Source organism: Chiloscyllium punctatum, chromosome 36, assembly GCF_047496795.1.
Source record: "Chiloscyllium punctatum isolate Juve2018m chromosome 36, sChiPun1.3, whole genome shotgun sequence".
NCBI classification, from domain to species: domain Eukaryota; kingdom Metazoa; phylum Chordata; class Chondrichthyes; order Orectolobiformes; family Hemiscylliidae; genus Chiloscyllium; species Chiloscyllium punctatum.
Window position 1 is genome coordinate 55,858,139 of NC_092774.1, and position 60,948 is coordinate 55,919,086.

The 60,948-nt window shown below is 46.3% G+C and overlaps 7 non-coding genes across 7 annotated transcripts; 3 read left to right on the forward strand and 4 right to left on the reverse strand.

Moving 5' to 3' along the window:
* The first annotated feature begins 3,368 nt into the window (after positions 1-3,368).
* On the forward strand, positions 3,369-3,442 carry trnan-auu (transfer RNA asparagine (anticodon AUU)). Its single transcript has one exon. It is a non-coding gene; the product is annotated as a tRNA-Asn (tRNA).
* Positions 3,443-10,349: 6,907 nt separating this feature from the next.
* On the forward strand, positions 10,350-10,423 carry trnan-auu (transfer RNA asparagine (anticodon AUU)). Its single transcript has one exon. It is a non-coding gene; the product is annotated as a tRNA-Asn (tRNA).
* A 6,598-nt stretch (positions 10,424-17,021) lies between these two features.
* On the forward strand, positions 17,022-17,095 carry trnan-guu (transfer RNA asparagine (anticodon GUU)). Its single transcript has one exon. It is a non-coding gene; the product is annotated as a tRNA-Asn (tRNA).
* A 31,731-nt stretch (positions 17,096-48,826) lies between these two features.
* trnan-guu (transfer RNA asparagine (anticodon GUU)) lies at positions 48,827-48,900 on the reverse strand. The gene has a single exon. It is a non-coding gene; the product is annotated as a tRNA-Asn (tRNA).
* A 3,288-nt stretch (positions 48,901-52,188) lies between these two features.
* Positions 52,189-52,262, reverse strand: trnan-guu (transfer RNA asparagine (anticodon GUU)). Its single transcript has one exon. It is a non-coding gene; the product is annotated as a tRNA-Asn (tRNA).
* Positions 52,263-55,548: 3,286 nt separating this feature from the next.
* Positions 55,549-55,628, reverse strand: trnan-guu (transfer RNA asparagine (anticodon GUU)). The gene has a single exon. It is a non-coding gene; the product is annotated as a tRNA-Asn (tRNA).
* Positions 55,629-58,910: 3,282 nt separating this feature from the next.
* Positions 58,911-58,984, reverse strand: trnan-guu (transfer RNA asparagine (anticodon GUU)). Its single transcript has one exon. It is a non-coding gene; the product is annotated as a tRNA-Asn (tRNA).
* Positions 58,985-60,948: the final 1,964 nt, after the last annotated feature.

The following is a 60,948-nucleotide window of genomic DNA, read 5'->3' on the forward strand; positions in this document are numbered from 1 at the left end:
CGGGCTCCTTTCGTGATTTGAAACGTAAGGAGTCGACGTTATGGAACCAATTGAGATTCAAACATGCAACTTTCGGATCTTGAGTCAGACGCGCTACCGTTGCGCCACAAGCTCACACATGCCCTAATGCTGAAGCTGTGCGCTTTTAATGGGGTCAGGAAAATGTTCCCCAAACGGAAATCTTCTCCACAAAGGGGTTTCTGAATTGAATTAATGTCTCACGTAAGGGACTGCGTCTGCTGAGAGGCCGAGACCAAAAGAGAAACTCGGTAGGTTTGACAGTACCTGTCAGAGAAAACAAAATTCTGAAATGTTGTCGCTGATCCTCTTTCCACAGACGTTGCCTGACCTTCTCAGTTCCTCCTGCAATTTCTAGTTTTGTTTTTTACTGAAAGTTCATTTCATCTTTTGGGATGAAACACCTGGAGTCGCCGTATGCAGATACATAACCCTTTCGAATCACTGTGACGTGATTGGAGTCAAACAAACTCTGCGATGATTCACTCTTTATCAGCTCCACAGGCAGACAGACAAGGGAAGGAAGCTGTCAGTGTGGTTCTGTATTCGTGGGCCGAGTGGTTAATGCGATGGACTTGAAATCCATTGCGGTTTCCCCACGAAGGTGTGAACCCTGTGAGTACAAAATGAGAAATGTCATCGAAAAGAAAGGGAGTTTGCTCCCCCGCTTCTTCTTTAAGATTCAAATCAGTGGAGGGGGGAAAATATTTCACTCAAATTGGGACTGGTGGGAATCTGCAACCCACTGCCTGTTTGGGTGGAACAAGCAGATACCCTCAGAGCTTCTTTGGAGGCTATGAGCAAAGTGTTTGGAAATGAGACTAGAAGAGTGAGGGGCTTGAAATCGTGATCGAAATGAAGCAGGCACCTTTGGACAAAGGCGTTTCCTTTGCCAGTGAACGATACTGCTTCACAAATTTGGGCCTGTGGAAGGGAATCAGTGACGGTGATTATCTTTGGTTGTTCACCTTGTGAATGTTCCCATTGCTGCGCATGTCCGTGTTGGCGTCAGAACTCTGCAGCATGGTGGCGTTGGATGCGCACAGGGCCTGGCGAACCAAACTCCACCTAACTGTTTGAAATGCAGCTCACAGCTTGTTCACACACCCCAATTAATCTTTCTCATTGTCCTGAAGCCGGCATACGGTTTGAATTCCCGATCTGCGGGAATGAGAATCCTTACACTGTCTCGCATCAGTAAATGTCCCTGAGAACATCTGAGTCAACTCACAGCGCAGTCAGATGAGGGGAAGCTGAAATAGCCCCACACTGTTTACAGGCACATTTTATTCTCCCCAACTCAACGCCTCAACCACTGCGGCTCCTGGGAGTGGAAAAGAAACAATCACCAAAACCCCGTCTAAGCTCTGTGAATCTTCAGAAAATCAGCAAACGTTCATCCCTTCGGATTTTCTATCCTAGGCTGACAGCGATGGGTTTTGTCACTCTTTTGTAGGACATTGCAAGTAGATGTTTTGCAGAAAAGCACCACAATGCCATCTGATTAATCAGGACCTGGATGTTTTCGGTCTTTTAATGTCAGTGTTGTGCTGCAGAACTTTGTTGTTGCCAGTTTCTAATACTTATCTTCCCAGTTCCCTGTATCACTTGTCGAAAATGTTTAATTTGTGTCTTGTAATCCTTTCACTGTCTGCTAATGAGGATAGTGTTTCCATGTTTTACCTAAATTATCTTGACCTTGCATACCTCAAGCCTCAAGCTAATTTCACGAGAAACCCTCTCCAGTTCAAAAGCCAACTGTTAATGATGGCTCTGTTCCTTGTCACGTGTCCAATTTCAGATCGATGTTGTTAATGTCCCTTATACTCCTTCAGACCCCAGATTTCGCTCACAGGGCTAGAACAGAACTGTCACCAAATACATTGACCAATCTACGTTCATCCTATCGATTGTATTCGCATCATCAACACTTCTCATCAAAATAACTCGAGAGACTTTCATCACAATTTTCTGTGAACAGTTCTACATTAGCTTTGCTGAATGAACCCCAAATTTCTTGAAGTGGCTCCTTATTTTCGGCCCTGATTATTAATCTCTCTACGCATGGGAATGGATCCTTCCCACCCGCTCGATCTCTCATCAATGTGTGTAGTTCAATTCGATCTCCCATCAGCCTCCTCTGTCCTGATCAAATCCAGGGGAACAGGAAACGTTGGGACTATGGCACGGACAGGACAAGCCCAATACTCACCTTTCCTGTTGGAACTATTCCATGAGAAAGTTTAGACCTCTACTTTGGGCGTGTAGTTGTGGCCGAACACTTAAGGTGTTGGCGTAGAGATCATTTGGGACTCCCCGCCCAGGGTCGTAACCTGCTGGCTATGCTTTCTTCGCTGGCGATTTTAAATAACTTCCTGTTGGTTGCATTATCGCTCAAACTTCACAAAACCCGTCTCAATAAAGACCCGTTTTCTCATGTCTGGGAATTGATTGCCATGCTGGAAACTCGGGTTCTGAACAAACAACGTATCAGACTCACAACGTCAGCTCTGTTTACCTTTCCACAGATGCTGCTCGACCTGTTGGCTTTCTGCAGGATTCTCTGTGTTTATTAGGCACAAGTGCTGCTTTTCATTCAAGAACTTCAATCCCTGTCCTCTGGTAACTGACTCTGGTCAGTGGCAATTGGTTCTTCTGATCATTAATCTGCCCATTCCCAACGCTTCTTCTCCCATCATTACCAACAGCCCCAGGAAATCTCCAGTTATCCTTGTTTGCTCCAAAGCGAACATTCTCAACCTTGGGAATGTCTCCCCAAAATGGAAATTCCTCATCCCTGGACATGAGACAAGGCGTACAATTGGGAAGAGATTTTGGCAAAATATTGTCAGTTAGGAAATGGAAAAATGTTCAAATGTTCATGAAGCAAAACAGAAATCCCAGTCTCCAGCTTTGTGAACCTTTAGAAACACTTTGGGAAGCGAATTTGGAGGAGAATGAAAGATGACCTGTCCGACAGTCCAGACACCGTCCCCTTGTTGAAGAGGCCGGGAGGTTGATTCTGATGTTCTCGGCACACGAACTGATCTGAGACATTGAAAGAATTGTCGTTCCTGCACATCAGGAATTCTACCCCTTCTCGCCTCCGAGCCAATGAGAGAACTCGGGAACAGGCAAAACACTGAAAGGCTCGAAGGGCGACGGCCCCAGAGTAAGAAAGCTAGTTCCTCGTGACATGGATGTGTCTGCAGACAGCCCCCGGTATCTCCAGAATGCATCTCCCAGGCTTGATTATGGAAAAGTAAAACTGATAGACGACAATTGTAATTCTTGGCGGGGAGGCTGAATTATAAAATCACTAAGCGATGGTGCCACCCACATCTGCGCCTGTCTCTGTGGCGCAATTGGTCAGCGCGTTCGGCTATTAACCGAGAGGTTGGTGGTTCGAGCCCACCGAGGGGCGGTGTGTTCGCTGCTCTCCTTTGGCTTCGAAGCTGTGCGCTTTTAATGGGGTCAGGAGAATGTTCCCCAAACGGAAATCTTCTCCACACAGGGGTTGCGAATTGACTTCATGTCTAACCTAAGGGACTGCGTATGCTGAGAAGAGGAGACCCAAACAGAAAATCAACAGGTTTGACAGTACCTGTCGGAGCAAACAAAATTCTGAAATGTTGCCTCTCATTCTCTTTCCACAGATGTTGCCTGCCCTGCTGAGCTCCTCCTGAAATTTCTCACTGAAAGTTCATTTCATCTTTTCGGGAGAAACACCGAAATATCTGCAAACACCATGTGCAGATATTTAACCCTTTCGAATCACTGCGAAGTGATTGGAGTCAAACAAACTCTGCGATGATTCACTCTTTCTCAGCTCCACAGGCAGACAGACCTGGGAAGTCAAACTGTCAGTGTGGTACTGAATCGTGGGCCGAGTGGTTGATGCGATGGACTTGAAATCCATTGCGGCTTCCCCACGCAGGTGTGAACCCTGCCGTGTACAAAATGAGAAATGTCGTCGAAAAGAAAGGGAGTTTGCTCCCCCGCTTCTTCTTTAAGATTCAAATCAGTGGAGGGGGAAAAACATTTCACTCAAATTGGGACTGGTGGGAATCTGCAACCCACTGACTGTTCGGGTGGAACAAGCAGATACCCTCAGAGCTTCTTTGGAGGCTATGAGCAAAGTGTTTGGAAATGAGACTAGAAGAGTGAGGGGCTTGAAATCGTGATCGAAATGAAGCAGGTACCTGTGGACAAAGGCGTTTCCTTTGCCAGTGAAAGATACTGCTTCACAAAGTTGGGCCTGTGGAAGGGAATCAGTGACGGTGATTATCTTTGGTTGTTCACCTTGTGAATGTTCCCATTGCTGCGCATGTCCGTGTTGGCGTCAGAACTCTGCAGCATGGTGGCGTTGGATGCGCACAGGGCCTGGCGCACCAAACTCCACCTTACTGTTTGAAATGCAGCTCACAGCTTGTTCACACACCCCAATTAATCTTTCTCATTGTCCTGAAGCCGGCATACGGTTTGAATTCCCGATCTGCGGGAATGAGAATCCTTACACTGTCTCGCGTCAGTAAATGTCCCTGAGAACATCTGAGTCAACTCACAGCGCAGTCAGATGAGGGGAAGCTGAAATAGCCCCACACTGTTTACAGGCACATTTTATTCTCCCCAACTCAACGCCTCAACCACTGCGGCTCCTGGGAGTGGAAAAGAAACAATCACCAAAACCCCGTCTAAGCTCTGTGAATCTTCAGAAAATCAGCAAACGTTCATCCCTTCGGATTTTCTATCCTAGGCTGACAGCGATGGGTTTTGTCACTCTTTTGTAGGACATTGCAAGTAGATGTTTTGCAGAAAAGCACCACAATGCCATCTGATTAATCAGGACCTGGATGTTTTCGGTCTTTTAATGTCAGTGTTGTGCTGCAGAACTTTGTTGTTGCCAGTTTCTAATACTTATCTTCCCAGTTCCCTGTATCACTTGTCGAAAATGTTTAATTTGTGTCTTGTAATCCTTTCACTGTCTGCTAATGAGGATAGTGTTTCCATGTTTTACCTAAATTATCTTGACCTTGCATACCTCAAGCCTCAAGCTAATTTCACGAGAAACCCTCTCCAGTTCAAAAGCCAACTGTTAATGATGGCTCTGTTCCTTGTCACGTGTCCAATTTCAGATCGATGTTGTTAATGTCCCTTATACTCCTTCAGACCCAGATTTCGCTCACAGGGCTAGAACAGAACTGTCACCAAATACATTGACCAATCTACGTTCATCCTATCGATTGTATTCGCATCATCAACACTTCTCATCAAAATAACTCGAGAGACTTTCATCACAATTTTCTGTGAACAGTTCTACATTAGCTTTGCTGAATGAACCCCAAATTTCTTGAAGTGGCTCCTTATTTTCGGCCCTGATTATTAATCTCTCTACGCATGGGAATGGATCCTTCCCACCCGCTCGATCTCTCATCAATGTGTGTAGTTCAATTCGATCTCCCATCAGCCTCCTCTGTCCTGATCAAATCCAGGGGAACAGGAAACGTTGGGACTATGGCACGGACAGGACAAGCCCAATACTCACCTTTCCTGTTAGAACTATTCCATGAGAAAGTTTAGACCTCTACTTTGGGCGTGTAGTTGTGGCCGAACACTTAAGGTGTTGGCGTAGAGATCATTTGGGACTCCCCGCCCAGGGTCGTAACCTGCTGGCTATGCTTTCTTCGCTGGCGATTTTAAATAACTTCCTGTTGGTTGCATTATCGCTCAAACTTCACAAAACCCGTCTCAATAAAGACCCGTTTTCTCATGTCTGGGAATTGATTGCCATGCTGGAAACTCGGGTTCTGAACAAACAACGTATCAGACTCACAACGTCAGCTCTGTTTACCTTTCCACAGATGCTGCTCGACCTGTTGGCTTTCTGCAGGATTCTCTGTGTTTATTAGGCACAAGTGCTGCTTTTCATTCAAGAACTTCAATCCCTGTCCTCTGGTAACTGACTCTGGTCAGTGGCAATTGGTTCTTCTGATCATTAATCTGCCCATTCCCAACGCTTCTTCTCCCATCATTACCAACAGCCCCAGGAAATCTCCAGTTATCCTTGTTTGCTCCAAAGCGAACATTCTCAACCTTGGGAATGTCTCCCCAAAATGGAAATTCCTCATCCCTGGACATGAGACAAGGCGTACAATTGGGAAGAGATTTTGGCAAAATATTGTCAGTTAGGAAATGGAAAAATGTTCAAATGTTCATGAAGCAAAACAGAAATCCCAGTCTCCAGCTTTGTGAACCTTTAGAAACACTTTGGGAAGCGAATTTGGAGGAGAATGAAAGATGACCTGTCCGACAGTCCAGACACCGTCCCCTTGTTGAAGAGGCCGGGAGGTTGATTCTGATGTTCTCGGCACACGAACTGATCTGAGACATTGAAAGAATTGTCGTTCCTGCACATCAGGAATTCTACCCCTTCTCGCCTCCGAGCCAATGAGAGAACTCGGGAACAGGCAAAACACTGAAAGGCTCGAAGGGCGACGGCCCCGGAGTAAGAAAGCTAGTTCCTCGTGACATGGATGTGTCTGCAGACAGCCCCCGGTATCTCCAGAATGCATCTCCCAGGCTTGATTATGGAAAAGTAAAACTGATAGACGACAATTGTAATTCTTGGCGGGGAGGCTGAATTATAAAATCACTAAGCGATGGTGCCACCCACATCTGCGCCTGTCTCTGTGGAGCAATTGGTCAGCGCGTTCGGCTATTAACCGAGAGGTTGGTGGTCCGAGCCCACCGAGGGGCGGTGTGTTCGCTGCTCTCCTTTGGCTTCGAAGCTGTGCGCTTTTAATGGGGTCAGGAGAATGTTCCCCAAACGGAAATCTTCTCCACACAGGGGTTGCGAATTGACTTCATGTCTCACCTAAGGGACTGCGTATGCTGAGAAGACGAGACCCAAACAGAAAATCAACAGGTTTGACAGTACCTGTCGGAGCAAACAAAATTCTGAAATGTTGCCTCTCATTCTCTTTCCACAGATGATGCCTGCCCTGCTGAGCTCCTCCTGAAATTTCTCACTGAAAGTTCATTTCATCTTTTCGGGAGAAACACCGAAATATCTGCAAACACCATGTGCAGATATTTAACCCTTTCGAATCACTGCGAAGTGATTGGAGTCAAACAAACTCTGCGATGATTCACTCTTTCTCAGCTCCACAGGCAGACAGACCTGGGAAGTCAAACTGTCAGTGTGGTACTGAATCGTGGGCCGAGTGGTTGATGCGATGGACTTGAAATCCATTGCAGCTTCCCCACGCAGGTGTGAACCCTGCCGTGGGTGGCACGGTGGCACAGTGGTTAGCACTGCTGCCTCACAGCGCCGGAGACCCGGGTTCAATTCCCGCCTCAGGCGACTAACTGTGTGGAGTTTGCACATTCTCCCCGTGACTGCGTGGGTTTCCTCCGGGTGCTCCGGTTTCCTCCCACAGTCCAAAGATGTGCAGGTCAGGTGAATTGGCCATGCTAAATTGCCTGTAGTGTTAGGTATGGGGTTGATGTAGATGTATGGGTGAGTACGCTTCGGCGGGGCGGTGTGGACTTGTTGGGCCGAAGGGCCTGTTTCCACACTGTAAGTAATCTAATCTAATCTAAAAAAAATGAGAAATGTCGTCGAAAAGAAAGGGAGTTTGCTCCCCCGCTTCTTCTTTAAGATTCAAATCAGTGGAGGGGGAAAAACATTTCACTCAAATTGGGACTGGTGGGAATCTGCAACCCACTGACTGTTCGGGTGGAACAAGCAGATACCCTCAGAGCTTCTTTGGAGGCTATAAGCAAAGTGTTTGGAAATGAGACTAGAAGAGTGAGGGGCTTGAAATCGTGATCGAAATGAAGCAGGTACCTGTGGACAAAGGCGTTTCCTTTGGCAGTGAAAGATACTGCTTCACAAAGTTGGGCCTGTGGAAGGGAATCAGTGACGGTGATTATCTTTGGTTGTTCACCTTGTGAATGTTCCCATTGCTGCGCATGTCCGTGTTGGCGTCAGAACTCTGCAGCATGGTGGCGTTGGATGCGCACAGGGCCTGGCGCACCAAACTCCACCTAACTGTTTGAAATGCAGCTCACAGCTTGTTCACACACCCCAATTAATCTTTCTCATTGTCCTGAAGCCGGCATACGGTTTGAATTCCCGATCTGCGGGAATGAGAATCCTTACACTGTCTCGCGTCAGTAAATGTCCCTGAGAACATCTGAGTCAACTCACAGCGCAGTCAGATGAGGGGAAGCTGAAATAGCCCCACACTGTTTACAGGCACATTTTATTCTCCCCAACTCAACGCCTCAACCACTGCGGCTCCTGGGAGTGGAAAAGAAACAATCACCAAAACCCCGTCTAAGCTCTGTGAATCTTCAGAAAATCAGCAAACGTTCATCCCTTCGGATTTTCTATCCTAGGCTGACAGCGATGGGTTTTGTCACTCTTTTGTAGGACATTGCAAGTAGATGTTTTGCAGAAAAGCACCACAATGCCATCTGATTAATCAGGACCTGGATGTTTTCGGTCTTTTAATGTCAGTGTTGTGCTGCAGAACTTTGTTGTTGCCAGTTTCTAATACTTATCTTCCCAGTTCCCTGTATCACTTGTCGAAAATGTTTAATTTGTGTCTTGTAATCCTTTCACTGTCTGCTAATGAGGATAGTGTTTCCATGTTTTACCTAAATTATCTTGACCTTGCATACCTCAAGCCTCAAGCTAATTTCACGAGAAACCCTCTCCAGTTCAAAAGCCAACTGTTAATGATGGCTCTGTTCCTTGTCACGTGTCCAATTTCAGATCGATGTTGTTAATGTCCCTTATACTCCTTCAGACCCCAGATTTCGCTCACAGGGCTAGAACAGAACTGTCACCAAATACATTGACCAATCTACGTTCATCCTATCGATTGTATTCGCATCATCAACACTTCTCATCAAAATAACTCGAGAGACTTTCATCACAATTTTCTGTGAACAGTTCTACATTAGCTTTGCTGAATGAACCCCAAATTTCTTGAAGTGGCTCCTTATTTTCGGCCCTGATTATTAATCTCTCTACGCATGGGAATGGATCCTTCCCACCCGCTCGATCTCTCATCAATGTGTGTAGTTCAATTCGATCTCCCATCAGCCTCCTCTGTCCTGATCAAATCCAGGGGAACAGGAAACGTTGGGACTATGGCACGGACAGGACAAGCCCAATACTCACCTTTCCTGTTAGAACTATTCCATGAGAAAGTTTAGACCTCTACTTTGGGCGTGTAGTTGTGGCCGAACACTTAAGGTGTTGGCGTAGAGATCATTTGGGACTCCCCGCCCAGGGTCGTAACCTGCTGGCTATGCTTTCTTCGCTGGCGATTTTAAATAACTTCCTGTTGGTTGCATTATCGCTCAAACTTCACAAAACCCGTCTCAATAAAGACCCGTTTTCTCATGTCTGGGAATTGATTGCCATGCTGGAAACTCGGGTTCTGAACAAACAACGTATCAGACTCACAACGTCAGCTCTGTTTACCTTTCCACAGATGCTGCTCGACCTGTTGGCTTTCTGCAGGATTCTCTGTGTTTATTAGGCACAAGTGCTGCTTTTCATTCAAGAACTTCAATCCCTGTCCTCTGGTAACTGACTCTGGTCAGTGGCAATTGGTTCTTCTGATCATTAATCTGCCCATTCCCAACGCTTCTTCTCCCATCATTACCAACAGCCCCAGGAAATCTCCAGTTATCCTTGTTTGCTCCAAAGCGAACATTCTCAACCTTGGGAATGTCTCCCCAAAATGGAAATTCCTCATCCCTGGACATGAGACAAGGCGTACAATTGGGAAGAGATTTTGGCAAAATATTGTCAGTTAGGAAATGGAAAAATGTTCAAATGTTCATGAAGCAAAACAGAAATCCCAGTCTCCAGCTTTGTGAACCTTTAGAAACACTTTGGGAAGCGAATTTGGAGGAGAATGAAAGATGACCTGTCCGACAGTCCAGACACCGTCCCCTTGTTGAAGAGGCCGGGAGGTTGATTCTGATGTTCTCGGCACACGAACTGATCTGAGACATTGAAAGAATTGTCGTTCCTGCACATCAGGAATTCTACCCCTTCTCGCCTCCGAGCCAATGAGAGAACTCGGGAACAGGCAAAACACTGAAAGGCTCGAAGGGCGACGGCCCCGGAGTAAGAAAGCTAGTTCCTCGTGACATGGATGTGTCTGCAGACAGCCCCCGGTATCTCCAGAATGCATCTCCCAGGCTTGATTATGGAAAAGTAAAACTGATAGACGACAATTGTAATTCTTGGCGGGGAGGCTGAATTATAAAATCACTAAGCGATGGTGCCGCTCACTTCTGCGCCTGTCTCTGTGGCGCAATTGGTCAGCGCGTTCGGCTATTAACCGAGAGGTTGGTGGTTCGAGCCCACCGAGGGGCACAGGTGTGTTCGCTGCTCTCCTTTGGCTTCGAAGCTGTGCGCTTTTAATGGGGTCAGGAGAATGTTCCCCAAACGGAAATCTTCTCCACACAGGGGTTGCGAATTGACTTCATGTCTAACCTAAGGGACTGCGTATGCTGAGAAGACGAGACCCAAACAGAAAATCAACAGGTTTGACAGTACCTGTCGGAGCAAACAAAATTCTGAAATGTTGCCTCTCATTCTCTTTCCACAGATGTTGCCTGCCCTGCTGAGCTCCTCCTGAAATTTCTCACTGAAAGTTCATTTCATCTTTTCGGGAGAAACACCGAAATATCTGCAAACACCATGTGCAGATATTTAACCCTTTCGAATCACTGCGAAGTGATTGGAGTCAAACAAACTCTGCGATGATTCACTCTTTCTCAGCTCCACAGGCAGACAGACCTGGGAAGTCAAACTGTCAGTGTGGTACTGAATCGTGGGCCGAGTGGTTGATGCGATGGACTTGAAATCCATTGCGGCTTCCCCACGCAGGTGTGAACCCTGCCGTGTACAAAATGAGAAATGTCGTCGAAAAGAAAGGGAGTTTGCTCCCCCGCTTCTTCTTTAAGATTCAAATCAGTGGAGGGGGAAAAACATTTCACTCAAATTGGGACTGGTGGGAATCTGCAACCCACTGACTGTTCGGGTGGAACAAGCAGATACCCTCAGAGCTTCTTTGGAGGCTATGAGCAAAGTGTTTGGAAATGAGACTAGAAGAGTGAGGGGCTTGAAATCGTGATCGAAATGAAGCAGGTACCTGTGGACAAAGGCGTTTCCTTTGGCAGTGAAAGATACTGCTTCACAAAGTTGGGCCTGTGGAAGGGAATCAGTGACGGTGATTATCTTTGGTTGTTCACCTTGTGAATGTTCCCATTGCTGCGCATGTCCGTGTTGGCGTCAGAACTCTGCAGCATGGTGGCGTTGGATGCGCACAGGGCCTGGCGCACCAAACTCCACCTTACTGTTTGAAATGCAGCTCACAGCTTGTTCACACACCCCAATTAATCTTTCTCATTGTCCTGAAGCCGGCATACGGTTTGAATTCCCGATCTGCGGGAATGAGAATCCTTACACTGTCTCGCGTCAGTAAATGTCCCTGAGAACATCTGAGTCAACTCACAGCGCAGTCAGATGAGGGGAAGCTGAAATAGCCCCACACTGTTTACAGGCACATTTTATTCTCCCCAACTCAACGCCTCAACCACTGCGGCTCCTGGGAGTGGAAAAGAAACAATCACCAAAACCCCGTCTAAGCTCTGTGAATCTTCAGAAAATCAGCAAACGTTCATCCCTTCGGATTTTCTATCCTAGGCTGACAGCGATGGGTTTTGTCACTCTTTTGTAGGACATTGCAAGTAGATGTTTTGCAGAAAAGCACCACAATGCCATCTGATTAATCAGGACCTGGATGTTTTCGGTCTTTTAATGTCAGTGTTGTGCTGCAGAACTTTGTTGTTGCCAGTTTCTAATACTTATCTTCCCAGTTCCCTGTATCACTTGTCGAAAATGTTTAATTTGTGTCTTGTAATCCTTTCACTGTCTGCTAATGAGGATAGTGTTTCCATGTTTTACCTAAATTATCTTGACCTTGCATACCTCAAGCCTCAAGCTAATTTCACGAGAAACCCTCTCCAGTTCAAAAGCCAACTGTTAATGATGGCTCTGTTCCTTGTCACGTGTCCAATTTCAGATCGATGTTGTTAATGTCCCTTATACTCCTTCAGACCCAGATTTCGCTCACAGGGCTAGAACAGAACTGTCACCAAATACATTGACCAATCTACGTTCATCCTATCGATTGTATTCGCATCATCAACACTTCTCATCAAAATAACTCGAGAGACTTTCATCACAATTTTCTGTGAACAGTTCTACATTAGCTTTGCTGAATGAACCCCAAATTTCTTGAAGTGGCTCCTTATTTTCGGCCCTGATTATTAATCTCTCTACGCATGGGAATGGATCCTTCCCACCCGCTCGATCTCTCATCAATGTGTGTAGTTCAATTCGATCTCCCATCAGCCTCCTCTGTCCTGATCAAATCCAGGGGAACAGGAAACGTTGGGACTATGGCACGGACAGGACAAGCCCAATACTCACCTTTCCTGTTAGAACTATTCCATGAGAAAGTTTAGACCTCTACTTTGGGCGTGTAGTTGTGGCCGAACACTTAAGGTGTTGGCGTAGAGATCATTTGGGACTCCCCGCCCAGGGTCGTAACCTGCTGGCTATGCTTTCTTCGCTGGCGATTTTAAATAACTTCCTGTTGGTTGCATTATCGCTCAAACTTCACAAAACCCGTCTCAATAAAGACCCGTTTTCTCATGTCTGGGAATTGATTGCCATGCAGGAAACTCGGGTTCTGAACAAACAACGTATCAGACTCACAACGTCAGCTCTGTTTACCTTTCCACAGATGCTGCTCGACCTGTTGGCTTTCTGCAGGATTCTCTGTGTTTATTAGGCACAAGTGCTGCTTTTCATTCAAGAACTTCAATCCCTGTCCTCTGGTAACTGACTCTGGTCAGTGGCAATTGGTTCTTCTGATCATTAATCTGCCCATTCCCAACGCTTCTTCTCCCATCATTACCAACAGCCCCAGGAAATCTCCAGTTATCCTTGTTTGCTCCAAAGCGAACATTCTCAACCTTGGGAATGTCTCCCCAAAATGGAAATTCCTCATCCCTGGACATGAGACAAGGCGTACAATTGGGAAGAGATTTTGGCAAAATATTGTCAGTTAGGAAATGGAAAAATGTTCAAATGTTCATGAAGCAAAACAGAAATCCCAGTCTCCAGCTTTGTGAACCTTTAGAAACACTTTGGGAAGCGAATTTGGAGGAGAATGAAAGATGACCTGTCCGACAGTCCAGACACCGTCCCCTTGTTGAAGAGGCCGGGAGGTTGATTCTGATGTTCTCGGCACACGAACTGATCTGAGACATTGAAAGAATTGTCGTTCCTGCACATCAGGAATTCTACCCCTTCTCGCCTCCGAGCCAATGAGAGAACTCGGGAACAGGCAAAACACTGAAAGGCTCGAAGGGCGACGGCCCCGGAGTAAGAAAGCTAGTTCCTCGTGACATGGATGTGTCTGCAGACAGCCCCCGGTATCTCCAGAATGCATCTCCCAGGCTTGATTATGGAAAAGTAAAACTGATAGACGACAATTGTAATTCTTGGCGGGGAGGCTGAATTATAAAATCACTAAGCGATGGTGCCACCCACATCTGCGCCTGTCTCTGTGGAGCAATTGGTCAGCGCGTTCGGCTATTAACCGAGAGGTTGGTGGTCCGAGCCCACCGAGGGGCGGTGTGTTCGCTGCTCTCCTTTGGCTTCGAAGCTGTGCGCTTTTAATGGGGTCAGGAGAATGTTCCCCAAACGGAAATCTTCTCCACACAGGGGTTGCGAATTGACTTCATGTCTCACCTAAGGGACTGCGTATGCTGAGAAGACGAGACCCAAACAGAAAATCAACAGGTTTGACAGTACCTGTCGGAGCAAACAAAATTCTGAAATGTTGCCTCTCATTCTCTTTCCACAGATGTTGCCTGCCCTGCTGAGCTCCTCCTGAAATTTCTCACTGAAAGTTCATTTCATCTTTTCGGGAGAAACACCGAAATATCTGCAAACACCATGTGCAGATATTTAACCCTTTCGAATCACTGCGAAGTGATTGGAGTCAAACAAACTCTGCGATGATTCACTCTTTCTCAGCTCCACAGGCAGACAGACCTGGGAAGTCAAACTGTCAGTGTGGTACTGAATCGTGGGCCGAGTGGTTGATGCGATGGACTTGAAGTCCATTGCGGCTTCCCCACGCAGGTGTGAACCCTGCCGTGTACAAAATGAGAAATGTCGTCGAAAAGAAAGGGAGTTTGCTCCCCCGCTTCTTCTTTAAGATTCAAATCAGTGGAGGGGGAAAAACATTTCACTCAAATTGGGACTGGTGGGAATCTGCAACCCACTGACTGTTCGGGTGGAACAAGCAGATACCCTCAGAGCTTCTTTGGAGGCTATGAGCAAAGTGTTTGGAAATGAGACTAGAAGAGTGAGGGGCTTGAAATCGTGATCGAAATGAAGCAGGTACCTGTGGACAAAGGCGTTTCCTTTGCCAGTGAAAGATACTGCTTCACAAAGTTGGGCCTGTGGAAGGGAATCAGTGACGGTGATTATCTTTGGTTGTTCACCTTGTGAATGTTCCCATTGCTGCGCATGTCCGTGTTGGCGTCAGAACTCTGCAGCATGGTGGCGTTGGATGCGCACAAGGCCTGGCGCACCAAACTCCACCTAACTGTTTGAAATGCAGCTCACAGCTTGTTCACACACCTCAATTAATCTTTCTCATTGTTCTGAAGCCGGCGTACGGTTTGAATTCCCGACCTGCGGGAATGAGAATCCTTACACTGTCTCGCGTCTGTAAATGTCACTGAGAACATCGGAGTCAACTCACAGCGCAGTCAGATGAGGGGAGGCTGAAATAGCCCCACACGCTGTTTACAGGCACATTTTATTCTCCCCAACTCAACGCCTCAACCACTGCGGCTACTGGGAGTGGAAAAGAAACAATCACCAAAACCCCGTCTAAGCTCTGTGAATCTTCAGAAAATCAGCAAACGTTCATCCCTTCGGATTTTCTATCCTAGGCTGACAGCGATGGGTTTTGTCACTCTTTTTTAGGACATTGCAAGTAGATGTTTTGCAGAAAAGCACCACAATGCCATCTGATTAATCAGGACCTGGATGTTTGCGGTCTTTGAATGTCAGTGTTGTGCTGCAGAACTTTGTTGTTGCCAGTTTCTAATACTTGTCTTCCCAGTTCCCTGTATCACTTGTCGAAAATGTTTAATTTGTGTCTTGTAATCCTTTCACTGTCTGCTAATGAGGATAGTGTTTCCATGTTTTACCTAAATTATCTTGACCTTGCATACCTCAAGCCTCAAGCTAATTTCACGACAAACCCTCTCCAGTTCAAAAGCCAACTGTTCATGAAGGCTCTGTTCCTTGTCACGTGTCCAATTTCAGATCGATGTTGTTAATGTCCCTTATACTCCTTCAGATCCAGGTTTCGCTCACAGGGCTAGAACAGAACTGTCACCAAATACATTGACCAATCTACGTTCATCCTATCGATTGTGTTAGCATCATCAACACTTCTCATCAAAGTAACTCGAGAGACTTTCATCACAATTTTCTGTGAACAGTCATACATTAGCTTTGCTGAATGAACCCCAAATTTCTTGGAGTGGCTCCTTATTTTCGGCCCTGATTATTAATCTCTCTACGCATGGGAATGGATCCTTCCCACCCGCTCTATCTCTCATCAATGTGTGTAGTTCAATTCGATCTCCCATCAGCCTCCTCTGTCCTGATCAAATCCAGGGGAACAGGAAACGTTGTGACTATGGCACGGACAGGACAAGCCCAATACTCACCTTTCCTGTTAGAACTATTCCATGAGAAAGTTTAGACCTCTACTTTGGGAGTGTAGTTGTGGCCGAACACTTAAGGTGTTGGCGTAGAGATCATTTGGGGCTCCCCGCCCAGGGTGGTAACCTGCTGGCTATGCTTTCTTCGCTGGCGATTTTAACTAACTTCCTGTTGGTTGCATTATCGCTCAAACTTCACAAAACCCGTCTCAATAAAGACCCGTTTTCTCATGTCTGGGAATTGATTGCCATGCAGGAAACTCGGGTTCTGAACAAACAACGTATCAGACTCACAACGTCAGCTCTGTTTACCTTTCCACAGATGCTGCTCGACCTGTTGGCTTTCTGCAGTATTCTCTGTGTTTATTAGGCACAAGTGTTGCTTTTCATTCAAGAACTTCAATCCCTGTCCTCTGGTAACTGACTCTGGTCAGTGGCAATTGGTTCTTCTGATCATTAATCTGCCCATTCCCACCGCTTCTTCTCCCATCATTACCAACAGCCCCAGGAAATCTCCAGTTATCCTTGTTTGCTCCAAAGCGAACATTCTCAACCTTGGGAATGTCTCCCCAAAATGGAAATTCCTCATCCCTGGACATGAGACAAGGCGTACAATTTGGAAGAGATTTTGGCAAAATATTGTCAGTTAGGAAATGGAAAAATGTTCAAATGTTCATGAAGTAAAACAGAAATCCCAGTCTCCAGCTTTGTGAACCTTTAGAAACACTTTGGGAAGCGGATTTGGAGGAGAATGAAAGATGACCTGTCCGACAGTCCAGACACCGTCCCCTTGTTGAAGAGGCCGGGAGGTTGACTTTGATGTTCTCGGCACATGAACTGATCTGAGACATTGAAAGAATTGTCGTTCGTGCACATCAGGAATTCAAACCCCTTCTCCCCTGCGAGCCAAGGAGAGAACTCGGGAACAGGCAAAACACTGAAAGGCTGGAAGGGCGCCGGCCCCGCAGTAAGAAAGCTAGTTCCTCGTGACATGGATGTGTCTGCAGACTGTCCCCGGTATCTCCACAACACATCTCCCAGGCTTGATTATGGAAAAGTAAAACTGATAGACGACAATTGTAATTCTAGGCGGGGAGGCTGAATTATAAAATCACTAAGCGATGGTGCAGCCCGCGGTAGCGCCTGTCTCTGTGGCGCAATTGGTCAGCGCGTTCGGCTGTTAACCGAAAGGTTGATGGTTCGAGCCCACCCAGGGGCGGTGTGTTCGCTGACCTTCTTTGGCTTCGAAGCTGTGCGCTTTTAATGGGGTCAGGAAAATGTTCCCCAAGCGGAATTCTTCTCCATAAAGGGTTTTCGGAATTGAATTAATGTCTCACGTAAGGGACTGCGTATGCTGAGAAGACCAGACCAAAAGAGAAACTCGGCAGGTTTGACAGTACCTGTCGCTGAAAACCGAATTTTGAAATGTTGCCTCTCATTCTCTTTCCACAGATGTTGCCTGACCTGCTGAGTTCCTCCTGCAATTTCTAACTGAAAGTTCATTTCATCTTTTGGGGTGAAACACCGAAATATCTGCAAACACCATGTGCCGATATTTAACCCTTTCGAATCACTGTGAAGTGATTGGATTCAAACAAACTCTGCGATGATTCACTCTTACTCAGCTCCATTGGCAGATAGACCTGGGAGGTCAAGCTGTCAGTGTGGTTCTGTATTCGTGGGCCGAGTGGTTAATGCGATGTACATGAAATCCATTGCGGTTTCCCCACGCAGGTGTGAACCCTTCCGAGTACAAAATGAGAAATGGCCTCGAAAAGAAAGGGAGCTTGCTCCCCGGCTTCTTCTTTAAGATTCAAATCAGTGGAGGGGGAAAAATATTTCACTCAAATTGGGACTGGTGGGAATCTGCAACCCACTGCCTGTTCGGGTGGAGCAAGCCGATACTCGCAGAGCTTCTTTTGAGGCTATGAGCAAAGTGTTTGGAAATGAGACTAGTACAGTGATGTGCTTGAAATCGTGATCGAAATGAAGCAGGCACCTGAGGACAAGGGTGTTTCCTTTGCCAGTGAAAGATACTGCTTCACAAAGTTGGGCCTGTGGAAGGGAATCAGTGACGGTGATTATCTTTGGTTGTTCACCTTGTGAATGAACCCATTGCTGCGCATGTCCGTGTTAACGTCAGAACTCTGCAGCATGGTGGTGTTAGATACGCACAGGGCCGGGGCGCAATGGATGATGCATCTGACTCCACCTACCTGTTTGAAATGCAGCTCACAGCTTCTTCACACACCCCAATTACTCTTCTCATTGTCCTGAAGCCGGCATACGTTTTGAATTCCCGATCTGCGGGAATGAGAATCCTTTCACTGTCTCGCGTCAGTAAATGTCCCTGAGAACATCGGAGTCAACTCACAGCGCAGTCAGATGAGGGGAAGCTGAAATAGCCCCACATGCTGCTCACGGGCACATTTTATTCTCCCCAACACAACGCCTCAACCACTGCGGCTCCTGGGAGTGGAAAAGAAACAATCACCAAAACCCAGTCTAAGCTCTGTGAATCTTCAGAAAATCAGCAAACGTTCATCCCTTCGGATTTTCTATCCTGGGCTGAGAGGGATGGGTCTTGCCACTCTTTTGTAGGACATTGCAAGTGGATGTTTTGCAAAAAAAGCACCACAATGCAATCTGATTAATCAGGACCTGGATGTTTTCGGTCTTTGAATGTAAGTGTTGTGCTCCAGAACTTTGCTGTTCACAGTTTATAATACTTATTTTCCCAGTCCCCTGTATCACTTGTCGAAAATGTTTAATTTGTGTCTGGTAATCTTTTCACTGTCTGCTAATGAGGATAGCGTTTCCGTGTTTTACCTAAATTATCTTGACCTTGCATACCTCAAGCCTCCAGCTAATTTCACGAGAAACCTTCTCCAGTTCAAAAGCCAACTGTTCATGATGGCTCTGTTTCTTGTCACGTGTCCAATTTCAGATCGATTTTGTTAATGTCCCTTCTACTCCTTCAGATCCAGGTTTCGCTCACAGGGCTAGAACAGAACTGTCACCAAATACATTGACCAATCTACGTTCATCCTATCGATTGTATTAGCATCATCAACACTTCTCATCAAAATAACTCGAGAGATTTTCATCACAATTTTCTGTGAACAGTTCTACATTAGCTTTGCTGAATGAACCCCAAATTTCTTGAAGTGGCTCCTTATTTTCGGCCCTGATTATTAATCTCTCTACGCATGGGAATGGATCCTTCCCACCCGCTCTATCTCTCATCAATGTGTGTAGTTCAATTCGATCTCCCATCAGCCTCCTCTGTCTTGATCAAATCCAGGGGAACAGGAACCGTTGGGGTTATGGCGCGGACAGGACAATCCCAATACTCACCTTTCCTGTTAGAAGTATTCCATGAGAAAGTTTAGACCACAACTTTGGGCGTGTAGTTGTGGCCGAACAGTTAACGTGTTGGCGTAGAGATCCTGTGGGGCTCCTCGCCCAGGGTGGTAATCTGCTGACTAGGTCCACGTCATCTTTCGTGATGAAACACCCAGACCCGCCATTTGCAGATATTTAACCATTTCGAATCTTGTGAAGTGATTGGATTCAATCAAACTCTGCAATGATTCCCTCTTTCTCAGCTCCACAGGCAGAGAGACCTGGGAAATGAAGCTGTCAGTGTGGTTCTGTATTGGTGGGCCGATTGGTGAGTGCGATGGAGATGAAATCCATTGCGCTTTCCCCACGCAGGTGTGAACCCTGCCGACTACAGTTGAGAAATGTCGTAAAAAGGAAAGGGAGATTGCTCCACGACTTTTTAAAGATGCAACTCAGTGGAGGAGTTGAAATATTTCAATCACATTGGGCCTGGTCGGGAATCTACAACCCACTGCCTGACAGGGTGGAACAATCAGATACCCACAGAACAGTTTTTGAAGCTATGAGCCAAGTATTTGGAAATGAGACGAGAACAGTTTGGGGTGTGAAGTCGTGATCGAAGTGAAGTCGGCACCTGAGGATTAATGTGTTTTATTTGCCAGTGAAAGATAGTGCTTCACAAAGTTGGGACTATGGAAGGGAAGCAGTGACGGTGATTATCTTTGGCTGTTCCTCTTGTGAATGTTCCCATTGCTGCACATGTCCGTGTTAACGTCAGAACTCTGCAGCATGGCGGCGTCAGGTCCGCACAGTGACGGGGCGCAATGGATGACGCATCTGACTCCACCTACCTGTTTGAAATGCAGCTCACAGCTTCTTCACATACCCCAATTAATCTTTCGCATTGTCCTGAAGCCGGCATGTGGTTTGAATTGCTGATCTGCAGGAACGAGACTCTTTTCACTGTCTCGCGTCGGGAAGTGTCCCTGAGAACATCAGAGTAAAGTCATAGCGCTGTCAGAGGAGGGGAAGCTGAAGTAGCCACACACGCTGCTCGCGGGCACATTTCACTTTCCCCAACTCACCGCCCCAACCACTGCGGCACTTCGGAGTGGAAAGGGAACAAGCACCAAAACCCAGTCTCAGCTTTGTAAATCTTCAGGAAATAAGAAAACTGTTCATCCCTTCGGGTCTTCCATCCTGGGCTGACAGCGTTGATTTTAAATGGCTGTCCAGTCAATGCCGATTCGTCTTGGCTGAAATAATCTTCATTATCTCATCCCAGCATTTCTTGCCTCAGAGACCTGTGTGGCAGAGGTCATGTATATATTTCCTTGTGTGGTATTTTTAAAATAACATTCGTTTGCTGGTTGTTTGTATCGGGTATTTCAGGTTCATTAGCCGCTGTTCAAGTGTGTTGGGAGGTTTGTGGGCGACCATGATGCTGAGAGGATTGAGTTGTCTTGACATCATTTCACAGATGTCTTTAATGTAAAGTAATGTGCTCGTGTTTCTGTCGACGTTGTGTCTGCTTGTGTCAGTTTGTTGATGTGAAATCGTCACACTGAGTTTATTGGTGAGTCAAAAGTGAGGACTGCAGATGCTGGAAACCAGAGTTTAGATCAGAGTGGTGCTGGAAAAGTACAGCAGGTCAGACAGCTTCCGAGGAGTAGTAAAATCGACGTTTCGGGTAAAAGGCCTTCATCAGGAATTAAGGCAGGACGCCTCCAGGGTGGAAAGATAAATCGGGTGTTGCTGGGCCAAAGGTAGCAAAGAGTACAATAGGTGAATGGGGGTGGGGATGGAGGTGACAGGTCAGAGAGTAGGGTGGAGCGGATAGGTGAGAAGGGAGATTGGCAGGTCGGACAGGTCATAAGGACAGCGCTGAGCTGGAAGGTTGGAACTGAGGTAAGGAGGGGGGAAGGGGAAATGAGGAAACTGTAGAAGTCTGCATTGATGGCTTGTGGTTGACTTTATCTGAAGCAGAAGATGAGGCGTTCATCCCCCAGGCATCGGGTGGTGATGGAGCGGCGATGGAGGATGCCCAGGACCTTCATGTCCTCGGCAGAGTCGGAGGCGTTTGAACTGTTGGGCCAGAGGGCAATGAGGTTGATTGGTGCGGGTGTCCTGGAGATGTTCCCTCAAGCGCTGTGACTTGACTCTGCGAGGAGTCTCCAGTCTCCCCAATGTAGAGGAGACCGCATCAGGAGCAATGGATACAAGAAATGACATTGTTGGATACACAGGTGAAAGCCTTCGACCGACCACGGCCCGGATTCGATTTCCGGGCAGGGAAGAAACTTTTGGTAGAGCTGTCAGCTTTTACGTGTGTCTCCCTGGTGGTCTAATGGTTAGGATTCGGCGCTTTCACCGCTGTAGCCTGCGTTCGATTCCCGGTCAGGTAAGCAGTTTTTTGGGGTTTCATAGGTTTCCCGTGCTTCTAAAATAATCGGCTCGTTGATTTGTTGATCTTCGTCGTTCCTCGGTGCAGCTGTGTGTCGTGGCTCGTTGAAATAGTGTCCTGATTCAGATTTGCTTGCATGTGTAGGGATGATTGCTTCTGTCGTTAAGTTCTTGGTTCGCGTGCGTTGTTTTCCTGTAGACGCTGTTTTGAATTTACCATTGACTGTTCACTCTACTGTGACATGTAGAAATGGCACTTTGTTGTTGTTCTCCTCTTTTGTGAATTTTATGCCAGTCAGGATGTTGTTGATGGTGTTGTAGGTTTCCTCTAATTTGTTTCATTTTTTGATGACAAAAGTGTCATTGCTGTAGCGGACTCAAAGTTTGGGTTGGATCATCGAAAGGGCTGTTTGTTCGAGTCTCTGCATTATTGCTTCCGCTAGGAATACTGATATTGGTGGTTCCATGGGTGTTTCGTTGATTTATTTGTAGGGCTTGTTACTGAATATGAAGTGGGTGGTAAGGCACAGTTCCATGAAGTTGACAGTGCTATCTTTGCTGGTGAAGTTGATGCTGTGTTTGTGTCTTTGGTTGTTCGAGTAGTGTCTTCAGTTTTCTTTGGCTACGTTGATGTTAATGGATTGAACAGGGCTGTTATGTCAAAGGACATCATTATTCCATCCTCTTCGATCTTAGTGTCTTTGGTGTTCAGGAATTCTTGGATGGAGTAAATAGAGTTGTGTGAATCTTCGACTTGGTGTTTTAGCCTTCTACGGAGGCCTTTGACAAGTCTGTATATTGATGTTCCAAGTCGTGAGACTATGGCCTGAGGGGGGCTCCTGGTTTGAAGAGAAGGAGAACAACAACAAAGTGCCATTCCTAGATGTCACAGTAGAGCAAACAGTCAATGGGGAGCTTCAAACTAGCATATACAGAAAAACAACACACACAAACCAAATACTTAACCACAGAAGCAATCATCCCAACACACACAAACGAAGCTGCATCCGGACATTATTTCAACCAGCCACTACACACTGCAGCACAGAGAAACTATGAAGAACAGAAGAGAAATACGTATATATTGTATTTAAGGAGAATGGGTACCCAATAAACCCAGTACGCCGATTTCTCATTGATGCTTCCAAGCTGACTCTCAAACATTCGATTTTTCCCTCCATTCTTTCCTGTTTGTTTTTTGTGGGTTTTGAAAGCTTTTGCAATCTTCTGACTGAGTATTGGAGTTGGGAAGTTATATTGTGGCTGTACAGGACATTGGTTAGACCACTTTTGGAATATTGTGTGCAATTCTGGTCTCCCTCCTCTCAGAACGATATTGTGAAATTTGAAAGGGTTCTGAAGCAGTAATGGGCAAACAGAGGGGAAGAAGCCCTTCTGCTCCCCTGAGTGCGGGAAGGCCTCTGCCCTGCTGACGCACCAGTTGGTCCACACTGGGGAAGGCTGTTCTCCGGCCCCAAGTGCGAGATGGCCTTCAGCAGTTCTTCCCACCTGCTGAGACACCAATGGGTCCACACTGAGGAGAGGCCGTTCTTCTGTCCAGAGCTCAGGGAGGGCTTTGCTCTTTCTTCCGACGTGATGGCCCATTGATAGGTCCACATCGAGGAGATGTCGCTCAGTTGCCCTAAGTGCAGGAAGGCCTTCAGCAATTCCTCAGCCCTGCTAAGAAACTAGTCCGTCCACACCGGGGAGAAGCCGTTGTCCTGCCCGGGGCTCCTCCACACTGCTGAAGCACCAACCGATCCACCCGGGGGGAGGGTTGTGGGGGCGGAGGGCGGTGTCGGAGGGGGGGAGGCCATTCTGCTGCCCTGAGTGCGGGAAGGCCTTCAGCAATTCCTCCGCTCTGCTGAAGCACCAGCGTGTCCACACTGGGGAGAGGCCCTTCAGCTCGCCCGAGTGTGGGAAGAGGTTCATATTTTCCTGCAACTTGCGGAAGCACCAGCAGGGGCACCAACGCTCCCAACAATCAGAACCCACGGGTGACGTTGCCTTGGGTCACCCCCCCAGGACTGAACATCCTGCCAGTCCTGACAGTGGGTGCAGTGGGAGAGTAGATGGGTTGTTTTGTTTTCTGCTGGACTGCAATTGTGTCCCCTACACCCCACAACCACAACCCCATGGTGGCTCAGAGTTGCACTGCTGCCTCATGGCACCAGGAACCCAGGAATAATTCCACCCTTTGGGGTCTGTGTGCAATTTAGGGAGGGTAGGAAAATGGATCTGACTGGGTTACTCTTCAGAAGATCAGTGCAGATGTGTTGGGCTGAAGGACCTGTTTCCACATTGTAGGAGTTCAACCATACTTTGAGCTTTGCTTTCAGTGAACAGTGCTGCTCAATGAGCCTGGTACTGCTCATTGCCAAATGAAATGATCCAGAGAAACCTAAGACCGCAAGACCATCGGAGCAGAAGTTAAGCCATTCGGCCCGTCGAGTCTAGTCTGTCATTCGTTAGTGACAAAAGTAGCGCAGATGAGATTAGCTTCAGTGTGAAAACAGTCCATTTGTCCCAACAAGTCCACACCGACCCTCCGAAGAGTAACCCATCCAGACCCATTTCCCTCTGCCTAATGTACCTACCTCGACGGGCAAGGAAGCATGGCCAAAGACATGCACATCTTTGGTGTATGGAAGAAAACATTATCACCCAGAGAAAACCCACGCAGACGCTGGGAGAAAGTGCAAACTCCTCACATACAGTCACCCAAGGCTGCAATCAAACCTGGGCCCCCGGCACTATGAGGATGCAGTGGTAAACACTAAGCCACTACAGACTGCATGCCGAAGCAGGAGGTTGGGAGAATACAGCAAGCCAGGCAGCACCAGAATGTGGATTGGTCAGCGTTTTGGGTATTAACCCTTCTTCAGGACTGAAACGTTGACTACTCTATGAGAAACGATTTACGGGAATGTTGCAGGGGTTTGGAGGATTTGAGCTACAGGGAGAGGCTGCATAGGCTGGGACTGTTTTCACTGGATCATCAGAGGCAGAGGAGTGACCTAATAGAGGTTACAAAATCATGAGAGGCATGGACAGGGTAATAGACAAGGGCTTTTCCCTGGGATGGGGGAGTCCAGAACTAGAGGGCAGAGGTTTCGGTTAAGAGGCAAAATATATTACATGGACAACTTCTTCATGCAGAGGGTGGTATATATATATGAAATGAGCTGCCAGAGTATATGGGTCAGGTGCTGTCAAATGGGACTAGATTAATTTAGGATATCAGGTCAGCATGGACAAGTTGGATCGAAGTGCCTGTTTCCATGCTGTACGTGTCTCTGACTACTGGTCCTGATGTAACTTTAAAATAGAGTCCAAGTAACTTTGAATAGTTCAGTCTTGTTGAGCTCACCTCCTCAAAAGTTTCAAATGAATCCCTCCGAGCGATACTGTTTACAAATGCTGAGTTGGACAAAGTATCCCATCAAGTTCAACATAAATCCAGAGTTGAAGAAGTCAGAAGTCAGAATACCAAGGGGACCAGAACTGAGAGCGATCTAGGGTTGCGGGTTATTAGCTTCTAGAAAATAGAGTCGTGGGTAGGCAGGGTGGTGAAGAAAGCTTTTGGCATGCTTGCTTTCATTGGTCAGAGCATTGAGCACAGGAGTTGCGACGTCTTGTTGCAGCTGTCACACATGCCACACAACAACGATAGGCGTGGCCCTGCCCCCCTCTGACTGGCTGTCCCTTTGAATATCTGGGGGAAGATTAGACCCACCTGCCTGTGTTTGACTCATATGTACTTATCCAAATAATTTTAAATATTGTAACATGACCTGCATCCAGCACTTCCTCTGACAGTTCATTCTACACACGAACCACCTTCAATGTAAAAATCGTTGCCCCCTTCTGTCCTTTTTAAATCTTTTCCCTCTCATCTTAAAAATATACTCCCAAATTTTAAATGTCCCTACCCTTCGGGAAAAGACACTGGTTATTCAACTTATCTTTATCCCTCATGACTTCATAAACCTCCATAACCTCCACCCTCAACCTTCTACTCTCCAGTCAAAAAAAGTCCCAGCCTATGCCGTCGATAAATCATTCTGGCAACATCATAGTTAAAAATGGTTAGCTTTCAGAACTGACTGAAAGGGCAGTGAAGATTCAATCAGCTGACAGTGGATCTGAAATCACATGTAGATCAGATCAGATCACGTTTCGCAGCAGGAGACCAGATACGTTTTTACGACAAACCACAACAGTTTTATTGTTAGACTCTTAATTCCAGATTTATATTGAATGCAGATTCCACCATCTGCCGTGGCAGGTTTTGAACCCAGGTCCCCAGAACATTACCTGGGTGAATAGTCTGGTGACAATAAAGTCGGCCATCACCTCCCCTGAACACATTGGCTTATTGTGTTGAGAGGTAACAAAGGAGCAAGAGGTTTCAGCAGCTGCTAAGTTGTTGATATTACACAAGGGAACATCAGCACTCTCAGTAAAGGCACATACTGAAGCCAGGACGCTGTTTCAGAAGTAAGGGCTCGGGAACCATAAGAAATAAGAACAGGAAAATGCCATTCAACCCCTTGAGCCTGCTTCTCCATTCAATAGGATTGTGGCTGATCTGACATTCTCCACATGCATTTTCCTGCCCTTTTCCTGTAACTGCTCATCCCCCGACTGACAACGAATCTATTGATCCTAGTTTTAAATGTGACATGAAGGCTGTCAACAGAGTTCCTTGGATGGGGGGGGGGGGGGGAGCTCAGGTCGAACTTGGGGACGAAAACAGTGGGTTCACACTTCACAATATTTAACTAATGGAATGTTTATAGTTTATACATAAAAATTCCTAAAGAAGGGCTCATGCCCGAAACGTCGATTCTCCTGCTCCTTGGATGCTGCCTGACCTGCTGCGCTTTTCCAGCAACACATTTTCAGCTCTGATCTCCAGCATCTGCAGTCCTCACTTTCTCCGAGAGAATCCCATGGAGTCTCACAGAGTGACACAGATGTACAGCACGGAAACAGACCCTTCGGCCCAACTTGTCCATGCAGCCCAGATATCCTAACCTAATCTCGTCCCATATGCCAGCATATCCCCATAAAACCTTCCTATTCATATACACATCCAGATGCATTTTAAATGCTGTAATTATACCAGCCTCCATCACTTACCTCCGGCAGCTCATGCCGTACATGCATCACCCTCTGCGGGAAAAGGTTGCCCCTTAAGTCCCTTCTATATCTTTCCCCTCCCCTCCCTAAAACTATGCGCTCTAGTTCTGGACTCCCCAATCCCAGGGAAAACAACTTGCCCATTTGCCCTATCCATATCCCTCATGATTTTATAAACTTCTATAAGGTCACCCCTTAGCCTCCGACGCTCCAGAGAAAACAGTCTTATTCAGCCTCGCCCTTTCGCTCAACCCTCCAACCCTGGCAACATCCTTGTAAATCTTTTCTGCACCTTTTCTAGTTTCACAACATCTTTCCGATAGGAAGCAGACCAAAATTACATGCAATATTCCAAACGTGGCCTGACCAATGTTCTGTACAGTGACAACATAAGCTCCCAACATCTATCCTCGATGCTCTGACCAACAAAGGAAAGCACACCAAACGCCTTCTTTACTATCCAATCTGCCTGCGTCTCTACTTTTAAGGAACTATCAACCTGAAAACCAAGGTTTCTTTGCTCAGCAACACTTCCAAGGAACTTACCATGAAATGTAAAAGTCCTGCTCTGATTTGTTTTTCCAAAATTCAGCACCTCATATTTATCTGCATTGACCTCCATCTGCCACTTCTCAGCCCATTGGCCCATCTGATCGAGGTCCCGTTGTAATCTGAGGTAACCTTCTTTGCTGTCCCCTACACCTCCAATTTTGGTGTCATCTACAAACTTACTAACTATACCTCCTCCGTTCACATACAAATCATTCATATAAATGACAAAAAGTAGTGGACCCAACATCGATCCTTGTGATACACCATTGGTCACAGGCCTTCAGTCTGAAAAGCAACCCTCCATCACCACCCTCTGTCTTATTTCTCCTAGCCAGTTCTGTATCCAAATAGCTAGTTGTCCCTGCATGCCATGAGATTAAACCTTGCTCACCAGTCTCCCATGAGGAAACTTGATGAACGCCTTCCTGAAGTCCATAGAGATCACGTCCATCGCTCTGCCCTCATCATTCCACTTTGTATTTCTTCAAAAAACTCAATCATGTTCGTGAGACATGATTTCCCAAGCATAAAGCCATGCTGACTATCCTTAACCAATTCTTTCCTTTCCAATTACATGTAAATCCTATCTTTCAGGATTCTCTCCAAAAACTTGCCCGTCACGGATGTCTGCCTCACCGGTCTATAGTTCCCTGGCTTTTCCTTACCACCTTTCTTAAATAGTGGCACCACCTTAACCACCCTCTAGCCTTCCGGCACCTCACCTGTGACTATTGATGATACAAATATCTCATTGAGAGGCCTAGCAATCACTTCTCCAGTTTCCCACAGAGTTCTGGGGTACTCCTGATCAGGTCCTTGGGATTTATGCACTTTTCTGCATTTCAAGATATCCAGCAATTTATCATCTGTAATATGGACATTTTTTCAACATTTCACCATCTACTTTCTCACATTCTATATCTTCAATGCTCTTCTCCACAGTAAACACTGATACATAATATCCGTTCAGTATCCACGCCCCCCCCCAACCCCCACCCGATGTACAACAGCTCCACACAAAGGCCTCCTTGCTGATCTTTGAGGGGCCCTATTCTCTCCCTTGCTATCCTTTTGTCCTTACCGTATTTATAAAAACCCTTTTGGTTTTCCTTAACTCTATTTGCCAAAGCTATCTCATGTCCCCTTTTTGCCCTCATGATTTCTCTCTTAAGTATACTCGTACTGCCTTTATTCTCTAAGGATTCACTCGATCTGTCTGTCGATACCTGACGTATGCATCCTTCTTTATCTTAACCAAAATCTCAAATTCTCTAGCCATCCAGCATTCCCTACACCTACCAGCCTTTCCCTTCACCCTAACAGGAATATACTGTGTCTGGACTCTTCTTATCTCATATTTGAAGGCTTCCCTTTTTCCAGCAGTCCTTTAACCTCCGAACATCTGCCCCCAATCAGGTTTTGAAAGATCTTGCCTCATACCTGCGTCTTCCTCCAATATAGAACTTCAACCTTTAGATCTGATATATTATTTTCAATCACTATTGTAATGTTAATAGAATTATGGTTGCCGGCCCTTAGCTTTTGCACCCTCGCCAGTATGTACATCCTGATTGTGAATTAGAAAATTTCCTTGTACACACTTAACAAATTTCTGTATTTGGCGGATAAGTAAATGTGCAGGAGTTATAAATTGGGTCAACTCTTCCTTTATTCCCATCAACCCTAACCCCATTCCCACCCAATGGCACATTACCTTGCAACTGCTGAATGTGTGACACCAGCCCATTTACCTGCTCCCTCACTATCCAAGGACCCAACTTTACTTTCCAAGTGAAGCAGCACTTTACCTGCTCTTCCCACAACCCAATCTACTGCATCTGTTGCTCACAATGTGGTCTCATCTTCATTGGGGAAAATGAAGCATAAACTGGGTGACTGCTGCACAGAACATCTACGTTCTGCCCGCAAAAAGACCCTGAGCTTCCAGTTGCCTGCCAATTCCACAACCCACACTGTTCCCGGGCCAACATCTCTGTCTCAGGTTTGCTGTAGTGTTCCAGCCATGCCCTGGGCCGTGAGTTTATGACGCAACGGTCGTGCGTCTGACTCCAGATTAGGAAGTTGTGTGTTCAAATCCCATCAAGCTCCCGATAACCAACGTCTTACACTGCATATCAAGAAATGAGTACGTTCACTCCGGATATCTGTTGAGCCAAGTCTTCTTTCTGGAAACTTTCGATCACACGTGAAGCTTTGCTGTCAGTTTGATTTGTGAACACTGTGTCAGGGAGGTGGAGTGCCCATTGTTTGGGGAAATGCTCAGCTCCCCCAGTTCATCACGGGATTTGAACACAGCCACCTCTCTCTGGGCAGCTGCCTCGTTTAGTTGGTGACAGCGCGGTGTGAACAACATAATACCAACGCTTTAACAACATAATCCAGAGACTCCCAGCTTTATGTTTCTATCGATCAGGAGAGTGACAGCGAGTTCAGATAGAAATGTTTCCCACCAACAGCAAATCCTTTCCTCTCCCTGGACACAGTTAAAATTATCGTTATTTAACAGAAGGAGCGGAAACTACAGTCTGACGGCCTCTCTCCACATTAACGGTGAGCCTGAATTTTATAAACGGTGTCAGTAAAATCCAATGGCGGACACTGATTTGGTTCAATCGATTTTTTTGCCAAGTGTAATTCACCGAGAGGATGCTGCTGTGTGAAACAGCGGGGGAATTAATGCAGGGCCTCCTGCGCATGGAACACACCGCAACTGATGTGTTTCACCTTCGCCAGTTTATTCCTATCTCGGAGAAGAGAGGTTTGATGATTCGGATCATAGCAGCCCGACAGAGAACAGAAGAGCTCTCAGCCCTTCACAAGCTTGTCACCACAGCTGGGTCATCGTGGCCCGTGTATCAGTATGGGATAGTGATCTGCATCTACTGACTGGAAGCACAGCAAATTGGAGTGCTGGTGGGACTGTCACACAGGAGAAAACGTCTTCGACTATCAACTGGAGTGGCTCCCAATGCCCATCTCCGCTCACCTCAACTGAATAACTGGAAACAAATTACTCCGTGATTCAAAGGAATACTCGGTTTTGAATCTGCATTGTGGCATGTACCTTCGAGAATGATGTCAAAACACCTTCATTGCTGTGATGGAGTATCCTGTTGGGCAGAATATACCCGTTGTCAATTTTCCTATGTTCTGTTGGTCCAACTCCGATTTCACTCAGAATCACGAAATGTGTGACAGCGCAGTCTGAGGCCATGCAGCCCACCTTAGCTCTGCTGGCTCGACACAATATGTAAATAAGTGTCTCATTCTGTCGCCTTCTCCCTGTAAATCTGCACATTGTTACATTGAACGTGCCCACCGAATTCCCTTTTGTGTCCATTGAATCTACCTCTTTGTCACTGTCAGACAGCCACTTACTGGCCCCACTCCCTGTGCGAAAACGGTCTTCCTAATGTCACTTTTACTTATTTTCCTGATGACTTTAAATCTCTACCAAATCGTTCTCGATCCTTTCAGGCCTGGGTGCATTTTCACTGCATTATTTCCTCTGTCTAAAACCCTCATGACGTGGAAAACTTCAATCAGACCAGCTTTCAGCCCTCTGTTCTCCAAAGAGAGCTGCCCCAAACTTTCCAATCTCCCTTCATTGCTGACATTCCTCAGGACGGTACCATTCACGTTAACCTGTTCAGCGCTGTCTGCAATCACTTCACTTCCCCGCTTCCTGAAGTATCACCTTCAGAATTGAGCGTAATACAGGTGGAGGATTCATTCAGACTCGGATTGCGCGGGTGAAAAATCTGCAATACTTGTTCTAACTTTGTACAAGTATTTCCCTTCGCCGTGTTCACTGCAATGGCAGCTCTGTGCCGTCCCTAATTCAGGCAGTCCGATCTTATTTAACGAAGCGGCTTTATTGAGAAAATTCGTTGGGCATTTTTGCTCAGGTCAATTTAAGGAATAATGGTTCGCCTGGAATTGGAACCCGGGAACTCTCACACGGCTGCATATGCACGAAGACCTAAAGCTAGAATCATACCCCACACTAACGAGCCACCAGCCATGGGTGCAGCCACCTCTTGAAGCAGCTGAGACTTGCTCAGTACGAAATTCATTGTACATTGCTCCCAGAAACACAAGCAGCGAAGAGTTTCAAGAACATCTGCTTCTCAATCTGTCTCCCTGCTCCCAGGACGCTGGTGTTTGTCCCGTACCCAGGGACTGGGCTCTCTCCACTGGTGGATAATTGAACCATTTTCTACTTACAAACTGCGTTGGTGGAAGGCAGAGCCCATTCACTCTTCTGCTCTCTCACACTATTACGTGAGGCAGGAGAAGTCAGTTACGATCATGCGGAGGAAATGGGCAACTTTGAACTTGATCCAAAGGTCTTGTTAACGGAGAGACAGAAAGATGCTGTGCTGTCGGGACAGAGAGAAATGGACACCGGAGACTCTTCCTTCAGGTAAATTGATATGAGTGCATTTTTGTGCAGCCTGCTTGGTGTTCAGAATTTGTCTTGACGCAGCAATCCTGCAGGAAGTCTTTCATTACACGGACGTTGGTTTCTTTACTGCAGGAAAGGGACTAAAACAGCAAATCACGAGTTTCAACTTCACCGGTTCATTGCCATCTGAGAGAAGAGGTTTCACACGAGATCAGGACACACCGGCAGAGAACAGGACAAGACAACTCAGAGCTCCACAAGGGTGCCAGCGCAACTGTGTAAATTTGACTTGTGTATCGATTTGATATATTGAGCTCAGATACCCGAAGTTTTAGGAAGCAAATGACATGGCAAGGAAAAGAACAATGCGCTGTTATAGAAATTTAGACACTCAGGTAGTCGTTTGAAAAGCAAGATGCTGAACAAAAGAAAGTCGCTCAACGGGACTCGAAACAATAGCAGAGGATGGCTTCGAGCTCGGGGTATGGGCCCAGCACGCTCCCGCTGCGCCACTCTGCTCCCACGCACAGCGCGCCGCTCCACAGGTCCCTTCAGCCTTTCGTCTGGCGCGTGGCATGCACGTTCGAGACTGATGTCAAAGATCTCCACTGCTGTCGTCTTATATGGTGTTGCGCAGACGTATGGAGGCTGTGTAAATATAAACTTTTTCTGACTTCCCGCAGTCTCTTGTGATTTCACTCTGAATAGACGCCATGCGGCCCACCTTCGCTCTGCTGGGTCAACACAGTAAGTAAACGTGAGTCTCTATTTGTATCATTCTCTTGCCTTCTCCATGTAATTCTGCACATTGTTACTTTAAACATGACCACCGGATTCCCGTTTGCGTCTAATGAATCCTCCTCTTTGTCAGTGTCAATTAGGGATTTACTCACTCCAACCACTCCCTGGACAAAAGCGTTCTTCCTCATGTCACATTTGGTTCTTTTCCTGATGACTTTAAAATTCTGCCGATTCTTTCAGGCGTGGGAGCATTTTGACGACATTACTTTCTCTGTCTAGACTTCGCATGACTTGGAAAGCTTCATTCGGGCCAGATTTCAAACTTCTGTTCTCCGAAGGGAGCTGTCCAAAATTTCCAATCGACCCTCATCGCTGACATCCCTGAAACACTGCACCACTCACGTCAACCTATTCAACGCTATCTCCAATCATATCACTTCCCTGCTATCTGCCCCATTGGTCCTCCAGGGAGCCCAACCTCGTTTAACGAAGGTGCTTTTTGAGAAAATTAAACGGGCACTTTGGCACAAGTCATGAAACGCAGGCTGGTCCAGAATTTGAGCCTCGAATCTCTCGTACGTCTGCGTCGAAAGAAACCCAAAGCGAGAATCATAGCCCGAGAGCAACAAGCCACACAGCAGCTGCCTGTGCGGCCCCGCTCTACCTCTTGAACCAGCTGAGTCTTGTTCAGAGTGAAATATAGTTGACATTGAACAGGCTGGGGCTATTTTCTCTGGAGCGTCGGAGGCTGAGGGGTGACTTTATGGAGGTTTGCAAAATTAGCATTGATAGGATACGGGCTGAAAATGTGTTGCTAGAAAAGATTTACAAGGATGTTGCCAGGGTTGGAAGATTTGAGCTATCGGGAGAAGCTGAATAAATTGGGGCTGTTATCCCGAGAACATCGGAGGCTATGGGGTGACCTGATTGTGGTTTATAAAATCATGAGGGGCATTGATAGGATAAACAGACAAGATCTTTTCCCTGAATTCAGGGAGTCTAGAACTAGATGGCATACATTAACGGTGAGAGGGGAAAGAAATAAAAGAGACTTAAGGGACAACGTTTTAACGCAGAGCATGGTGCAGGTATGGAATTAGCTGCTTGAGGAAGTCGTGGAGCCTTGTATAATTACGGCACTTAAAAGGCATCTGGATGGGTACATGGAAAGGAAGGGCTTCGGGGATATGGGCCAGGTGCTAGCAAATGGGACTAGACTGTTTAGGATAACTGGTCAACATGGATGAATTGGACTGAAGGGTCTCTTTCCATGTTGTCATTCGTGTGACTCTGTGGAATCCTCTACCCAAGGGAGCAGATGAGGCAGCTTCATTAATTATATTCAAGACACAGTTGGATGGGATATTGCATGGAGGGGAATTAAGAGTAAATGGAATAATGCAGGAAGGAGGAGCTGAGATGATGGATAGATCAGCCATCATCTGTATGAAATGGAGCAGGCTCGACTGGCCAAATAGCTGACTCCTGCTTCTATTACGATGAAACGATAACTCTGCATTTCCCATGGCTAACCTATCTAACCTGCACATCCCTGGACATGATGGGCAATTCCAAACCAAGGCAGGTGAGCAATGTAGTAATGTGGAAAGTGCATGTCAGAGAACAATAGAAAGGGACAAGGGGAATAAATGTCCCACCAATCAAAGCTGGATTGTAATGATCACAAAAATTGAAACTAAAGACTGTGTCTGAATGTGTGCTGCACTGTAAGAAAAGTGAATGAATTGACCGAAGAAAATAAGTGTGATCTGAGACTCCTTACAGAGACGTGGTTTTAGGATGACAAGGACTGGATCCTGAATATTGAGGGTACGTGACATTCAAATCAAATGGGAAGTTCGGTAATGGTGGAAGGTTGGTGGAAGGTTGAAAATCAAAGCACTGATAACATGGTAGTTTGGTGTCAACTTGGATTTCAGGTCCTGATTTCTCTGCCTCTGTTGGTCTCCCCGTTCCCACAGAGCTAGGTGTTGTCTGTTCTCAGTTCTGCTGGATTTCTATTGAAGCTTTGACACCCCCCGCCCACCACCCCGCCAGCCCAACCGCACCACCCCTCCCCCCACCACCCCGCCCCGGCCTTTTACACCTTACCGAACTGCCTTCAGCTGTCCAACACCCAATTCTAAATACTTGGAACTCTTGCACAATTAAATAATGAGAAGTTCAAATCCATTATGTCCAGATCACACTGCAAACACCACTCTCCAGCACCACTTCCATCTATCCTCATGCCAAATGTGTGAGGCTGAAGTAGCCGCTTGAAAGCTTGGTAAATGCTTTACCTCTCAGATGAGCGACCAGCTGCATGTCCACACTTTCATTGGGATCACCTCTTCAAATCTCAGGAATAATTTCTGACCCTGCCCCACCTCAGTTCATCTGCTTCTGAAAATTACACGATGTCTTTGTCACCTCTTGAGTTTGATTCTTCTGTCACACACCTGAAGGCCTGAAACATTCTACTCCCCATAAATCTGAGGTCATCCAAATCGCTAAACAATAAACAAATGACTATGGATGCTGGAAATCTGAAACAGAAACAAAAACAAAATTGCAGGAGAACCTCAGTAGGTCTGGTAGCATCAATGGACAGACAGTACAGTCAACATTTCAGGTCCAGTAACCTCCTTTCGTTCCAGATCACGGCTGCTTCTCACCTTCCTCACACCAAGTTCATTTAATCTATGATTGCTATGCCTGCTGACGCACACAGGTTCCTGGTGATGCAGCAGATCCATTATAAAATGTTAATCTTTGCTCATAGTCTTGTCCCTCGCTATCTCTATCATCTTCTCCAGCTCTAAACCTCTGAACTCAAGGAGCTCAGGAAATGCCCAACATTCTCATTCAAACTGACATCGAACCCCAGTGTTTCCTGATGAAGGGCTTTTGCCAAAACATCGATTTTCCTGCTCCTCGGATGCTGCCTGACCTGCTGTGTTTTTCCAGCACTACACTCTAGAATCCAACTCCAATGGTCTGAAGTCTGGAACTCAGAATAGCACAATTAGGTATTGCAAATAGATGCTAAAGACGTTCAGGTCCCATGTATGAGTAAGATTGAGGAGTGCAGCTAAACAGTCGCAGTAAACTACAAACACCAAAATTATCATGTGAATGAGACAGAGGTCAGAAAGACTCACCACATGACTCCAGTCAAACATTCAAACATTACACGAGGAAAAGCTTGTAAATGCCCCCCGCCCATTAGGGCGGCACGGTGGCTCGGGCGGTGGTTCCCGCCTCGGGCAACTGTCTGTGTGGAGTTTTCACATTCTCCCCGTGTCTGCGTGGGTTTCCTCCGGGTGCTCCGGTTTCATCCCACACTCCAAAACTGTGCAGGTTAGGTGAATTGGCCATGCTAAATTGCCCAGAGTGTGAGGTGGATTAGCCAGGGGTAAATGTAGGGGAATGGGTCTGGGTGGGTTGCTCTTCGGAGGGGTGGTGTTGGGCCGAATCGCCTGTTTCCACACTGTAGGTAATCTAATCGAATCTGTGAGAGGAGTTTCTCGGATCCATCACTGTCAGTGTTGGACCGAAATTGACATCATTCTCCCTTCCGGCTTCTGGACCATCAGTGCGCATGTTCCCAACTCCAGCCCATGTGCCTATAAGCGCGCATTGCGCGTGCTCGTGGGAGTCCTGCATGTAGAATGGGGTGCGATCACATTCGCATGCCATGTTGGGTAAAATATATGCCATGGAAGACCGTGATTCTACATTCGACAGAGCGATTATAGATTGGTCGCTGAAAAAAGTTCAAATTTAATAAACATGGAAATTTTCTGAAAAGTAGCTCGATTCAATGAAGGGTTTTATATTGTGTTATTCTGCAAGTTAACAAACTGGCAGACTGGAATCTAATCTTGATTAGATTCCAGTCTGCCAGTTTGTTAACTTGCAGAATAACACAATCAGAAGTGAGCTACAGACGGAACTTTGATCGAGGGAATCAGGATGATTACATCCAGTATAACAGAAAACTGAGTGTGTAATACAGCCTATAATCTAATTGAGGGGTTCGGGATAGTTTGTATATAGAATAACATACTCGGAAACGAATTACAGACTGGAACCTAATCCAGAGGATCGTTGTGATTTATATAGAGAATAATTTACACAGTAGTAAATTACATCCTGGAATCTAATCAAAGCACCTTGATGCCACACTGGGTCGAATGCAGCCTTGAGGTCAAGGGCTGTCAATCTCATCTCACCTCTAGGATAAAGCTTTTTTGTCGATGTTTTAACCAAAGGCTGGAATGTGGTCAGGACCTGAGTGAGACTGGTGGTACTGAGAGGATGTTATTCGGTATGTTACATAGCTTTATCGATTATCGAGAGTATACTGATAGGACGATTAATCCTGAGTTGGATGTGTACTGCTACTTTGTGCACAGGCAATCTGGAAAATTTCCAGATTGTTTGGTAGATGCCAATGTTGTAACTGCACTGACGAGCTGAGAAAACTGAATGAACTTCGGAGCAAGTGAATGATCTCTCCCTAGTGTGAACTCATTGATGTGTCGGCAGAAGTGAATTCTTTTACACACTCTCACCAGAATGAATGTGTTGATGTATCAGCGGGCTGTGGGACTCTCCGAATCCCTTTGCAAACTCTGAGCAAGTAAATAATTTATCTCCAGTGTCAACTCGCTGATGTCGCAACACGTTTGATGTCCGGCAAATTCCTTCCCACATACAGGGCACATAAACAGCCTGTCCCCAGTGTGAACTCGTTGGTGCACAGTGAGGTTGACTGACTGTGTGAAACACTTTCCACAGGAGGTTCAGCTAAACGGTATCTCCTCAGTGTGATAAGCAAATTTTTCTGGTAGCTGGAATACACTGTGAATCCCTTTCCACATGTAGAGCAGGCAAAAGCTTATTTCCAGTGTGACTGTATCAATCAATTTCCAGCTCGACAGGGTAACTCCAATCTCTTCCCATAGTCTCCACATTTACATGGTTGCATCATGGTGTTGGAGTCTTCGTGTTCGTCCAGGACAAATGATCAATGCAATGTTATGAAGTCGAAAGCATGTATTGTCAGTTTAAGATAGAGAGTGCTTTTCTCAACTTAAAGTACAGCCACAGCTGCAAGCAAAAGGTCGGGCTGTTTCAAATGTAGCAATTGGCTGTTAAATGGATAACTGTGTTCTGTTTGATGTTTTGACAACAATTCAAATTCAATTAATTTAAGCGATGCCCAGGATACCAGAAGACAATGAGATTTGAATTTTATTGTTTTGATCCCTGGAAATCAATCAAATAAGAATTTAATGTGTCCTATGGGGGATATAAACCCGGCATTTTGAAAGTTAGTGGGAGAGCAACTGCTGATCTAATACCTTGCTCTCAGAGAAATTGAAAACACTCTCCATCAAAGGTACCTGTTCACGTGAAACATACAGTAAAAAGAAGAGCACCCAGGACGATCAGCAGCGAGAAAAGTGAAAAGTGAAAAGTGAAAAGTGACCACTGTGTGGCCTTGAGATTAAGTTAATGTAACGTTTAATAAATATGTTTTTAGAATAGCATATTAAGTCGTGTCGAGTTGGGGTCAGATCCTAAGTAGTTAAAGAAAGGGGTTTTGGATTTGTGAATAGTTTTGTTTAGTGTTCACTATTAGAGTTCGAAAATATTTTCTTTAAATACTGGAATTTAGCAATTCTGTCACTCACATTTTAACAGATTAAGAGGCAAGATGAGTTTTTCTGGGCGGTTAGTTTAATTAACAGAATTTGATCTCCATGACGTAACAATAAGTATTATTCTTACTCACACACGGATTTATGGATTATGATTCTTCTTTCCATATGTAAATCTTCTCCCTAAAATCCTGTGAGGGAGTTTTACAGAAGTTATTCCAGTCAGTTCATAATGGAAATTCTGAATAGATACTTCTGGTTTCCCTGAAACATTGTGTCCTCTTGTTGACCAAAGCTGGAAATTCCTGTCTCAGGAGACAGTGGTTTTGTCTCAATGTCACTAGTCTAGCCCTGCTAACCCTGGTTAATGTTCTGTGAGAGCTGTTCAAATCTCATCAGGCCAGAGAGGGTTGTTCCGTTAAGTCATTAAAAATCTGGACTGTCTGTTATTGTAAGATGCCATTGGGCTCACCATTCTCCGGTTAGACTTACATGTGACTCCATTGTGGTTGACTCCTCACCGCCCTCCAGACAACGAGGGATGGACAATAAACACACACCGGCTCAGAGATGAACACATATCTCTTTTATGCTTCACCTCTTTTATGACTGACCGCATGTCCTGCCCAGTAGAAAGTGGGGCAGCTCGGGACGACATTCTGGAATTGGCGGGACACCGAGCCAATCAGAGTGAACAAAAGGCAGCACCAAGTTGTTTATGGAGCATGCGCAATGCGGGTGTCTGAGCTGGTGGAGTTGAAAAGTGAGAGACAGCTGGAGGGAGGGACTGGATGGGTTTAGGAACAATCTGCTGGGAAGTGTTTGTATTCGAGTTTGTACTGAACTCTGGGAAATTCTTTTACACAGGGTTAGAGTGGAAGAATTTCACCACAGCAATCTCAAACCAAGAGGAACGTTTGTCTCTCCTGCACTGAGAAGGAGAGGCTTCGGAGCGGCTGGTTCTTGAAGGTCAGTGAGCTGCAATTCTCTCTCTCTGTCTCTCCCTCTCTCTAAAGAAAGTAAAACGTGTATCTACAGGAGCACAGTGTGTGTCTGAGAGCGGAGTTTATCGGTGATGCTTCTTCCTACACGCTGATCTTGATCTTTTTGAAGTGAGGATCTGTCAGTTATTCCTGTGATGGAGATGGAGGAAACTGTAAGTATCCCACTGCTCTCACTATCTCGACTCTCATTGAGGGCTGAGTCTTGTAGAGGGCCAGAACGCGCCCTTTCCCTGAAGGACATTTATCAGTTAGTTGAGTTTTTCATGACAGTCCAGCAATGTTCCACGGTCAGTATTTGAGTGACTTTCACACAAATTGCTGGATTCAAAGAACTCCATGGTGACCCAATGGTTAGCACTGCTGCCTCTCAGCTCTGGCGACCTGAGTTTGATTCCAGACTCGGGTGTCTGCGTGGAGTTTGCTGTTTCTTCATATGTCTGTGTGGTTTCCTCTCGGTGCTCCTGTTTCCTCCCACAATTCAACGATATATGGGTTAGGTGGGTTGGCCATGCTAAATTGCCCATAATGTGCAGGGATGTGCAGGCTGGGTGGGTAAGCCATGGGGAATGCAGGGATATGGGGTCAGTCTGTGTGGGATGCTCTTCAGAGGATGGGTGTGGATTCAAACGGCCTGCTTCCACACTATAAGGTTTTTATGATTCTTAACTCCTTTTCGTATCTTAAACAGTACGATTTCTCAATCTCTAATTTTTCTTGATTTAAGTTTGTTTCACAGAGAATTACAGAGACACATTTATCAGCGAGAATTCCAAGCAAATATCTTATCAGGATCTTAGAGTGAGTCAATTCATCAGGATTTGAAAACCATTAGATTGTCAATGTTTGTCTGTGGGAAAAGTTTGCAAACATCAGTGTACCGAGTGACAAATGGACAAGTCCTGCACCAGTTCCACAGATTGAATAGCATCCCACTATTCACAGCAGGGAGAGATTGTATCGCCACAGTGGCTCAATCCCAGCCTCAGCCGACTGTATCTGTGGAGTTTACACATTCTCCCTGGGTCTGTGTCAGCTCGATCTGGGTACTCCGGTTTCTTCTCCCAATTCAAAGATGGGCAGGTTGGGTGAATGGACCATGTCAAATTGCACATTGTTTTCAGGGATGTGTAGGTTAGGTGTATTAGTCAAGGGTAAATGTTTAGTAATGGGGTAGGAGAATGGGTATGGATGTCTTTATCCCCAGAGGGTTGGTGTGGACTTGTGGACTGTAGGGATTCTATAAGTCTATTAACCCTGACCTGTGTCTGAGTGAGGAATCAGCTGATCATCCAATATGGAGAGACATGATCTACACCACAGAAACCAGGGAAATGTGCAAACTGTGGGAAGGGATACAAATGTCTATACATGCTGGAAATTCATTGATGAAGTCACACTGGAGATAAGTCATTCACCTACTGTTTGTGGGAAGGGATTCAATCAATCACCCGTCCTTGAGAAACAAGAATGCACTCAGTGGGGAGAGGGCATTCATCTGCCCTGAGTGTAACAAGGCATTCTCTGTTATCAGCCTCTAGGCACACCAACTGGTAAACACTGAGAGATCTTTGAAATGCTCACATTGAGAAAAAAGCTTTAAACACAGACATGAAATGCTGATACATGAGTCCGTTCACACTGGGGAGAGGCCATTCCCCTCTCTGTATGTGGGAAACGATTTGTCCATTCAAAAAATCCTTCTGAAACCCCAACGAATACACACTGGTGAGAAGCTGTTACGTGCTGCTTTTCTGGGAAAGGATTTACTCAGTCATCCCACCATCTGAGTTCACACCCGATTCAGGCAGCTGTGTGCTGCTGCTGCTGTTCTCAATAAAATTCTGATGGATCTCCCCCCCTCCCCCTCAAGGAAACAGATGCAGTGGACCAGAAAAATGTGGCACTTGTGATGTCACATGGGTAGGCCAGCGGAAGGCGGCATTGTGTTACTGTACTTCTCAGAGAGAGAGAAACTCTGACTTTGAAAGAATGAATTATAAACGTGATGAATCAAAGTTTGTCCCATTACAGGCAGAACTGGGCACACACCAACACTCACAGGCACAAAATCAGATTCACAGACAGGTATAACGAAATTTTCAGACACACGCTTCCGGGACAATGTTTGCCACTGCAGACAGTTTGTCATTCATACACAGACAGACACACTCAGACTTCCCTCCGACATAATCTCTGTCCAATTGCTTGCAGAGATAGTCATATCAACACAGAAAAATAGATATTAACACAGAGATGGAAGCGCAATACAGTCAGAGTGAGACACAGAATCACTGACTTTTACAAACATGTCCAGAGATATTTTTCAGACAATGTTGTGTTCAGCTGTATGAAAATCCTTGTTTCCTTGTGAAATAAATTTGTGTCCTTTGGATGCAGAAGCCTGTGTTTTGTTGTCTAAATGAAAGTGTGTTGTGGCTGCTGCTGGTTTGAAACTGCAGCTTTGTCTCTGTGTGGATTTTAAGTCTGTAATCTGTGTGTGAGGTGAGGAGGTGGGAGAAGGATCAGAGGGGCAGACAGACAGATAGTTTGGACTAAACTATTGAGCTGCTGCTTTCTCTCACACTACTCCCGCTTCCTCTCAACTCACAACTTGTAATGCTCCATCCCTGGGGGAGGTATACTCTCGGTAGAAGAGCTGATTTTTGGGCACAGAAGGGTCTTTAAGTCATAGACCTGAAGGTATTTAAAGCAGGTCCTGTCAGCCATAGTTCCCTCTGCCATGTGGATGGAGCAGGAGGTGAGTATCAAAGGGTTTGTGTGTGTGTGTGTGTGTGTGTGTGTGTATGTGTGTGTGTGTTTGTGTATGAGTGTGGGTACTGTTAGAATCTCAGTGTCAGTTTTGATCGATTAACCACCGTCCATCACCCCCACACCGTCCCTGAACCAGCCAGACTGACGTAGGTTGTAGGAGCAGGGCCTGTGTCTTATGGATGAGAGGGAGTATATGAAACTACAGAGAAAGCTGGGACCCAATGGAATTGCATCCCTTCCTCAGTCTCTCTATGTTTTTCCTTAACTTCTCTTTTTCTGACTTTTCTCCCTTTTCTCGCTCACTCTATGTCTCTCGTTCTTCTTGTCTTCCACTCCCATCCGTCTGTCCTATGGGTTCAGGACCATAATTGTTTGAAGTTTGCGTCACCTACTGACCCTGATCACTCCCTGGACGAAAACGTTCTTCCTAATGTCACTTTTACTTCTTTTCCTCGTGATTTTAAAACTCTGCTGAATCGTTGTCGATCCTTTCAGGCGTGGGAGCATTTGCACTACATTATTCCTGTGTCTAGACCCTCATGACTTGAAAAACGTCAATCAGGCCAACTTTCAACCTACTGTTCTCCAAGGAGAACTGTCCCAACTTTCCAATCTACCTGCATTGCTGACAATCCTCAGACACGGCACCATTAACATCAACCTGTTCAGCGCTGTCTGCAATCACTTCACTTCCCCGCTTCCTGAAATTTCACGCTCACAATTGAGCAATAATGCAGCTGGAGGATTCATTCAGAGTAGGAATGCGCGGGCGAACTACGTGCAATGCTTGTTTTCACTTTGAGCAAGTGTTTCATTTTACCATGTTCGCTGTCATGGGAGCTCGACTCCATCCCGACTTCAGACAGTACGATCTCGTTTCATTTATGTGCTTTTTGAGAAAATTGCGCCTGAAGGCAACTTAAGAAATGAGGGCTCGTCTGGGATTCGAACCCGGCATCTCTCGCAAATTCCCCCAACAACAGGCCCGAAGGGGGGATCATACTGCTAGACCAACGAGCCACAGGACGACCCAGGCGTGAGCTGACCTCACCCCTGACGCTCCAAGCGCCCTCCCCTGAAGCAGCTGAGACTTGCTCAATGTGAAATACGTTTGAGTTGCTCCAAGAATCGCAAGCAGCAAAGAGATTCCACAACATTTGCTTCTCATTCCGTCTCCCTGCGCCCAGGACGCTGCTGTTTGTCCCGTTCCCAGTAACTGGACTCTCTCCACTGGCGGATAATTAAACCATTTTGTTTCTACTTGCAAACTGTTCTGGGGGAGGGCAGAGCCCCTTCGCTCTTCTGCTCTCCTGCAATCACTTGCGATGGGAGACGTCAGTTACACTAATGCGTAGGAAATGGGCAAGTTTTAACTACATTACAAAGGTCTGTAATCAAAGAGACAGAACGATGCTGTGCTGGCGGGACAGAGAGAAATGGACACCGGAAACTGTTCCCTCAGGTAAATTCATATGAGTGTATTTGTGTGCAGCCTGCTCGGTGCTCAGAATTCGTCTTCACACAGCAATCCTGCAGAAGGCCTTTTCTAACACGGGCGTCTGTTTCTTTGCTGCGAACGGGCAGCAGTGAACATCTGAGCCCCAACTGTCCCAGATGAAGTTGAAAATGAGCCATTGTTTCTCCCTCAGCCGCTCTGTCCCAGAGACAGGGAGAGGGACGGCATCAACGCGTGACGTCATTCCGCCGCAGCCTGAAGCCGTTCAGTCCATCATTTCCATGTGACTCTCTGTCACTTGTATCTCTCCGAGATGATTCCCAATCGGTGATATGTGTCCTCATCATGGGAACTGTGTCTGTGTGGTGATGCTGCTTTCGAAATGCTGATCGTCCTGTCATTCCCGTCTGAACCGGAGTGGGGAATTATTGCAGGGAATGAATACGACCGCAAATACTGTGGCTTTGTGGCTCAGTGGTTAACCCTGCTGTCTCATAACGGGACCTGAATTCGATCCTACCCGTGTGTGGTTTGTTTGTGTGGAGTTTGTTCAATCTCCCCGTGTCTGCGTGGGTTTCCTGCGGTGCTCCGGTTTCCTTCCACAGTCGAAAGATGTGCAGGTTAGGTGGACTGACCATGCTAAACTGCCCCATAGTGCCCAGAGGTCGGTAGGTTGTGCGCATCAGTCAGAAGTAAATGTCGGGTCTGGGTGGGTTACTCTTCGGAGGGTTGATAAGGACTTGTTGAGCAGGAGGGCCTGTTTCCACACTGTAGGGATTCGAATTCGAATTGTTTCAACTTCCCCAGCTCATTCCCATTTCAGAGAAGAGGTGTTAGGATTCAGTTCAGAGCAGACCGGCGGGAAACAACTCAAATCTCCACAAGCACTTCCCCTTAATTGTGTAAACTGGGCCCGTGTTTAATGACATATTCAGCTCACACTGAATCACAACATGAGTCACAGCGTAGACGGAGGCCATGCGGCCCACCTTCGCTCTGCTGGTTCTACCCCGTAAGTAAACGTGTGACTCAATTCGTATAATTCTCTCCCCTTTTCCGTGTAAATCTGCACACCTGAACGTGACCACCGAATTCCCTTTCGGGTCCATTGAATCTTCCTCTTTATCAATGTCAGACAGGGACTTACTGACCCTAACCACTCCCTGTATGAAAACGTTCTTCCCAATGTCACTTTTACTTCTTTCCCTCCTGACATTTAAACTCTGCCGAATCGTTGTGGAACCTTTGTTGCGTGGGAGCATTTACACAACAGTATTTCCTGTATCTAGGCCTCTCATGATTTGCAAGGCTTCTGTTCTCCTTGGAGGGCAGTCCCAATTTTCCAATCTCGCTTCATTGCTGACATTCCTCATGCACCGCATCTCTGGCAAGTGGGAGTAGTAGAAGAGTCAAAGCGAGATTCATACCCCAAGACCAACGAGCTAGAAATCAGGCGCACCCCATCGCCCGTACCCGCCTCACCTCTTGGACGAGCTGAGACTTGCTCAGTGTGAAATACATTTGACATTGCTCTAAGAATTGCAAGCGGCAAAGAGTTTCCATAACAGCTGCTTCTCATTGTCCAAGTGTTTTGGGAAGCAGATGAGAAGGCGAGGTGCAGAACAGAGCGCCGCTATACGGGAAAGCTGCTGAAGAGGATATTGAGTGTTTAGGAGAGATGGTTTCCCTTCTGGGTTATGCTCCGATCACGCACCCGCAGACATATCGCCGATGCGCAAACATAAACTCTGTCTAAATTCACATATTCTGTTTTTTCGAACTGTGATTTCGCTCAAAAGCACAAAATTTCAACACTCTCAAAATTCAAACTTTAACAAAGTGCTCATAGATATACTTTGCGAACATCTGGAAAAGTTCTTCCAAACGTACCTAGGGAATTTCGGTTTGAGGGCTCTTGAACTTTAAGTAGAAGGGAAGTTTGACTCGAGGCTGCATAATGTGGAGATGTGTTCCCCATGTTAACTGGTAGTGGTTGACCATCCCAGTGCTTCCCGATGCAGGGTTGCCCTGACCCACCGGGAGGTTTCTTTGATAAACTGTCCCGGGGGCTTCCAGTCTCACCGTGACGTCATAGGGCGAGCCCCCGGTGATGGCCTGCAGCTGCTGTGACACAATAATGATGCTGGCCCCGGAACATGAATACAAATTAGTTCATGAGTCACGTGGTACTGAATCATTGGATGGAATGTTCTTTCAACTTCACGGATTTATATGTGAGAGGAGGTAAATGGGCAGGGCTTACACCTCGGGTCCACTCTTCCTTCACTCGCAACACCCCACACCCACCTCCCATTGTCCCAAGGCACTTTCCCCTGTAACCGCCGAATGTGTAACACCTGCCCATTTACCTGCTCCCTCCTGAATATCCAAGGGCTCGAACATACCTTCCAGGTGAAGCAGCACTTTACCTGTACATTTGCCACAACCTAGTCTACTGCATTCGCTGCTCACAGTGTCGTTTCCCCAACGTAGCATGAAGCATAAACTGGGTGACTGCTTCGCAAAATATCTCGGTTCTGCCTGCAAAAGAGGCCCTGAGCTTCTGGTTGCCCGCCACTTTAACACGCCACCCTGTTCCCTGGCCAACATCTCTGTCTCAGGCTTGCAGCAGTGTTCCAGCAAAGCTCAGCTCCAGATGGAAGAACAAAGTCTCATTTTCCACTTGAACACCCTACAGCACCCCCGGTCTTCAATATCGAGTTCCATGTCTTTAGGGCCTGAAATCCGCCATGTCCTATTCTCTCCTATTCACGTAATGTCGTCTTTTGCAGCTTTCCCGTCTAAGGGCGCACTGTTCTGCATCTCGCCTTCTCATTTGCTACCCAAAAAACTCAACATAAATATTTCACATTGTTATACTGGCCCAATGTGCACAGTTGAGGTGACACACTCGTGTCGGTCTGCGTGGTCTTCTCCTGTTCTCTGTTGAGGAGGGCAATGCTTGTCACTGGTCACCCAAGTGTCAGAGAAAAGTTTCGAAACAAAAAGGTTAAATTTTCTGCCGTTGGAGAGGGCCCGGTTCCTGGACACGGGACAAACGACAGCAGCGAAACACAATGAGAAGCAACTATTCTGCAAATTGTTTGCCTGAACCCATGAAAAGCAGACAACTTCGCAGTTGGAGGGAGAGCAGCAAATACACCACCCCTGTGCGGGGTTGAATCACCAACCTCCCGGTAAACTGCTGAACGCACAGCCCAACGATGCGATAGAGAAATGTGACTACGTCGGCAGCAACATCGCTAAGGGGAGGCTATGAGTGAATTCGTAATTCAGCCTCACCGCCTAAAATTACATTTGTCGTCTCTAAGACTTACTTTTCCATAATAAAGCCTGGGACATTCATTGTGGAGAGATGAGATCGAATTGAACTAAACACATTGATGAGAGATCGAGCGGGTGGGAAGGATCCATTCCCATGCGAAGAGAGATGAATAATCAGGGCCCAAAATAAGGAGCCACTTCAAGAAATTTGGGGTTCATTCAGCAAAGCTAATGTAGAATTGTTCACAGAAAATTGTGATGAAAGTCTCTCGAGTTTTTTTGATGAGAAGTGTTGATGATGCTAATACAATCGATAGGATGAACGTAGATTGGTAAATGTATTTGGTGACAGTTCTGTTCTAGCCCTGTGAGCGAAACCTGGATCTGAAGGAGTAGAAGGGACATTAACAACATCGATCTGAAATTGGACACGTGACAAGGAACAGAGCCATCATTAACAGTTGGCTTTTGAACTGGAGAGGGTTTCTCGTGAAATTAGCTTGAGGCTTGAGGTATGCAAGGTCAAGATAATTTAGGTCAAACACGGAAACGCTATCCTCATTAGCAGACAGTGAAAGGATTACAAGACACAAATTAAACATTTTCGACAAGTGATACAGGGGACTGGGAAGATAAGTATTAGAAACTGGCAACAACAAAGTTCAGGAGCACAACACTTACATTCAAAGACCGAAAACATCCAGGTCCTGATTAATTAGATTGCACTGTGGTGCTTTTTTTTGCAAAACATCCACTTGCAATGTCCTACAAAAGAGTGACAAATCCCATCCCTGTCAGCCCAGGATGGAAAATCCGAAGGGATGAACGTTTGCTGATTTTCTGAAGATTCACAGAGCTGAGACTGGGTTTTGGTGATTGTTTCTTTTCCACTCCCAGGAGCCGCAGTGGTCGAGGCGTTGAGTTGGGGAGAATAAAATATGCCCGTGAGCAGCATGTGGGGCTATTTCAGCTTCCCCTCATCTGACTGCGCTGTGAGTTGACTCAGATGTTCTCAGGGACATTTACTGACGCGAGACAGTGAAAGGATTCTCATTCCCGCAGATCGGGAATTCAAACCGTATGCCGGCTTCAGGACAATGAGAAGATTAATTGAGGTGTGTGAAGAAGCTTTGAGCTGCATTTCAAACAGGTAGGTGGAGTCAGATGCATCATCCATTGCGCCCCGGCCCTGTGCGTATCTAACGCCACCACGCTGCAGAGTTCTGACGTTAACACGGACATGCGCAGCAATGGGAACATTCACAAGGTGAACAACCAAAGATAATCACCGTCACTGATTCCCTTCCACAGGCCCAACTTTGTGAAGCAGTATCTTTCACTGGCAAAGGAAACACCCTTGTCCTCAGGTGCCTGCTTCATTTCGATCACGATTTCAAGCACCTCACTGTTCTAGTCTCATTTCCAAACACTTTGCTCAGAGCCTCAAAAGAAGCTCTGCAGGTATCTGCTTGTTCCACCCGAACAGGCAGTGGGTTGCAGATTCCCACCAGTCCCAGTTTGAGTGAAATATTTTTCCCCCTCCACTGATTTGAATCTTAAAGAAGAAGCCGGGGAGCAAGCTCCCTTTCTTTTCGACGACATTTCTCATTTTGTACTCGGAAGGGTTCACACCTGCGTGGGGAAACCGCAATGGATTTCAAGTCCATCGCATTAACCACTCGGCCCACGAATACAGAACCACACTGACAGCTTGACTTCCCAGGTCTGTCTGCCTGTGGAGCTGAGAAAGAGTGAATCATCGCAGAGTTTGTTTGAATCCAATCACTTCACAGTGATTCGAAAGGGTTAAATATCGGCACATGGTGTTTGCAGATATTTAGGTGTTTCACCCCAAAAGATGAAATGAACTTTCAGTTAGAAATTGCAGGAGGAACTCAGCAGGTCAGGCAACATCTGTGGAAAGAGAATCAGAGGCAACATTTCAAAATTCTGTTTTCACCGACAGGTCCTGTCAAAACTGCCGAGTTTCTCTTTTGGTCTGGTCTTCTCAGCATACGCAGTCCCTTACGTGAGACATTAATTCAATTCCGAAACCCCTTTATGGAGAAGAATTCCGCTTGGGAACATTTTCCTGACCCCATTAAAAGCGCAAACCTTCGAAGCCAAAGAAGGGCAACGAACACACCGCCCCTGGGTGGGCTCGAACCACCAACCTTTCGGTTAACAGCCGAACGCGCTGACCAATTGCGCCACAGAGACAGGCGCGGCCGGGGGCTGTACCATCGCTTAGTGATTTTATAATTCAGCCTCCCCGCCGAGAATTACAATTGTCGTCTATCAGTTTTACTTTTCCATAATCAAGCCTGGGAGATGTGTTGTGGAGATACCGGGGACAGTCTGCAGACACATCCATGTCACGAGGAACTAGCTTTCTTACTCCGGGGCCGGCGCCCTTCCAGCCTTTCAGTGTTTTGCCTGTTCCCGAGTTCACTCCTTGGCTCGCAGGGGAGAAGGGGTTTGAATTCCTGATGTGCAGGAACGACAATTCTTTCAATGACTCAGATCAGTTCATGTGCCGAGAACATCAGAGTCAACCTCCCGGCCTCTTCAACAAGGGGACGGTGTCTGGACTGTCTCTGCTCAATCGGACCGGTCATCTTTCATTCTCCTCTAAATCCGCTTCCCAAAGTGTTTCTAAAGGTTCACAAAGCTGGAGACTGGGATTTCTGTTTTGCTTCATGAACATTTGAACATTTTTCCATTTCCTAACTGACAATATTTTGCCAAAATCTCTTCCAATTGTACGCCTTGCCTCATGTCCAGGGATGAGGAATTTCCATTTTGGGGAGACATTCCCAAGGTGGAGAATGTTCGCTTTGGAGCAAAGAAGGATAACTGGAGATTTCCTGGGGCTGTTGGTCATGATGGGAGAAGAAGCGGTGGGAATGGGCAGATTAATGATCAGAAGAACCAATTGCCACTGACCAGAGTCAGTTACCTGAGGACAGGGATTGAAGTTCTTGAATGAAAAGCAGCACTTGTGCCTAATAAACACAGAGAATACAGCAGAAACCCGACGGGTCGAGCAGCATCTGTGGAAAGGGAAACAGAGCTGACGTTGTGAGTCTGGTACGTTGTTTGTTCAGAACCCGAGTTTCCTGCATGGCAATCAATTCCCAGACATGAGAAAACGGGTCTTTATTGAGACGGGTTTTGTGAAGTTTGAGCGATAATGCAACCAACAGGAAGTCATTTAAAATCGCCAGTGAAGAAATCATACCCAGCAGGTTACCACCCTGGGCGGGGGAGCCCCAAAAGATCTCTACGCCAACACCTTAAGTGTTCGGCCACAACTATACGCCCAAAGTTGTGGTCTAAACTTTCTCATGGAATAGTTCTAACAGGAAAGGTGAGTATTGGGATTGTCCTGTCCGCGCCATAGTCCCAACGGTTCCTGTTCCCCTGGATTTGATCAGGACAGAGGAGGCTGATGGGAGATCGAATTGAACTAAACACATTGATGAGAGTCAGAGCGGCTGGGAAGGATCCATTCCCACGCGTAGAGAGATTAATAATCAGGGCCGAAAATAAGGAGCCACTTCAAGAAATTTGGGGTTCATTCAGCAAAGCTGATGTATGACTGTTCACAGAAAATTGTGATGAAAGTCTCTCGAGTTATTTTGATGAGAAGTGTTGATGATGCTAATACAATCGATAGGATGAACGTAGATTGGTAAATGTATTTGGTGACAGTTCTGTTCTAGCCCTGTGAGCGAAACCTGGATCTGAAGGAGTAGAAGGGACATTAACAACATCGATCTGAAATTGGACACGTGACAAGAAACAGAGCCATCATTAACAGTTGGCTTTTGAACTGGAGAAGGTTTCTCGTGAAATTCGCTTGAGGCTTGAGGTATGCAAGGTCAAGATAATTTAGGTAAAACACGGAAACGCTATCCTCATTAGCAGACAGTGAAAGGATTACAAGACACAAATTAAACATTTTCGACAAGTGATACAGGGGACTGGGAAGATAAGTATTATAAACTGTGAACAGCAAAGTTCTGGAGCACAACACTTACATTCAAAGACCGAAAACATCCAGGTCCTGATTAATCAGATTGCATTGTGGTGCTTTTTTGCAAAACATCCACTTGCAAAGTCCTACAAAAGAGTGACAAAACCCATCCCTGTCAGCCCAGGATAGAAAATCCGAAGGGATGAACGTTTGCTGATTTTCTGAAGATTCACAGAGCTTAGACTGGGTTTTGGTGATTGTTTCTTTTCCACTCCCAGGAGCCGCAGTGGTTGAGGATTTGAGTTGGGGAGAATAAAATGTGCCCGTGAGCAGCATGTGGGGCTATTTCAGCTTCCCCTCATCTGACTGCGCTGTGAGTTGACTCCGATGTTCTCAGGGACATTTACTGACGCGAGACAGTGAAAGGATTCTCATTCCCGCAGATCGGGAATTCAAACCGTATGCCGGCTTCAGGACAATGAGAAAGATTAATTGGGGTGTGTGAAGAAGCTGTGAGCTGCATTTCAAACAGGTAGGTGGAGTCAGATGCATCATCCATTACGCCCCGGCCCTGTGCGTATCTAACGCCACCATGCTGCAGAGTTCTGAGGTTAACACGGACATGCGCAGCAATGGGTTCATTCACAAGGTGAACAACCAAAGATAATCACCGTCACTGATTCCCTTCCACAGGCCCAACTTTGTGAAGCAGTATCTTTCACTGGCAAAGGAAACACCCTTGTCCTCAGGTGCCTGCTTCATTTCGATCACGATTTCAAGCCCCTCACTGTTCTAGTCTCATTTCCAAACACTTTGCTCATAGCCTCAAAAGAAGGTCTGCGGGTATCGGCTTGCTCCACCTGAACAGGCAGTGGGTTGCAGATTCCCACCAGTCCCAATTTGAGTGAAATATTTTTCCCCCTCCACTGATTTGAATCTTTTAAGAAGAAGCCGGGGAGCAAGCTCCCTTTCTGTTCGACGACATTTCTCATTTTGTACTCGGAAGGGTTCACACCTGCGTGTGGAAACCGCAATGGATTTCATGTACATCGCATTAACCACTCGGCCCACGAATACAGAACCACACTGACAGCTTGACTTCCCAGGTTTGTCTGCCTATGGAGCTGAGAAAGAGTGAATCATCGCAGAGTTTGTTTGAATCCAATCACTTCACAGTGATTCGAAAGGGTTAAATATCGGCACATGGTGTTTGCAGATATTTAGGTGTTTCACCCCAAAAGATGAAATGAACTTTCAGTTAGAAATTGCAGGAGGAACTCAGCAGGTCAGGCAACATCTGTGGAAAGAGAATCAGAGGCAACATTTCAAAATTCTGTTTTCACCGACAGGTCCTGTCAAAACTGCCGAGTTTCTCTTTTGGTCTGGTCTTCTCAGCATACGCAGTCCCTTACGTGAGACATTAATTCAATTCCGAAACCCCTTTATGGAGAAGAATTCCGCTTGGGAACATTTTCCTGACCCCATTAAAAGCGCAAACCTTCGAAGCCAAAGAAGGGCAACGAACACACCGCCCCTGGGTGGGCTCGAACCACCAACCTTTCGTTTAACAGCCGAACGCGCTGACCAATTGCGCCACAGAGACAGGCGCGGCCGGGGGCTGTACCATCGCTTAGTGATTTTATAATTCAGCCTCCCCGCCGAGAATTACAATTGTCGTCTATCAGTTTTACTTTTCCATAATCAAGCCTGGGAGATGTGTTGTGGAGATACCGGGGACAGTCTGCAGACACATCCATGTCACGAGGAACTAGCTTTCTTACTCCGGGGCCGGCGCCCTTCCAGCCTTCCAGCGTTTTGCCTGTTCCCGAGTTCACTCCTTGGCTCGCAGGGGAGAAGGGGTTTGAATTCCTGATGTGCAGGAACGACAATTCTTTCAATGTCTCAGATCAGTTCATGTGCCGAGAACATCAGAGTCAACCTCCCGGCCTCTTCAACAAGGGGACGGTGTCTGGACTGTCTCTGCTCAATCGGACCGGTCATCTTTCATTCTCCTCTAAATCCGCTTCCCAAAGTGTTTCTAAAGGTTCACAAAGCTGGAGACTGGGATTTCTGTTTTGCTTCATGAACATTTGAACATTTTTCCATTTCCTAACTGACAATATTTTGCCAAAATCTCTTCCAATTGTACGCCTTGCCTCATGTCCAGGGATGAGGAATTTCCATTTTGGCGAGACATTGCCAAGGTTGAGAATGTTCGCTTTGGAGCAAAGAAGGTTAACTGGAGATTTCCTGGGGCTGTTGGTAATGATGGGAGAAGAAGCGGTGGGAATGGGCAGATTAATGATCAGAAGAACCAATTGCCACTGACCAGAGTCAGTTACCAGAGGACAGGGATTGAAGTTCTTGAATGAAAAGCAGCACTTGTGCCTAATAAACACAGAGAATACTACAGAAAGCCAACAGGTCGAGCAGCATCTGTGGAAAGGGAAACAGAGCTGACGTTGTGAGTCTGGTACGTTGTTTGTTCAGAACCCGAGTTTCCTGCATGGCAATCAATTCCCAGACATGAGAAAACGGGGCTTTATTGAGACGGGTTTTGTGAAGTTTGAGCCATAATGCAACCAACAGGAAGTCATTTAAAATCGCCAGCGAAGAAAGCATAGCCAGCAGGTTACCACGCTTGGCGGGGAGCCCCAAAGGATCTTTACACCAACACCTTAAGTGTTCGGCCACAACTACAAGCCCAAAGTTGTGCTCTAAACTTTCTCACGGAATAGTTCTAACAGGAAAGGTGAGTATTGGTCTTGTCCTGTCCGCGCCATAGCCCCAACGTTTCCTGTTCCCCTGGATTTGATCAGGACAAAGGAGGCTGATGGGAGATCGAATTGAACTAAACACATTGATGAGAGATAGAGCGGGTGGGAAGGATCCATTCCCATGCGTAGAGAGATTAATAATCAGGACCGAAAATAAGGAACCACTTCAAGAAATTTGGGGTTCATTCAGCAAAGCTAATGTAGAACTGTTCACAGAAAATTGTGATGAAAGTCTCTCGAGTTATTTTGATGAGAAGTGTTGATGATGCTAATACAATCGATCGGATGAACGTAGATTGGTAAATGTATTTAGTGATAGTTCTGTTCTAGCCCTGTGAGCGAAACCTGGATCTGAAGGAGTAGAAGGGACATTAACAACATCGATCTGAAATTGGACACGTGACAAGGAACAGAGCCATCATGAACAGTTGGCTTTTGAACTGGACAAAGTTTCTCGTGAAATTAGCTTGAGGCTTGAGGTATGCAAGGTCAAGATAATTGAGGTAAAACACGGAAACGCTATCCTCATTAGCAGACAGTGAAAGGATTACAAGACACAAATTAATCATTTTCGAGAAGTGATACAGGGGACTGGGAAGATAAGTATTATAAACTGGGAACAACAAAGTTCTGGAGCACAACACTTACATTCAAAGACCGAAAACATCCAGGTCCTGATTAATCAGATTGCATTGTGGTGCTTTTCTGCAAAACATCCACTTGCAATGTCCTACAAAAGAGTGACAAAACCCATCCCTGTCAGCCCAGGATAGAAAATCCGAAGGGATGAACGCATGCTTATTTTCTGAAGATTCACAGAGCTTAGACTGGGTTTTGGTGATTGTTTCTTTTCCACTCCCAGTAGCCGCAGTGGTTGAGGCGTTGAGTTGGGGAGAATAAAATGTGCCCGTGAGCAGCATGTGGGGCTATTTCAGCTTCCCCTCATCTGACTGCGCTGTGAGTTGACTCCGATGTTCTCAGGGACATTTACTGACGCGAGACAGTGAAAGGATTCTCATTCCCGCAGATCGGGAATTCAAACCGTATGCCGGCTTCAGGACAATGAGAAAGATTAATTGGGGTGTGTGAAGAAGCTGTGAGCTGCATTTCAAACAGGTAGGTGGAGTCAGATGCATCATCCATTGCGCCCCGGCCCTGTGCGTATCTCACGCCACCATGCTGCAGAGTTCTGACATTAACACGCACATGCGCAGCAATGGGTTCATTCACAAGGTGAACAACCAAAGATAATCACCGTCACGGATTCCCTTCCACAGGCCCAACTTTGTGAAGCAGTATCTTTCACTGGCAAAGGAAACACCCTTGTCCTCAGGTGCCTGCTTCATTTCGATCACGATTTCAAGCCCCTCACTCTTCTAGTCTCATTTCCAAACACTTTGCTCATAGCCTCAAAAGAAGCTCTGCGTGTGTCTGCTTGTTCCACCCGAACAGGCAGTGGGTTGCAGATTACCACCAGTCCCAATTTGAGTGAAATATTTTTCCCCCTCCACTGATTTGAATCTTAAAGAAGAAGCCGGGGAGCAAGCTCCCTTTCTTTTCGACGACATTTCTCATTTTGTACTCGGAAGGGTTCACACCTGCGTGGGGAAACCGCAATGGATTTCAAGTCCATCGCATTAACCACTCGGCCCACGAATACAGAACCACACTGACAGCTTGACTTCCCAGGTCTGTCTGCCTGTGGAGCTGAGAAAGAGTGAATCATCGCAGAGTTTGTTTGAATCCAATCACTTCACAGTGATTCGAAAGGGTTAAATATCGGCACATGGTGTTTGCAGATATTTAGGTGTTTCACCCCAAAAGATGAAATGAACTTTCAGTTAGAAATTGCAGGAGGAACTCAGCAGGTCAGGCAACATCTGTGGAAAGAGAATCAGAGGCAACATTTCAAAATTCTGTTTTCACCGACAGGTCCTGTCAAAACTGCCGAGTTTCTCTTTTGGTCTGGTCTTCTCAGCATACGCAGTCCCTTACGTGAGACATTAATTCAATTCCGAAACCCCTTTATGGAGAAGAATTCCGCTTGGGAACATTTTCCTGACCCCATTAAAAGCGCAAACCTTCGAAGCCAAAGAAGGGCAACGAACACACCGCGCCTGGGTGGGCTCGAACCACCAACCTTTCGGTTAACAGCCGAACGCGCTGACCAATTGCGCCACAGAGACAGGCGCGGCCGGGGGCTGTACTATCGCTTAGTGATTTTATAATTCAGCCTCCCCGCCGAGAATTACAATTGTCGTCTATCAGTTTTACTTTTCCATAATCAAGCCTGGGAGATGTGTTGTGGAGATACCGGGGACAGTCTGCAGACACATCCATGTCACGAGGAACTAGCTTTCTTACTCCGGGGCCGGCGCCCTTCCAGCCTTTCAGTGTTTTGCCTGTTCCCGAGTTCACTCCTTGGCTCGCAGGGGAGAAGGGGTTTGAATTCCTGATGTGCAGGAACGACAATTCTTTCAATGACTCAGATCAGTTCATGTGCCGAGAACATCAGAGTCAACCTCCCGGCCTCTTCAACAAGGGGACGGTGTCTGGACTGTCTCTGCTCAATCGGACCGGTCATCTTTCATTCTCCTCTAAATCCGCTTCCCAAAGTGTTTCTAAAGGTTCACAAAGCTGGAGACTGGGATTTCTGTTTTGCTTCATGAACATTTGAACATTTTTCCATTTCCTAACTGACAATATTTTGCCAAAATCTCTTCCAATTGTACGCCTTGCCTCATGTCCAGGGATGAGGAATTTCCATTTTGGGGAGACATTGCCAAGGTGGAGAATGTTCGCTTTGGAGCAAAGAAGGATAACTGGAGATTTCCTGGGGCTGTTGGTCATGATGGGAGAAGAAGCGGTGGGAATGGGCAGATTAATGATCAGAAGAACCAATTGCCACTGACCAGAGTCAGTTACCTGAGGACAGGGATTGAAGTTCTTGAATGAAAAGCAGCAGTTGTGCCTAATAAACACAGAGAATACAGCAGAAACCCGACGGGTCGAGCAGCATCTGTGGAAAGGGAAACAGAGCTGACGTTGTGAGTCTGGTACGTTGTTTGTTCAGAACCCGAGTTTCCTGCATGGCAATCAATTCCCAGACATGAGAAAACGGGTCTTTATTGAGACGGGTTTTGTGAAGTTTGAGCGATAATGCAACCAACAGGAAGTCATTTAAAATCGCCAGTGAAGAAATCATACCCAGCAGGTTACCACCCTGGGCGGGGGAGCCCCAAAAGATCTCTACGCCAACACCTTAAGTGTTCGGCCACAACTATACGCCCAAAGTTGTGGTCTAAACTTTCTCATGGAATAGTTCTAACAGGAAAGGTGAGTATTGGGATTGTCCTGTCCGCGCCATAGTCCCAACGGTTCCTGTTCCCCTGGATTTGATCAGGACAGAGGAGGCTGATGGGAGATCGAATTGAACTACACACATTGATGAGAGATAGAGCGGCTGGGAAGGATCCATTCCCACGCGTAGAGAGATTAATAATCAGGGCCGAAAATAAGGAGCCACTTCAAGAAATTTGGGGTTCATTCAGCAAAGCTGATGTATGACTGTTCACAGAAAATTGTGATGAAAGTCTCTCGAGTTATTTTGATGAGAAGTGTTGATGATGCTAATACAATCGATAGGATGAACGTAGATTGGTAAATGTATTTGGTGACAGTTCTGTTCTAGCCCTGTGAGCGAAACCTGGATCTGAAGGAGTAGAAGGGACATTAACAACATCGATCTGAAATTGGACACGTGACAAGAAACAGAGCCATCATTAACAGTTGGCTTTTGAACTGGAGAAGGTTTTTCGTGAAATTCGCTTGAGGCTTGAGGTATGCAAGGTCAAGATAATTTAGGTAAAACACGGAAACGCTATCCTCATTAGCAGACAGTGAAAGGATTACAAGACACAAATTAAACATTTTCGACAAGTGATACAGGGGACTGGGAAGATAAGTATTATAAACTGTGAACAGCAAAGTTCTGGAGCACAACACTTACATTCAAAGACCGAAAACATCCAGGTCCTGATTAATCAGATTGCATTGTGGTGCTTTTTTGCAAAACATCCACCTGCAAAGTCCTACAAAAGAGTGACAAAACCCATCCCTGTCAGCCCAGGATAGAAAATCCGAAGGGATGAACGTTTGCTGATTTTCTGAAGATTCACAGAGCTTAGACTGGGTTTTGGTGATTGTTTCTTTTCCACTCCCAGGAGCCGCAGTGGTTGAGGATTTGAGTTGGGGAGAATAAAATGTGCCCGTGAGCAGCATGTGGGGCTATTTCAGCTTCCCCTCATCTGACTGCGCTGTGAGTTGACTCCGATGTTCTCAGGGACATTTACTGACGCGAGACAGTGAAAGGATTCTCATTCCCGCAGATCGGGAATTCAAACCGTATGCCGGCTTCAGGACAATGAGAAAGATTAATTGGGGTGTGTGAAGAAGCTGTGAGCTGCATTTCAAACAGGTAGGTGGAGTCAGATGCATCATCCATTACGCCCCGGCCCTGTGCGTATCTCACGCCACCATGCTGCAGAGTTCTGAGGTTAACACGGACATGCGCAGCAATGGGTTCATTCACAAGGTGAACAACCAAAGATAATCACCGTCACTGATTCCCTTCCACAGGCCCAACTTTGTGAAGCAGTATCTTTCACTGGCAAAGGAAACACCCTTGTCCTCAGGTGCCTGCTTCATTTCGATCACGATTTCAAGCACCTCACTGTTCTAGTCTCATTTCCAAACACTTTGCTCATAGCCTCAAAAGAAGGTCTGCGGGTATCGGCTTGCTCCACCTGAACAGGCAGTGGGTTGCAGATTCCCACCAGTCCCAATTTGAGTGAAATATTTTTCCCCCTCCACTGATTTGAATCTTTTAAGAAGAAGCCGGGGAGCAAGCTCCCTTTCTGTTCGACGACATTTCTCATTTTGTACTCGGAAGGGTTCACACCTGCGTGTGGAAACCGCAATGGATTTCATGTACATCGCATTAACCACTCGGCCCACGAATACAGAACCACACTGACAGCTTGACTTCCCAGGTTTGTCTGCCTATGGAGCTGAGAAAGAGTGAATCATCGCAGAGTTTGTTTGAATCCAATCACTTCACAGTGATTCGAAAGGGTTAAATATCGGCACATGGTGTTTGCAGATATTTAGGTGTTTCACCCCAAAAGATGAAATGAACTTTCAGTTAGAAATTGCAGGAGGAACTCAGCAGGTCAGGCAACATCTGTGGAAAGAGAATCAGAGGCAACATTTCAAAATTCTGTTTTCACCGACAGGTCCTGTCAAAACTGCCGAGTTTCTCTTTTGGTCTGGTCTTCTCAGCATACGCAGTCCCTTACGTGGGACATTAATTCAATTCCGAAACCCCTTTATGGAGAAGAATTCCGCTTGGGAACATTTTCCTGACCCCATTAAAAGCGCAAACCTTCGAAGCCCAAGAAGAGCAGCGAACACACCGCCCCTGGGTGGGCTCGAACCACCAACCTTTCGGTTAACAGCCGAACGCGCTGACCGATTGCGCCACAGAGACAGGCGCTGCCCGGGGCTGCCCCATCGCGTAGTGATTTTATAATTCAGCCCCCCGCCTAGAATTACAATTGTCGTCTATCAGTTTTACTTTTCCAGAATCAAGCCTGGGAGATCTATTGTGGAGATACCGGGGACAGTCTGCAGACACACCCATGTCACGAGGAACTAGCTATCTTCCTTCGGGGCCGTCGAACTTCCAGCCTTTCAGTGTTTTGCCTGTTCCCGAGTTCTCTCATTGGCTCGGAGGCGAGAAGGAGTTTGAATTCCTGATGTGCAGGAACGACAATTCTTTCAATGTCTCAGATCAGTTCGTGAGCCGAGAACATCAGAATCAACCTCCCGGCCTCTTCAACAAGGGGACGGTGTCTGGACTGTCTCTGCTCAATCGGACAGGTCATCTTTCATTCTCCTCTAAATCCGCTTCCAAAAGTGTTTCTAAAGGTTCACAAAGCTGGAGACTGGGATTTCTGTTTTGCTTCATGAACATTTGAACATTTTTCCATTGCCTAACTGACAATATTTTGCCAAAATTTCTTCCCAATTGTACGCCTTGCCTCATGTCCAGGGATGAGGAATTTCCATTTTGGCGAGACATTGCCAAGGTTGAGAATGTTCGCTTTGGAGCAAAGAAGGTTAACTGGAGATTTCCTGGGGCTGTTGGTAATGATGGGAGAAGAAGCGGTGGGAATGGGCAGATTAATGATCAGAAGAACCAATTGCCACTGACCAGAGTCAGTTACCAGAGGACAGGGATTGAAGTTCTTGAATGAAAAGCAGCACTTGTGCCTAATAAACACAGAGAATACTACAGAATGCCAACAGGTCGAGCAGCATCTGTGGAAAGGGAAACAGAGCTGACGTTGTGAGTCTGGTACGTTGTTTGTTCAGAACCCGAGTTTCCTGCATGGCAATCAATTCCCAGACATGAGAAAACGGGACTTTATTGAGACGGGTTTTGTGAAGTTTCAGCGATAATGCAACCAACAGGAAGTCATTTAAAATCGCCAGCGAAGAAAGCATAGTCAGCAGGTTACCACCCTGGGCGGGGAGCCCCAAAGGATCTTTACACCAACACCTTAAGTGTCCGGCCACACCTACACGCCCAAAGTTGTGGTCTAAACTTTCTCATGGAATAGTTCAAACAGGAAAGGTGTTTATTGGGATTGTCCTGTCCGCGCCGTAGCCCCAACGTTTCCTGTTCCCCTGGATTTGATCAGGACAGAGGAGGCTGATGGGAGATCGAATTGAACTACACACATTGATGAGAGATAGAGCGGGTGGGAAGGATCCATTCCCATGAGTAGAGAGATTAATAATCAGGGCCGAAAATAAGGAGCCACTTCAAGAAATATGGGGTTCATTCAGCAAAGCTAATGTAGAACGGTTCACAGAAAATTGTGATGAAAGTCTCTCGAGTTATTTTGATGAGAAGTGTTGATGATGCTAATACAATCGATAGGATGAACGTAGATTGGTAAATGTATTTGGTGACAGTTCTGTTCTAGCCCTGTGAGCGAAACCTGGATCTGAAGGAGTGTAAGGGACATTAACAACATCGATCTGAAATTGGACACGTGACAAGAAACAGAGCCATCATTAACAGTTGGCTTTTGAACTGGACAAGTTTTCTCGTGAAATTGGCTTGAGGCTTGAGGTATGTAAGGTCAAGATAATTTAGGTAAAACACGGAAACGCTATGCTCATCAGCAGACAGTGAAAGGATTACAAGACACAAATTAAACATTTTCGAGAAGTGATACAGGGGACTGGGAAGATAAGTATTATAAACTGGGAACAACAAAGTTCTGGAGCACAACACTTACATTCAAAGACCGAAAACATCCAGGTCCTGATCAATCAGATTGCATTGTGGTGCTTTTCTGCAAAACATCCACTTGCAATATCCTACAATAGAGTGACAAAACCCATCCCTGTCAGCCCAGGATAGAAAATCCGAAGGGATGA